General features: G+C 41.3%; 2 protein-coding genes across 3 annotated transcripts; both read right to left on the bottom strand.

Moving 5' to 3' along the window:
• Positions 1–2,513: 2,513 nt before the first annotated feature.
• On the bottom strand, positions 2,514–34,667 carry stox2a (storkhead box 2a). 2 transcript variants are annotated; one of them, XM_088342104.1, is made up of 4 exons: positions 34,206–34,667; positions 19,402–19,554; positions 9,073–11,581; positions 2,514–3,290 (listed from the first exon to the last, which is right to left on the bottom strand). In XM_088342104.1, the coding sequence occupies exons 1-4, from the start codon at positions 34,525–34,527 to the stop codon at positions 3,083–3,085; spliced, it is 3,192 nt and encodes a 1,063-aa protein (XP_088198230.1). In that variant the 5' UTR covers positions 34,528–34,667; the 3' UTR covers positions 2,514–3,082. The 2 variants fall into 2 exon arrangements, with proteins under 2 accessions (XP_088198230.1, XP_088198232.1); XM_088342106.1 differs by lacking the exon at positions 34,206–34,667 and adding an exon at positions 26,349–27,243.
• A 783-nt stretch (positions 34,668–35,450) lies between these two features.
• Positions 35,451–46,928, bottom strand: casp3a (caspase 3, apoptosis-related cysteine peptidase a). Its single transcript, XM_088342103.1, has 6 exons — positions 46,707–46,928; positions 46,449–46,573; positions 44,082–44,210; positions 42,717–42,892; positions 37,623–37,734; positions 35,451–36,366 (listed from the first exon to the last, which is right to left on the bottom strand). The coding sequence occupies exons 1-6, from the start codon at positions 46,766–46,768 to the stop codon at positions 36,137–36,139; spliced, it is 834 nt and encodes a 277-aa protein (XP_088198229.1). The 5' UTR covers positions 46,769–46,928; the 3' UTR covers positions 35,451–36,136.
• Between the last annotated feature and the right edge of the window lie 6,145 nt (positions 46,929–53,073).

The raw sequence follows: 53,073 nt of genomic DNA, 5'->3' as shown, positions 1-53,073 counted from the left end.
GTGTCGCTGGGGGACTTCTGACTGTTTAGTCCGACCTGTATGGTTTGATCATCAAAAGCTGCTTAGGGTAAGTTTACCTGCCGTCTTGTACAGTGTGCGTTCTTTTTTTGCCTTCACCTCCTTATTAGGTATGTGATTGTGACTTTTCCATTAATGTTTTTCACCGAATGACTTACAATTAATATAATATTGTACAAGTAGCTTCCTGTGTGCGTGCTGGCTCTTGCAGGCTTCCAGTTTAATTTGGTCTAGGTTAGCCCTGTTACCAGTCAGTTTATACAGCTTAAAATAAGGAAATTTATATTTATTACCGGTATAAACAAGATTATGTTTCTGTTAGTCAGGTGGTTAGAACATTTGTCTTACTCGCGAAAGGTCCACGGTTTGAGACCGAGTGGAAACATACATGTCCAAGACACACCACAGGAAATGGTGCCCCTACTACCCTGGTAGTTAAGTGATTCAAACAACTAACCAGATCCTAGATTAGTTGTCTTTTTCAAAGAAAATAATTACTAATTCCTAGCAACTGCTTACCTATGAACATTACCAAAATTGTCTATCATCTGCCTGTTTTAAGGGACAGTGTGTATTATTTAGTGCCTCCTAGTAGTACAAAAACTTTTTTTATAACATGAAGTTTTGAATGTAATTAAAACATCCAAGGCAATGTATTGATAAAATATTGTCCTCACTGTACGTAATTATGTCAATTGGAAGGGCATTCACAAGTGCAGAACATTACGCGAATTTCTTTCTTTGGCTTTCTAACAAGCTTAGCAACTTCTAGACTGTTACCCGATACTGGGACTATCGGATATCCTGACATGATCTGGTCAAGCAAGTATCAGATATCTTAGACCGCGCCCATAGAGGCATTGTCTGGTCAAGTGTCCCTTGTCCCTAATTTAAGGGCAACTGAAGGATAGTTTGTTCTCTCTTTTCCGATTGATTCTTGTCTTCAGCCCCGCATGGCCATCAGCCCCACGTAACGGGTGCTTGACGTGGCCATGCTGGCCGGCTTGGCGGCCTTGAATCCAGCACGTGGGCCATATGTTGAGACCAACCGGAGCACGAGACCAAATATCTCCGCAACAACAAGACAGAGGACGGTTTCAAATTTAACACCATGTTTGCTGGTTCTTGGGAAAAAACGTTTTTTCTGTGCAAGTGGATCTCCCCAAATCAACGAGTATTAGAGCAGAAAACTTTCTTTTTGCGCTAGTAACTTTCAGTGGCCGAAAAACTCCCATAATCTCAGGCCCCCCTCCCCTTCTTTTTTTTTCATATCTTTAACTCTCTGTGTTAATAAATTGTGTAATTATTTCCATCTGCCTTGTTCATTGATTACATTTTCTTGGGATTTGAATTCATTCAGATCAGAATTTAAAAGAACTCAAGTAATAACAATTTATTTTTTATCAGTGTAGGAAATTCTAGCATCCTTCAGAGAAAAAACGATTTATGGTGGAGCACAAGCAACACCAAGAGGCAAATTTGTTTACTGATTGCAGTAAAGAATTACTGATGTGAATCACCTGTGCCCGCTCCTGTGGCACCAACTGCCTCGGACTCTGATTGGCTGCCTGTCCCTATTTAAACCCACTCCTTTCTGTCAGCTGTTGTCAGTCCGTCTGCGAACCTCAGTTGACACTAGGCAAGCCTCTTTTTGACCCTGACATCTACCTGTTTTTGCTCCCGTCTGTTCCCCGGCTTCGACCCGTTTTTGATCCTGACCGCGTCTACTCTACTTTCCTGGCTTACGTCTTGTTTCCAAACCCGACCATGTTTTTGCTCTCCTGTCCCGGCTATTGACCTGTTTTTCCGTTCCCGACACGTCCTCGCTCACCACGGAAGATCCACTTCCGCGTTCAGAGCGACCCGCTTCCTGCTTCTAGCTATCACCGGATCGTGGGCGCAACCCTTTCTCTTGCTTCCAATAAAACTTGTGAGAAACGCAACGCAAGTGGGTCCTGTCTCTGTTTTGGTCCTGACAATAGTTTGTTACAATCCTAATGATTTTTCGAATTAAAGCAAAAAAAATCCCTACACAGGGCGGCAGTAGCTCAGGAGGTAGAGCGCCCGTCTTGGGATCAAGGGATCTCAGTTTGAATCCTGGCTCGTCCGTGTTACATGTCAAAGTGTCCTTGGGTAAGACACTGAACCCCTAATGCCCCCAATAAGCTGGTTAGCGCCTTACATGGCTGCAAGGCCGCTATTGGGAAATGTGGAGCACATTGTAAAGCGCTTTGGGAAGTCATTGACTTGAAAAACGCTATATAAATGCAGATCATTTCATTTTCATTACAAGACGATGGTACTTATTTTAGAGATATATTTTTGTAGTTTACCAGAAAACAACAAGAAAAATATATCCTTAAAATGAGCAAAATCTTCAGCCAATAGGGTGAGACTTGATTTGGTATAGTAAAGATCTGTTTTTACTTGGAAAATAATCCTCCCGCCAACAAACGTGAAATATCGGGCGTAAAGACCATTCTATTCAAACCTGCTTTTTGGTCACATAGCATCTTTAATACCACCATTATAATAATTAGGATATCAAAAGTATGGAGTATACATTACATAGTTTGCATTGCGCCACACAAACCGGAGCTGATTTATAATCTTTCCCTTTCCCGCATTTTCTTCTTGGTGTGGTGGTGTCCACGTTGTGCTGATCCATTGAGCCTTTTGTTCGGGAAGAAGAACACTGATTTGGACATGAGGCGATAGAAAAAGCTTCCAAATGTTACTTGAATCCTATACTCTACTACTTTCCAATACCGGTAAATCTCCATATAAGTCACCAAAAAGTCTTCTGTTAGGTCTTCTGGCCTTTCCTTATTATTATTATTAATATTATTATTATCATTTTATTTTTTTGCAGTCAGGTTCTTGTTGAAGCTGTTGGAACAGTCTCTAGAAGTCATGCCTGTTTTTGTATTGTTTTTGTAACAGTCCCAGTAAGAATCTCTGTAGTCCCAAGTGAATGAGAGACACCAGAAGGAAAAAAAGAAAGAAAACCCCCAAAAAAGGATAAAATCGGCAAAGCTCTCCCCTGGCTTGGTTGAGGCGGCCTCTACACGCTGGTGATGGAGGCCAGGCAGTTGGCAGGCTTCTGGAGTTTGTCGGGCTGCGGCGGAGTTGGGGGCTCGGGGATGGCGCGGAAGCTGAAGGGGAGACCCGCGCCACCCGGGCCAACGTGGTGCCCGGGACTCAGCGCCGGGTTCTGCCGCCTATTGCTCTCCACGATACTGGAGGTGTTGGATGCAAGGCTCTCGCGCGTCCTGAATAAGAAGAAGAAGACACTAGTCACTAAGCCAACAGTAGATCATTACAGTTCAATGTTTATTATGCTATTTTTTAAGCCTTTTATTTTATTTTTAGACGTTCTCAACTCTACTTCCTTTAGTTTTTAATACAGGGGAATGGGTAGCTCATACACTTTATTGAAATAATAAATGTATTGCGGATTTGTAAATTCAGGAAAAATAAACTTGTTTCTTTATTGTCATGACACATAATAAATAGATAAAAGCTATGCATTTGCCAAATAAAATTGGATCCATGAGCAGCACTTGGACTTTTAGTAATTGATCAACTTTACAAATGACAGAAAAACTGACAAAATAAATGGTTTTCTAGGGGCAGCACGCCGGCTGGGTTGTTATCACGTAGCCCCACAGTGCGGAGGTTCAGGGTTCAAGTCTCCACGTGTGGAGTTTGCACATTCTCCCCGTGTCTGTGTGGATTTCCTCCGGGCACTGCGGTTTCCTCCCACATTCCAAAAACATGTATGTCAGGTTACTTGGCCGGTTCAAATTGTCCCTAAGTTAGAATGAGTGAGTGAGTTGTCTGTCTCTGGGTGCCCCGCGACCGGCTGGCAACTGGTGTCCCCCTGCCCACTGCCCGAAGATAGCTGGGATGGGCTCCAGCACCCCCGCGATCCTACTGATGATAAGCGATGGATGGATAAATGCTTTTCTAAAGGTGTCGTATGAATGTCATTATTTTGCTAAGTCTTAATGTATAAATCAGGGTGTCACGGTTGCCATGGCGCCCAATTGGCCGCGCCTGTGTGGCGCCAACTGCGGCACGTTGACAGATCAGCTTCCCTGCTATTCAAACCCAGTCCTGTCACTCTTCTTTAGTCAGTCCATCTGCAAACCTCAGTGAACACTAGACAAGTCTTTTTCGACCCTGACTCCCGCCTGTCTCGTTTTTTTCTCCAGTCCGTCTCCTACTTCGACCTGTTCCGATCCTGACCACGTATGCTCTCCTGTACCAGCTTACGACCTCTTTTTGTCTCCGACTACGTCTACTCTCCCGTTCTGGCTTACGACTCGCTTCCGACCCCGACCACGCCTTACTCTCCCAGTCCCGGCTACTGACCCGTTTTTTTCCGTCCCTGACACCGCAATCGCTCGCTACGGAAGACCCACTTTTGCGTTCAGAGCACCATCCGAGTACAAGAGCGACTTGCTTCCTGCGTGCAGCGAACACCGGATCGTGGGCGCAGCCCTTCCTCTCTCTTTCAATAAAACTTGTGGTAAACGTCACGCAAGTGGGTCCTGTATCCGTTCTGGTCCTGACAAAACTGGCAAATAACTACTAATTCAATATAACGTCCGCTACATCCATGAAACATTTTTTAGCATGATGCATGAGAATAGTTCAAACAATAATACATTTTATTAATGTCTTCACATTTTGAAGAATTTAAAAAATTGGAATTAAGGCATTTGAATGCCAATTAAAGCCTTATTTTAGAAATAATGAATTTAATGCCTTTTAAGACTTTTCAAAGATCCGCGGGAACCCTGATCAATAAATAACAACAAACATTGTCTGTAGAAGGTTATTGGAACCTACTGGATTTACTAGCACTTGTAATTACAAATAATTCCCATTTAATAATGCATTTTCCTGAATAGTCTGGCTTTGAGAATTAAATTGGAATTAATATGATTTAAGAAGCTTTATGCAACTTTCGTGAAAAGCAAGTGACAAAGTGACTGTCTGCCTAAAATTGTTCAAAATGGGTGAACTTCGCCTCTTTAACCAATTTTTAATATATTCAATGTAAATCATTCAGCTTTTTCAAATATGCTGATGACACTGGAACTTTTCAGATCTAAGCCTATTTCAAAACAAAATTATTGAGCAACAATAAATATTTGCTATAATACAGGGGTGGGAAAACTCTGGGGCGCAGGCCACTCGCGACCTGTCAATTCTTTTATCCGGTCCGCCAGATACATTTTGTAACAATATAACGATAATATATACCATGATAAATAAAGTACTACTGGGTAAAAATATTGTGGTAACACCAGTCCCCAGTGTTCTTTTGTGCCGGATTTTTTTTTTTATTATAAAGTATTAATATGTACTTTGTTATTGATATGATTACCGATGTGAATCACCTGTGCCCGATCATTTGGCGCCAACCGCTGCGGGCTCTGATTGGCTCCCTGTCCCTTTTTAAACCCAGTCCTGTCATGGTCGCCGTGGCGACCGGTCTGCCCCGCCCCCTGGGCACCAGCTGAAGCAGATCAGCTAATTGCGTGGCTGTTATTTAAGGTTGGGTTGTGGGTATTGCGGGGGTTGGCTCATTACACCTTTTCTGTTCTGTTATGCCCTGTCCTGTTTAGTTTGAGTCGGAAGAAACCTGTACTTGACCATTCTGAGTGTAAGAATGTTTGTGTTCTGTTTTGTCCCGGAGTTTTTGGACGACTTTTATTTTGTTAAATAAAAGTTATGATTGTCTACGCAATTGAGTTCTCCCTTCCTGCCTCCTGCCTCCGTTTTGGTCCGGTCCACCTCGTGACAAGTCCTGTCACTCCCCTGTTGTCAGTCCGTCTGCGAATCTCTGTTGATACAAGGCAAGCCTTTTTTGGCCCTGTCTCGTTCTTGCTCCCGTTTGTCTCCAGCTACGACCTGTTGTGATCCCGACCACATCTGCTCCACCGTCCCGGCTTACGAACCATTTTTGATCCCAGCTACGTTTACTCTCCCGTCCTAGCTTACGACTCGTTTCCAACCCAGACCACGTTTTTGCTCTCCCTGTCCCAGCAATCGACGTTTTTTCCGTCCCTGAGACCGCCATCGCTCGCTACGGAAGATGTACATCACAATCCGAGAGCGACTTGCTTCCCACGTCCAGCGAACACCGGATCATGGGCGCAGCCCTTCCTCTTTCTTTCAATAAAACTTGTGATAAACGTTACGCAATAGGGTCCTGATTCCGTTCTGGTCGTGACAGTTATGTGTACCGTGCTCAAAGCTACATTTTCTGGACTTGCTATTTTCTTTAAAAATCATTTTATACATCATTTATAAAATTTCAAGCAAATAAAAAACAATTGGGCTACTTCTATTTGAATTGGAGGTTCTCAATTAATATTATGAAATTTAGTGCTTGAAATCAGGGACCAAATCAAATATTTTTGAATACATTGTGTTTCAAAACAAATTTGATAGAAATAATCTATCAATGACAAAAATAAATTTAAATATAAGAAGTACATGTAGGTGTCTGCATATATATTTATTCATGAATGCAAATGACAAAAATTGGATAGGACAAGGAATGCAACTAACGATTATTAAAATAATCGGTGAATCAGACGATTATTATTTTTTTAGATTCTAAAAAACACATTTTTAATTCCTTTATTCAAATATTGAAATTTTGGACAGATATAAAAATAATGCACAAGGCAACAGAATATTCTATAATATAAAACAACAAAACATTGAAGTGTTGCTCAAATAGCCTAACAATAAACAAAAATACATAGAAAGGTCTGCTATACACCTGCAAATATGTATGATACTTCAAAGGTAGTTGCGAGTACTTTATCGGATCAGAGGACCTTGTGCAGTTTTTTCCCTTTTGCACGTTTACCATTTTAATTAGTTCTACTTGCATTCAGAGGAGAAACCTTCCAATTTTGTTATACTCATGTAATGACAAAAAAACAAAAAAGCCAATCATTCATAAATCAAAATACAGTCTCCATGCGCCCTCTGCCGGACTAAAATGCTACTACAAGCTCGTCATCGGACCAAAAGGATGTTACATAAGACAATGTGGTCTCAAGTTGCCCTCTGCTGGATTAAAGTGATACTACAAGGGTCTCCTCTCAACATCACAATATTATCCAATGCACTCTTATTTGCATGGATTTGAGTAGAGCATAAATTGCGCGACAAAACAAATTGATGATGAAATTCCTTGCCAATGCTTTTAGTAATTGATTTGAACCGATTTTATCAATTCGTTGTCCAACCCTAAATAGGTCTTCATTACCTTTTTCTTCATGTACAGCCGAGGTATCAGATTTGAGACTATTGGTCGATACAAAAATAAATCGAATCAATCAGTGAATCTTTTTTTTCCCCTAACTGGCCAAATTTTGTAACCCTACTAACTCCTGCTATGAAACACGTTATTAAAGATGTCTATTGTAATTTCAGTTCTCATTTAAACAGTAATATTTTCTCTCTTACTGAATATCAATATCAGCTTCAACCAGCCCTTCACATATTAGTCCTTCACACACTCGTCATTAAATACAACCAGGCTTTAGAAATTAACACTAGTTTCATGTGACGTAATTCTCCAAGGAGTGTAGGCGGAAATGAGCCACTTGGCTTTTTCTTGTAGCCAAAGAAAAAATGCCGCCCTCACGCCGTGCAGTGCCGTGCGTTGTGAGGAGGCTCATCTTTGTATTTCTTCTTAGAATCTACTTTGTAAGTTAAGCTTTGGAAGGCGTGCATGGACGGACATTTTATAGGGAACAGGCTTTAACCAAGGGGATGGGTTCTTTGCCACACCATTGGCTACCGTTCAAATAACCCAATTTTGGTTCAAGAATGGACCAGCACAATACTTGATTGATGTGACCCATTTTTCTGTGTCGTTTTAAACCAAATACAGCAAAAAAAAACTAACTTTTAGGTTGTTATAAACCAGGCATGTCAAACTAGTTTGGCTTGGGGGCCGGATCGAAAGCCTTTATGTTTTTAGGTGGACCAGATCAGTAAAAGAAGATGTCAAATCCAAATATTAACTTTTGTTTTTAGTACCATGCTTATCATTCAGACTACATTTGTAAACAACGTTACAAATCTTAACCACGGATAATCTTCTCACTTTTTTTTAAATTCTCAGTTATTTACTGCAGGCCGAATGAAATCATCCAACTGGACGGATCTGGCACACAGACCGTACCAATGACTTAACTGTTCTAAATAATATGACCAAAACCTTTCAGTATAAAATAAATTAAAATAAATTTTGTTGACATACGTGTTTTGGCAGAAATTTCTAGTACAAAAAAAAATCATGATTCCATTTTTGTGGGGGTTGTTACTACTAATCAACACAGAACGTTGGGTCAAATAAACACAAGTATTGCGTTGGTTCATTTCGACCCATACTTGGGTTATTTAAACCATCTGCATTTTAGAGTTCATGATATTTTTTTCCCGCTAACTATAAATCAACTAAACCAGGAACCAGGCAGCCTGCCACCCAAGCAACAAACACTTACAGAGGACCATTCTTGCTAAATGTAGAATTGTATAAATAAATGAATACATAAAAATATATGCCATGTAAATAAATGAAGACCTAAATAAATCGCGTAATATGTACCTTAATATATGAGATAATAACATAATTGGTTAAACATAAATGCATGTAGTCATCTATTATGTCGTTTATTTTTTTGTGTAACTTTAGATGTTGACACTGATACTTTTTAATCAAGCTGTTCGTTAAGAAATAGTCATTTACCACGTTGACAATGTATGGGCTGTATTTCTGGTTAGTTTCATGTTTTCTCCATTGACAAAAACGTTTTTCCTCATAAATAAGGAAATTTCTCAGCAACCACAAACTTTAAAACTGTAGTGTAGTGTACTTGTAGTTATTCATTTATTTATACATGTTTTTCTATATATGGAAGAACTAGTCCTCCATACAGACTAACCAAGCAAGCAAGCACCAACCAACCACCTTACCAGTCAAGCAACTAAACTTTCAATGTTAGATCATACCTTGGAGAGTTGAATCCGCTGTCCACCGTGACGCTGCTACTATCCATGCTGTCTAAGCGTGCTGAATGAGCTGACTTCTGGCTGCTGCTGTTCTCCGTCTCCTTGGGGCTGAGTAAGGTGAGGTTGGTCTCCAGTTTGCGCTGCAGGTCATGCTCCTTCTCTCGCTGCAGTAGCCACTTTATAGTTCCCTCCCCGCCGCCGCCACCACCACCCACAACGCCACCTCCACCGGGGCCGCCACTTCCACCGTTACCACCCAGTTCTCGACCGTCCTTGCCATCCTCTGCCTTAGCCAACTCTTTGTGCGAGTCCTCCTCTGCCTCCTCGTCATCCTCGTCGTCTGAGACGTTGTAGTAGTCAAAGGAGGCGGATGGGATGGTTGGCTCGAGGCAGCCCTGTAACAGCGCAGGCGAGGCCGAGGAAGCGGCTGAATTGGAAGGCTGCTGGGGCTCAGGATTGTCAAGGGCCTCTGTTGATTTGGCATGCGAGGCTTTCCGCAATGTGCCAGACTTGGTGTAGCTGCTGTCCGAGTAGCCCGCGGACAAGGCGTTGTGTGGGGGTTTAAACAATGTGTCCTTGCTGAAGATCTCCTTCCTCTTAATGGACATGCTCCCACCACCGCCCCCTCCGGGGTCCACATTGTGTTGGTGCGGAGTCAGGCGGGCACTCTGCGCCGGCTCCGGCGTCTGGCTCGGTGTCAGCCGTGCCGAGCCGCAGCCGCCGTTTTGTCCCTTTACCACCGACTTGTCCTCTTTGTACTCCACCTTGTGCGGAGAGGTGAGGTGAGGAGTTTGGCGGTCTGCCGGAGAGCCCTTTTGGCGTCCTCCCGATGAGGTTAACGTGTCATATTCTGATTTTGCCTGAGGCGAGGGGGCAGTTAGGATTGTTTCATTTGACGTATTGCACTGGAAGTACTCGTCCGCCGAGGGCTTCGGTGAAAGTCCCATGAGCTCGTTGTACGTCGGCAGGCTGTCTCTGCTCTTGTTCCTCTCCATCGTACTGCGGACTCTTAACTCGTCCACACTCCCTTTCCCTAAATCAGGCACATTGAAATCCGAGTGGAACTTAGCAGCAGAGAACATAATCCTTGAGTAGTGGCCCGACTTTTGGGTGGCGCGCAGGGTGCCGTCGTCCGTGTAGTAGTGGCTGCGCTCGTCCGGCCCGGCCTCGAAATCTTCAGGCGGGCCAAGCAACGGCCCTTTAAGGGAGTTGTCCATGGACCGAGAGCGCTCCTTTGCTTGGTCTGACCGATCGTGACGCGTCTTTCGGTCCTGATTGTGACTGTGACTCCTCTGCACCCTGGACTGACACGTGCCTCGAGAGGGCTCAGGAAAGGGCATCTCCGTCCTTCTCTTGGCGAGCTCCCCGGACACATCCCACTCAGGCGTGACGGGGCAGTATGATTCTGTGATGTTAGGGTTGCTGTGGACGAGGTACGTGGCGCCACCACTCCGCCGCCTCTCCATGGTGTACATGGCCTCTCGAGGGGAGCGAACCAACGAGTGGCTGAAGAAACGGTAATCCCTTTCCATGAAGAGAAGATCCCAGTTCGAACCCTCCGAAGGCTCCCCCCGGGAGGTCCGCGGCTTGCTGTGCGAACGAGACTTACCATGCGGGGCACGCCGGTGACCCCGGCCCCGCCGACTGCGAGCGCTGTGCTGCGCAGACGACCCCGCTTTGTGTTTCTGCGTGCGCTCTTCCTCCAGCCGCTTCATCACAGCTGTGTGCCGGGCCACATTCTCCACGGTCAGGTCGGGGTTGATACGGCGAATGATCTCCATCTCGATATCGCGGGGAATGGCCGTTGTGGGCACGTCTTCGTCACGCAAAGGCCACTCCTCCGGCGGAAACTGCGCTGAGAAAGTGGCCAGCTGCCTCATCTTGTCCTTCTTGAAGCTCAGGCGGAAGAGCCGGAGACCAAACCGCTTGGATTGTTTCTCGCCCTCTTTCTTTTTGGTCAGGGTGTCCGTTTTGTAAGGAAACGGCGTGACGCTTTTGCTTTTCTCTGGCGGATCTTGGGGTGTTTGTTGGGCAGGGGGGGGTGTTAAAGGAGGAGGGTAAGGGTACGACGGCGGTTCTCCACGGTGCTCCTTAGTCGCAATTTCTCCTCCGTTTTCCTTGGGGGGCTTACTCAATTGGGGGTCGGCTTTCTGCTGCTCCTTTGGTGTCTTATTCTGAAGCCTAGGGGGTTCCTCGCGTCGGCTATTGTAAGTGTCAGTGTGATTTTTGCGAGAGGTCCTCTCCGAAAGGCAACCTGGCGTGGATGGCGTGACGTTACCCAACTTGGGCGAAGTACACTGCTGAGGTTGCGGTTGGGGGTGCGCTTGTCGCTCCTGCAGCCGGTCGTCCAGGTGGTACCACTTGTTGTTACTCCGGATGAGAGACGGTGTTATAAAGTAGGTCTGGGGTGTGACAATGAAGTAGCCCTCAGGAGTCGGGTAGATCTTTCTTTCTCGCACTAACATGTTCAGGGTGTGTCGCAGGACCTCCGAGCTCGGTGTTGGCACACCTTCAAATAAAAACACACAATAAGTAAAAAAAAGCTCTAAAAGCAGTCGTTATTGCATGATCATCCATACATTTCATATCCAAAATGGATTATACTCACGGGAATAATAGCTTTTATTATAATTTAATATGATAACGTTTATGAAATAATGCCACAGTCTGTGTACCATATGAATAAATATACCACTTTAAACTCCCTGCGGCAGTTACTTAAGATCGCTGAGGCTCTTTTTGACTGTTGTTTGTTAAATAATGTTTTCAAAACAAGTGCAAGCATAGTTCTATTGTAAAAATATCAAAAACTGCAAACGAAAAGGTTACGAATGTATTACCCAGTGGGCGCATGTGAATGAGAGGGGAGCGTGCTATGTGAGAACCGCCCACTCTTACTGCTCACCCAATCAAATTGCTATGGGTGCTTTGCTGGTGTTTTTGGGTCTTAAGTTTTTCTGTGGGTTTTAACTTTGCAACAGCTAAATATAGTCTCCTAGCCACATAGACTCATGAAAAGAGCCATATCAGGGTCGCGAGTAAGGTTACCTATCCCTGCAATAGGGTTATGAAAAATAATGAAATAACATTTATTGGCAAAAAGAAAATCTAAGATATAAATAACTATTGTTCTGTATAAACAGCAGCGTCAAGAAGAAGGATGCCTCTCGTCTCAATAAACTGGCTAGGAAAGCGAGCTCTGTTGTGGGCAAAGAGCTGGACAGCCTAACAACAGTAGCTGAGAGACAGGCACTGAAAAAGCTGAGGTCAATCATGGACAATCCATCGCATCCGCTTCACAGCATTATCTCCGGACAGAAGAGCAGTTTCAGTGACAGACTGCTGTCACTGTCTTGTACTACGGACAGACTGAAGAGATCTTTTCTTCCTCATGCCATGAGGCTCTTTAACTCCACCCGGCAGAGTAAAGGCCCACATTAAACCACACCACCTACATTGGATATTACCGAATCTTACTGCATTATGTATTCTGTGTAGCACTATTTAGTTACTCTATATAACATGCTAAAGTGGGCATTTGCACGTCACACTGGGTATTTGTATATTGTATTCTTTTGGCTTTATTATTGTATTGTTCTCAGCGAAGGGATGCTGCTGGAAATGTGAATTTCCCTTAGGGGATGAATAAAGTATCTATCTATCTATCTATCTATCTATCTAAAGGCAAGATACATATTTTTCACGCAACACAAGCTCCTTTACTGGACAAAAGACAAAACTATAGACTTAGCGTCATTGCAACAAGGTTCATTTTTCAAATGACACACATGTTCTACAATGTGTACTGTACTGTGTGAATTCGAAGAAAACACTCCTACTCTAAGTTTCTGAACCAGAGTTTTCCTATAGTATTTAGGGTCTAGTATCAGTATTGTCATCCACACTCAAGCTGCTGCCCGTCAATGCCAAAACCCAGCTCATCTCTGAACAGTGTGATGACTCTTTTATTTACACTGAAAAACAACAACCTCAACCCATTTTAAAAGCCTGGAGAGGCTCTACTTCTCAAGACACACATAAGGAAATGGTGCCTCTCCAACTCACGTGGTCAATGGATCCGTGAGCTAATTTCTTCTTTATATTTTGCATTTAGGAAAATATTTGAGGAGAAAATATACATTAGTATGGTGGCACAACAGTGTGTGGAATTCTACTGTGTATGTGGGCGCTGAGTGGGGGTGTGATATAACTTCACCATGATCAGTAACAAAAGAAAAATGAGGGCTTTAAGCGGGAAGCATAGTTTGGACCACAGATCACCTACCTTTTCGAAGTTAAGAGCAATTTATTTTTAACTGATTAGTTAAAGGCTACAACTGTTATGTTGTGATTATGTTGTTACTGTATTATAGTTGTTATTAGTACGTTATCATTAGGAGTGTGGCTAAAATTGAATCCGTAAACCAGAGTAGAATTTTCCTTGAAAAAGAGCCCTACTTGATAAATTAAAAAAACGTATTAAGACATACTACTTGGAGTGTAACATGGATGTAAAGACAGTGATTATGTTACCGTAAATTCCGGACTATATATAACTATATATAGTTCAACCCTGCGGCTTATTCCGTGCGGCCAATTTATGTAATTTTTCTAACAGCCGCCAGCGGCGCTCGAGTACAAAAGGTAAGATTTAGACCGGTGGAATATATGCGCCAAGGAAGACTGCAACTTCTTAGCTTGTGCACAAATTAAATTAGCGTAGACATATCCTCATCATGCAAATTGCAAAAAGAAAGGCACATGACCCAGCTTTCAAGCTAAACGCAATCGAGCAGTCCGATAAAGAAGGAAACAGAGCTACTGCACGTAAACTTTACTTTGCGAGCGTGTTGCTAGCGTGTTTTTGAATAAGGGAGCGTGGAATGACGTCTATATGACAAAGTCTCTTTCCCATACTGAAGGAAGACGACTTTGATGACGTCAGTTATAAGGAAGAAGATGAGGACGGTTTACTGTGATTTCTACATGTACGGTATGTTTTTTTTAACAGACCAGTTTACTGTGTTGCGAGCGTGTTGCTAGTAGCATTTTGCTACCCTTCACAGGCACGGTTTGGGATGAAAGTTATAATATTATTATTAAAGCTTTGAAAACTCTCTCGGTGTACCGTCTTTCTTTGTAAATATGTGTAACCATGTATAATATGTATTTGCAACTGTATATTTTTGTAATGTATTTATTTTAGAGACTTATTCTGATATGTTTTCCACGGGCGAATCAAAAAGAAGGGGCGAAAACAACAGGGGCTGATGGGAAGTGGAGTAAAGGTGAGACGTGTTTGTGGACGCAGCGGACAATAGTGGATATATATTTTTCCCACCCTTACCTTTGAAAATATAATTTTTTTTTTACTTGGATTATTTTCAATGGGTCAAACTTTAAGTACAGGTATCATTTTCCGTTCATTTTGCCGGCTGTGTTTTTTGGACTGTGTACTTTATATTCAGTTACAATCGCCGGACTCAAAGTCGGGTTTGGGTTGATTTCGTGATTGTGTTACATGTTTTAATGTGGGCGCATGCGGCTTATATGCAGGTGCGGCTTGTGTAAGTACAAAAGCGGTTATCCTCTTAAGATGTGGTGGGTGCGGCTTATAATCAGGTGCGCTCTATAGTCCAGAATTTACGGTAATTATTTTAATATAGTTAAAAAACACATGGTAACTTTATAAAACACTATACTGTATATACACATCTTTTGAATTGTTTGCAATTTAAAATTTCCTATAAAATACCAATGATTCATAGCGACTGAGCTAATGTATTTTCAAGTAGTAGAATAAAATAGATATGAGACTATTGGCCAATATGCTGGCATTTTCACCCACTAACATTTCAACCCATTAACATATTTGTCTCATCTATTTAAACCTGTCAGCCATATTCTCCTATAGACCTTTTGATAGCCTAAAAAAAAAAACTTGTGCTGCCTAGAAGACACAGGTAAAGCAAGCTGCCGTAGCTTCTTGTTGTCGTCGTGTTGTGTGTTTGTGTGCCAGGATTGGAGAAAGAAACGTAAATTGTTTTACGAGATCTCAGCGGACACTCCGGGACAAAAATAAGAAGAGAGTTGTGCATTAAAGTAAAGACATTGGACAGATGCACTCATCAAAAATGCTCGGGTTTGCGATCACACTTCATAACAAGTTAGAGAAATGAAACATTTATGATTGTTTGAGTCCATATTACTTATTATACAGGCAAAGTATCTTGTTATTTTCTTAGATTTAGCTAACTGCTAGTGTGTAGCCTACGTGCTAATGTTAGCTTTGTAAACACTGTGTGTGGCTTCCAGAACAAGCAGACATTGCAAACAAAAATTGGGAATACATTTAAAAATAGATTTAAAAAAAACAATAAATACATGAATAAATAAATTTATCTGATGAATTACTTAGATTGGGGCAGCACGGCGGCGCAGTGGTTAGCGCTTGTGCGGCACAGTTCATGTCATGGGAACCTGTCGTGGGTTCAAATCCAGCTCCAGACTTCCTGTGCGGAGTTTGTATGTTCTCCCCGTGCTTGCGTGGGTTTCCTCCGGGCACTCCGGTTTCCTCCCACGTTCCAAAAACATGCATTTCAGGTGAATTGGCCGGTCCAAATTGTCCCTAGGTGTGAATGAGCGAATGAGTTGTCTGTCCCCGTGTGCCCTGCGATTGGCTGGCAACCAGTTCAGGGTGTCCCCTGCCCACTGCCCGGAGATGGCTGAGATGGGCTCCAGCCCCCCCGCGACCCTAATGAGGATAAGCGGTACGGCTGATGAGATGAGATGAGATTACTTAGATTCTATGCCCAACGATTGTTTTCAGAGCATGTCTGTTTTAGTTTTTCGACCCAGGGACTATATACAGGGCTACTGTTGCCATTTAGGCTACAAGCTAACACTTAGCAAAACCTAAGAAAATAATAAGATATTTGGCGTTTTAATGAGTAATATGGACTTGATAGCAAAAATCATAAACGTCTCATTTTTCTAACTTGTTATGAAGTGTGTGGTACCTTTGAGTGCCTTTGTCTGTTGAACGCACACTCTCTTCTTTTGCTTTGATCAGGAGTTTCCGCTAGGATCCTGTAAAACTTTAATTTACGATCACTAATGTTTTTTCTCCGATTCTGGCACACAAATACAGAAACACACCGTGACGACAACTAGCAGCTACGACAGCGTTCTTTTCCCCTGTCTTCTACCCAGCGTGAGTGAGACTTATGCCTCCAGGCTAAGCCTCGTCCACCGGGTAGGTCACAATGTTTACAAACAGGTCGAAGGGTCTATTCGCGCATTTTTTCAGTCACCCAGATTACTTGCATACTTTCACCAACGTATTTATTCTTGTTCGGCTTTCTGACAACTAAGTTTATTCCGTTTTTAATATTAGACACATGCAAAGTCTATTTCGTCGATGCCAGTTAGTTATTTTGACTAATACCTCACTGTTGTGCGTAGTTTTGACTGTTATACACTGTTTACATCATTGTCACTATCGGCCAATAATGTCATGATTACCGATGGGAATCACCTGTGCCTGCTCACTTGGCGCCAACTGCTGCGGGTTCTGTTTGGCTCCCTGTCCCTATTCAACCCCGTCCTATCAATCCCCTGTTGTCAGTCCACCTGCGAACCTCTGGGTATACAAGGCAAGCCTTATTCGACCCTGACTCCCGCCTGTCCCGTTTTTGCTCCCGTTTGTCTCCGGCTGTGACCAGTCTTGTCCCCGACCACGTCTGCTCTCCCGTCCCAGCTTACGACCTATTCTTGATCCCGACTACGTCTACCCCCCCCATTCTGGCTTACAACTCTTTTCCAACCCTGACCACGATTTTCTCTCCCAGCCCCTGCTACCGACCAGTTTTTTCTGTCCCTGACACCGCCATTGCTCGCTACGGAAGATCCACTTCCGTGTTCAGATCACAGTCCGAGTCCGAGAGCGACATGCTTCCCGCGTCGAGCGAACACCGGATCGTGGGCGCACCCCTTCCTCTTTCTTTCAATAAAAACTTGTGGTAAACGTTACGCAATTAGGTCCTGTTTCCGTCCTGGTCCTGACAAAATAATGTAGCTGTTCTTTGAACTCCCACACCATTAGGGCAGATCTGTTTTGAAACCTAGTGTATAAGGTTTTCCTGAAACTCTTCAATACACCTAAAAATAAATTTGATAATTATTTATAGCACATTTAAATTAAAAATACAAATATCTTCCATGGTATCTGTTCGATTATTTTTCGTGCTCAGATTGAGACTGAAGTGGTACCATTAAAATGGAGATGAAAGAGTATCAGTACCAGGTATCAGTATCTGAGTCAATCATGATCCAATGATAACATTTTCTTAGAGGGAATTTAATGCACGAATTTGGTATGAGTTTTTGTTTAGTTTTGTCTTTGTTGTTGTTGTGTCCACAGCTTCTTCTGTCATTTTTGTCAAGTCCAAGTGTCATTTATCTGATTAATTTGTCTAACTTTAGTCTTCTTCTTTCAATTAAGTTCTTGTTGAAACATTCCTCAGCCGCGTCCACGCATTGATCCCTTGTTTTGCAAGATTTGAATTAAATCGGTTTATTCTACTTGTTTCTTTTTTAAATTTTGGACACTTGTAAAGCAGATTGCAAACGATGAAAGTTCATACGTTATTTGGACTGTTATTCCTCAATGTCGTTTGTTATTTTGACTATTATGCAAGGTTTACATCATTGTCATTATCTGCCAATAATGTTGTGAGTTCTTTGAATTCCACACCCTTTCTACTAAACTATTGGTTCTGAAAATGGCCTGACTTATGTACCCACCATCTCATCCCAAATACAAGCTGTGACCCCAATCAAGAAAATAAAATCCACTTCTCAAAGTTATTGAATATAAGTTTTGCGCAGTTTAAATCAGAGATAGAAAAATATATTATTCTCTGATTTTTGTAACGTAGGACATGTAATAAAAAGAAAGAGATCAGGAGAGGGATTTTTAAACAAATTTGGAATGTGGCATTTCGAGGGAGTTTGGTACAGTCTTCTTCTGTTCTCTTTGCAAGTTAAAACATTATTTATGACTTCTTTCCTTATTTTAAGAAACTACTAAACTGTAAACTTATCAAGAACATTATGTGTTTGTAAAGTTCATAATTTCGATCAAGTTGAATATTCGGATTTTCAGAGTAAAATAAACCTAGATGAGAGCTAATGCAAAATAAATAACCACCTTTATACCGTATTTTCCGCACTATAAGGCGCACTGGGTTATAGGGCGCACCCCCAAAAAATAGTTTTTGGTCCTATATTTTCCATACATAAGGCGCACCGGATTATAAGGCGCTACAATGGGAACGTTGACAAAACATTTAGATAGTTAAGTCAAACTTATTACCCCCTTAACATTCCGAAAGCTTGCAAAGAAGCAAATACGTGTCTCAGACATGTACGGAAACAGTGTCTGTACGATGTCACCAATCACTCAAATGCATCGTTCCAAATATCATTTGGAAGGTTAAAGTCTTGGGATTCAAGAAACGCCAAACATTTCTTAGTTTCCATTTTATTTTTTGCTGGCAACTGTGTGGACAGCAAAGTAAGAATTTTATTGTGCAGGGAAACGGGGTTCTTTACTGTGCATATGACAATAAACACTTTGAATTGAATTGAATTTAAAAATAGACTCATCACAGAAACATCAAGATCGTTCTAAAACAAGATACCGAGAAAATATAAATCCGCATAGCTCACCTAAGTTCTCTTGCAGCCATCACGTTCCAAAATGATACGTAACCATGGTCTTCTTACAACCGTGAGTGTAGTAAATCCAGGAGAGTAAAATATTTACAAATACAGAATAGTAAAAAATGTTTTCTCTATGCCGTAGTGCAACCCAACGTGTGATTCACATTCATCTTTTTCGGCCAATTGCAGGCTTTGTTTCGCCCCTTTAGCCTATGCGAGCCTGTAAATGATAAAAAGGATCCGCCCCCTTTACCTCCGAATAACTTTAGCCAATAGTGACTGATTCAAATGATGATTGACACATTGGTTAGGAAATGAAACACCGGTATATAAATCCCAGCATACACCGCGGACGACTTCGCCTTCGGGGGGGAAATCTAGTCGGCGGCTGCTTGCCTTAGTTGCAAGACTTTGCGACCTAATATTGATACATATATAAGGCGCACTGTATTATAAGGCGCATGGTCAGCTTTTGAAAAAAATAAAGGCTTTTAAGTGCGCCTTATGGTGCGGAAAATACGATAACTACTTTATAACAAACTGGTAAAAAAAAAAAGCATCAGGTTGCGGCTGATTAATGAGGCATTGCTTTTTCCAGCTCACCTGGGAAGCTGGCAGTGAGATGCTCCACCAGGGCCTCCTGGCTGACGGGCTTGTGTGCGGCATTCATGGCCGAGATGGCCAAACACAGAATCTCGCCCAGCGGGATGAACTGTGACTGGCTGATGGGTGACATGCTGATGGGCGACACGTCACCTGGGAGAGAGAAAGAGGGACAGTCAGAACAAAAGTGTGGCTGGTGAGCAGTGTTGAGAGTCACTTGTTACAAAAGAATGCCTTCCTGAAACGCAATTACTTGGACTCGAAAGCGTCATTAATAAAATGTTGTAATTCAACTGTTGTTACAACATGGTGCTATGAATCCGCTACTTTTAAAAAGCAGATCACAATTTTTCTGCTCTAATCCATTCCTTTTTCGAAGTAGCACACAACCCTCCCAACGTCAGCAACACAACGCTGATTTGCAACATTTCAAAAGGGTAAGCGTGCTTATATGTACGTACAAAATACAACTAAATATAGTAATGGTAGCGCCGTCTAAAGCACAGAGTAAGAGAACGCATAATTTCTCCCCTATTGATATTCTATCTACCATATTTCAGGGGTTAAATCAAGCCTAAAAAATCCAGCCTGACCCAGGCCCGCAGGTATTAAAGCACGACACAGCCTGAGCCCAAACAATTAAATCGATTTGCAGGACGGAACCCGAAGCAAGCTTTAAATCTGATATTTAATTGTGAGGACTCAGGAGAAGGAAAGGGTCATTTTGATCGACCCTGGACCCTGCCCCCAGCCTGGTTGTCTGGGTCCAACGGTGTCGGCTGCTCTGCATGAAAGTGGGATGTTATCTGTGCGACACGCAAAGCCTGTCTTTTTGTCTCATCTCATCTCATCTCATCAGCCGTACCGCTTATCCTAATTAGGGTCGCAGGGGGGGCTGGAGCCCATCCCAGCCATCTCCGGGCAGTGGGCAGGGGACACCCTGAACTGGTTGCCAGCCAATCGCAGGGCACACAGGGACAGACAACTCATTCGCTCATTCACACCTAGGGACAATTTGGACCGGCCAATTCACCTGAAATGCATGTTTTTGGAACGTGGGAGGAAACCGGAGTGCCCGGAGGAAACCCACGCAAGCACGGGGAGAACATACAAACTCCGCACAGGAAGTCTGGAGCTGGATTTGAACCCACGACAGGTTCCCATGACATGAACTGTGCCGCACAAGCGCTAACCACTGCGCCGCCATTTAAACAAGACAGTATAAACTCTGTGTCTGCAGAGGTTATATTAACCGACAATTTTCCATCACTTTTTTATGAGTTGACGGGAAATTTTGACAGCTTAAAAAATGGACCAAAAACCACAACAGCAGCACGTTTGAAAGACATGCGTCACTCTCAGAGAGGCAGAGAGACAAAGAAGAGCAATCACAGGTGGGTAAAAAAAAAACAGCCAGAAAGAAACCCGGCCCGGGTTGTACTTAAGGTTTTACCTCTACAATATATATATTCACATAAAGCTCTATTTCCAACTATAAAATAAAATACTTAAATTACGGGGTCAGTTTATATGTGCATACTTGGTTATGTCATGAGCAAATGATGAGGAGTGTGTGAGGAGGAGGAATAGCTTATACAGAAATAATGAAATGAATGGGACAAACGTGAACAAATTATTTACGGTGAAAGAGGGTTGAATTTTGGTCTTACTATTTGTAAAATTATTTATGTAATACACCATGCCCCAGAAAAAAAGAAACGGTCTTGGGCATTAACCAGGAATGCAAAAGGAAATTTTCAAATAGTTAGAAAACCAAAGACAAACTGGATATGGAAGGTCTCGGCTATGTTAGTTTGCAAGATCTCAAGATTGCACAAGCCGAGAAATGTGTAGGGTTCACCGCTTTCATAGGCTCTGTCAAGACCAGAACGGAAACAGGACCCAATTGCGTAGCGTTTACCACAAGTTTTATTGAAGGAAAGAGGAAGCGCTGCGCCCACGATCCGGTGTTCGCTGGACACAGGAAGCAAGACGCTCTCGTACTCGGATTGTGATCCGAACACGGAAGTGGATCTTCCGTAACGAGCGATGTCAGGGAAAACTGGTCGGTAGCCGGGACTGGGAGAGCAAGGCGTGGTCGGTGTAGGAGACGAGTCGTAAGCCAGAACGGGTGAGTAAGCGTAGTCGGGAACAAAAAGGGGTCGCAGCCGGACACAAACGGGAGCAAAAACGGGACAGGTGGGAGTCAGGGTCAAAAAAGGCTTGCCTAGTATACACTGAGGTTCGCAAACGGACTGACAACAGGGGTCAGACAGGACTGGGTTCAAATAGTGACAGGGAGCCAATCAGAACCCGTGGCGGTTGGCGCCAAATGAGCGGGCACACCTGAGTCACATCAGTATTTATGACAGGTTGGTGTACACGTTTTCTTCTATTTCTTTTATTATGTGGCTTTTTTTAAAGCCGTTTTCACCAGTCGGGTTCAAAGCGAGTACATACGATAATTTGTAACTAGATAGTTGCTTTCAAAGTAACGCGCTACTTTTTAGGAACTGTAACCAATTACTGTTTTCCAGCAACGTGCACAAGACCGCTGTTGAGTGAGAAGCTATGACGTAATGGTCAAACAGCTCTAGCTCCACCTCGTCGTCTCTCAATTTCTCACTCGCTCCCTCTCCCGTCTTCCTTTTTTTGTGCGAGCTTCTGCGGCAATGCTCGACAATACGGGCGCCACGTGCTGTTGCCTTTGTCAAATTGAGTTCGGCGAGGAGTGAAGTCATCCTCCACGCCGTAATTTCATCCGGCCCCGCCACCCCAAAGCCCCTACACCAACTCCCACTACATTGCACTGAAGGGTCAGTAGAGGAAAGGCATGACGTAATCTGCTCTTCTCAAGCGACATAACTCACATGCTCACTAAGGAGTCAAAATATTTTCTGAAAATACTATTCTTACACTTGTGTTGAATTTATTTTGCATTGTGGCTAATGATAAAAAAGGTTTAGTCCACCTGCATTACTATGTGGCAGCTTATGTGAAGTGACTACATTTTTTAGTTCGGTAAGTATTCTTTTTTATTATCTCAGCTTTTACAGTTTCTCAGCTGCGTAAATTGTCATTTTCCTCAAAAACAAGTAAAAAAAACGTCTGTCTTCTTCATAAGGAAAAAACAGGTACATTTTGCAGCTTTAACATATCAATTAAAGTTTTATCATTCAGATTGTCTTATTTAGAGGAGGGGACATGTGCAACATAGTATTGACAACATTTTGTGTTGGATATTCCTTGAAGGACCAGAAGTTGGCTACCCAAAAGGTTGAAAGAGCCATTTTGGAACAGAAATATTTTTTTAAAGCTTTATATAAGCCTTATAAGGAAAGCGACACATACTGTATATACATCCATCCATCCATGATCTGCACTGCTTATCCACAGTAGGGACACGGAGGTGCTGGAGCGCATCCCAGCTATCCTCAGGCAGTGGGCAGGGGACACCCTGAACTGGTTGCTAGGATGTCGCAGGGCACACAGAGACAGACAACTCACTCGCTCGTTCAAACCTAGGGACAATTTGGACCGGCCAATTAACCTGACATGTTTTTGAAATGTGGGAGGAAACCGTAGTGCCCGGAAGAAACCCACTCGAGCACGGGGAGAACATGCAAACTCCACACAGGAGGGTTTGATCTCTTAACCTCAGAAATGTGCCGCACACGGGCGAACCACTGTGCCGCTTTGCTGCCCTCCTGTATATTCATAGTGCATATATTTATATTAATTGGAAAACGAATGTGTGTCATGTTTGTCCTCCTACAGAAACCAAATCATTTTCCATTATCAAATATTTTGGAAAAAGCACAATCGAGCCACTTGGGAGCGCCAAAAAGGTGCCTGTGACTTCAGAGCGGCTTCTTGCTGACCCCCGGACAAGTGAACAACGTGTGCATTTCATTATGGGGATGATAGATTGAGTAGCATTGTTCTTTCTTATTTTTCTTAAATTATAAGTTTTTTATTTATTTTTGTTTTGAAAACTGGTGGTGTTAAATGAGTTCAGTGGTCGATTATTTTATGTTAAACAAACGTACAGTTCTATAGACAGAATGGATTTTTCAGATGACAGTTTAATGTCTATAATATTGATGGAATACATGCGTTAAACATCCATCCATTTATTCCAAACATTTTAACCAATGCACAATTTCAATATGATTTAAGGGTTGGGACTACAACTTCAGAAATTTTGAATCAATGTTATTATTAAGGTCTTTATAAATGCCCTAGTTTGTCTTTTCTTTCATTAAAAATGCAAAAAACAGGCAAAAGTGCACGTAAACATATCTTGCGACTTATTTGGAATTTGTTGTTGCTGCTGAATGTTATGTCTCTCCCTTTCATTGCACAACTATTACAATGCACACTTTTTTTCATTGTACTACTATTAAGACTAAGGCAAGTCTCTATATTTTTGCCCATCTTTTGGACGGACCTTTATTTTTTTTTCTATTTAAAATCTTTATTACGTGTTTACCTTGGAGTTCTATGTCCACATTTCATTGCATACAATGTTTCTATAATCAATGACAATAAAAACAAATTTCAAAACTCAAATCTGACGCTATTGAACGTTAGCAGAGTTGTACGGAATTTGGAACTTTGACCCTCTCTGCAGCCATCTCTTGGCTTATGACATCATTGCAGCCTCATTCAGCTCATTATTGATGCGCGAGCAGGTACGTGCATTTCTTAGACGCAGTCTTTTTTCATCTTTCTTGGGGTTTGGGTTGGCATTTGGACTCTACTTAAAACTGGCCTTTTCTTACCTTCACTATTTTTCTGACAAATAGAAATTTAAAAAAAAACCTCAGGGGACGTCACTCTCCAGCACTCCCCCCAGCCACCATTCCTCAAAGCGAATTTGTCCCGCTACAAACAGCTCTGCTAAAGGTAAGATAAAAACAGATAGGCGCAGTGGGAAAGTAAGGTGAAATTCCACATGTTCAAACAAGATCTCTAGTATCAAAATACTGAAGTTGTTGATTAATTTTAATATTGTAGGAATAATTATCAGGTAGTTATCACACATTCACTCAATATACTCTTACCATATATAATTTACGATCATAGTATTCTTATTACTCGTGGGATGTTTGCATTTTAGTTTAATAGCAATAGTATCTGTTTGAATATCATTAATCTAGTGCAGTATTTAACTGGTGGGTTGGGATCAATTACACTCCTTAACAGTAGATGGCGGTAATGCCCTGCTCGATCTCTTCTACCAGTCTAATCAATTGGCGCATTTGTTAGGGACCTCATCTTGTTGTGATTTTGTTCATTTTATTTCCATTTCGTGCCCATAGTAATGGTTCCCTAAGAGGTTAGTGAGGAAAAAAGAGAGGAAAAGTGGAAAACAGTTACAACAACGATCGAGGAGAAAAGATACAAAAATGGTCTACAGGTGTCTGCCAATGTAGCGCTGTTGGAATGTACAGTAATTAGTTTAAAAATGTTATATTCGTACCAGTATGTTAATCTTTATGAACTAGAAGATGAAATAATTATTAATGTTTTCATGCAGCTACATTTAAACAAACCTGGAAGCATGACACTGCTAGTTTTTAGCAGCTTGTTACATCCAAAAGAAATTCATAAATTAAATCAGACAATATATATTTTGAATTTCTTTTAGTATGTGGCTATTTTAAAGCGGTCTTAGGGGGTCGCTTATATGCGATGTAGGCTTATATGTGAGTAGTTGAAATTGTTTGGGCTTTGCTGGTCATTTTAGCATCTCTTCTTAAGACTGCACAATCCTTTCATTAGTAATGCGAGATATGGATTTTGTTTCTTGATTTCGGGTCACAGCTTGAAATTAGGGTTGAATGATTAGTCCTGAAGTCAGACCAGTTGAGAACCTGTGATCTAGTGGGATATGGTGTTTTTAGTTTTCCAGGTATTTGTTTCATAAGTAAACAAGTGTGACACATCTTCTAGCTTTGTAGTTTTTACCCTTTCCATTTCTGAAAGATGCACATTGTAACTACGGACCCCTCAATGTGAATAAAATGTTTGGGGAAACTGAGAGACAGAAGTTGGTGAGCAACCTTTCAGGTGTGTTGTTACCAGTCCAGCTGGCAAAGGAACTAAGCGTCTGCATCTCGTGTTTCTTGTTATGAATTGCATGAAACATCTCATTGAACCTGACAATGGCTGATTATTTTATGTTCTTCTTTTGCAGTGTTTGTACAGGTGCTTGAAATCCTTTAAAATGCTTTATGTGGTTTGAAAAATTATTGCATTTTTGGTCAAGTGCCCTTTAAATTGTGAATCGTTTCTATGTTTCTCAATAAGTCTGCTTAAAAATAACACTGTCACCGCTCTCTGGTGGCTTCATTTTGCTATTGCATATCTTTTTTCCTCGTGAGTAACTGCAGCTGGTATTGGTTTGTACGGAATTATCCGATGAAGCGTCTTTGCCCCCTATGAGTCAGGCCCAAGAGGACAGGTGCTTGCAACACCTGAACAGGGAACTATGAAATGTGTATTAGTGCAAGGATTACGTATCAATTATGGAAATGTATTATAGTCAATGCAAAAAATTAAGGTAGCATTTCCCAGTGGTAAATTGGAACTTCTTACAACTGTTAAGCTACGTATCTCTGTCATTTTTAACCAACACATATGGGGAGAAATGTGTCTCAAAAACAAATATATTCGCGATTACCTCAAGATCTAAAAATCATACGTCTTGATAAATTCGCATGCAAGATTAAAAATGGCATATATATAAATCGCAGATATATTGTGGAATACAAGAGTCACAACGGATTTCTTGTTTTAATGGCAATGGAGAAATTGGCTTTGAAAGTCCTTAAAAAGTGCTTGCAAGGACCATGAAAAAGATGTATGAACTGTGTGTTTTGGGAGCGTGGCGAGTAGAACAAGGCAAGCTTTTTGTTATTTGCAGATGACGCACTACTCACCTGACGCCCGAAAACTCGGTGGGGACGGCGAGAAATGGGGAGGAGGGGGTGGAGGAAGGTGCTGCTTCTGCACACGGATGTCCTTCTCAGGGCCGGCCCAGGCCCGCCGCATGTTGCGGTTCTTCTTCATCGTGACCCCCTTGATATTTTGGGAAGGATGTTGAAGGTGGGGAGCAGGGGGATGGGGGAGGTGGACCAAACTCAGGGGCTCAGCGCCTCCCCCGCATGGGGTACTGAGCGTCCCGCTAGAGTGATGGCACACCGGACATGGCAGGAAGAAGCGGCGTGCGTCTCATTGACGAACGGCTCGTGGTGGGCTCCCTCCCGGGAGGCATCACCCGGCCACCATTTGCATGCATGGGGAGGCACATTACGCTCCGATAAGGGGGGGCGGGTGAAGAAGTGGATGCTGATGAAAGGTGGGAGGTGAAACGGGGTAAATATGATTAAAAGAGAAAGGGTGGAGGGACTGAGGGTGTCGTTTTCAGGATTGTTCTTTTCCCATGGAGGCCAGACAATAGCTCAACGTCATCCGGAAAAGCAGCCCCATCCAAAAACAACAACAACCTGCATCCAAATCAAAGCGCCTGCATTCAGCCCAATGGTAGTACGCCAAGCGGCGGGGACGTTACGTTCACCTCCATCTTTATCCCTGTCGAGCGCCGCCACACACACGGAGAGACACCCCCGTCGTCCTTTTTTTTCTCTCCACCCCTGACAAACACGAATAAAGGGCGGGGAGGGAGCTTAAACAACGAGCAAAAACGGGAGAGCATAGGAAGAAGAAAGGGATCAAGTCAAGAATAGACATCCAGCCTCGATGGCGGCGATCCGTTAGCCGTAGCATCCATTCATTAAGGCAGGGGTGGGTGGAGGGGGGGCTGTGTGTGTGAGAGAGTCGGGGGAGGGCAGTTGTGGTGGGGGGAGGCAAACTCCAGTCAACGGCTCCTCTTCCCGCCGCTAATGCTGCAGCTGCTCCCACTAGTGATGTGTCATTCACGAACGAAACAACTCTATCAGCCGGCTCTTGGAGGTTAATGACGGGAGCCGGCTCCCTACCAATCAAGATCCGGTATTCTGCACAAAAGTTGGTCGAAACATTCTACCCTGTCGAGGTCACGAAACCGAAACCGTTCGCTTCGATTATCGCTGGTTCACTGTTTCGTGTATTTTGAAGTTAACTGTCTAGCGTCATTGATATCAAAGTATGGTGCATTGCTTTCTGAGCACACAGGACATATTGTGTGTGTTTATTGGGTGGTCATGACTGTCTGCGTGCATGACTGTCATACGCTAGTGTATGCTGTCAGTCAAACAGCCAGGTTTGGCGAGCACACAAGTCAACACATCCCAACCAAAACAGACAGGGAAGCATGGCGACTGCTAGCTTTTAGCAGCTCGTTGCATTGAAAATAAATTCATCAATTAAATCAAACTCCAAGAAAAGTCAAGAATCAGGACAAAGAAATTGTGATCACCAGCGGGAGCTCCATGGATTATTATCAGGTAAATAAGTCAGCGTCGGGGAGAAAACAATACCGAGGCTGCAGGTCCGGCCTACTGTTACGGCTAATAACTCTCTTAAACCACCCCTGCGGACCCTGTATCTCACCAACAACAGGTCCATTACCCATAAAATGGATGACCTGAGACTAGAACTCATGGGAAACTGCTACAGATGTATTTGGATTATTGCAGAGACTTTGGTCAATTCAAAGTCACCAGATGCTAGCGCAGAGCTAGCCACACGCTCACTAAATCTCTTTCTAACACTGAAAGAAGAAGCCCTCCAATTCCATTCGACTTTTGTATGATGACAATAGAACCCTTCATTCAACTGCAATTTTGTGTTGTGTGTTTTAATTTGTAGATCTATAGTTGCTATTTTGTTACAATCTTATACTCTCGATCGGTAATAACGTCACCTTGAGGTAAGTTTGAACCTTGGGGGCTTTTATGAAGGTGCAATGCTACTCTGAGTATTTTATTGTTCACTCCATTTCTATGCACAAAACAAAATCAGTCTTCAGAAAACTAAAAAACTAAAACATGTTCTTGTTAAAAAGCAGAAGTGGCCATCTTTTAGCAAAACTGAAATCTAATGCGACGGTTTGCTGTGTTACCCCAGAGGGCACCAACCGGGTTTGGAACTGGGAACAGGTGTGTCCAATCACCACACACCTGTCCCTAATCATCTTATAATAACTGTTTGAACTGCACACAGGGTTGGGTCATTCGAATTTACACCGCCATGGCAAGCTTATTTTTTGGGTTTGTTACCCCCATTGTTCAAGACTTTGTTCCTTGCATTTCCATTTCAGGCTTAGTCTTTGTTTTTGGTTTGGATATTGTCAGTTTTTTATCTTTGTTTCTACATGTTATGTGTTTTTGTGAACCCCCCATGTTTGTTACTTTGTTCCTGTTACCATCATCATTTTGAGCACCCTTGCCTCATTTTCCAGGTTCCCCCACAAGGGTCAACCCGCAAAACCAAACCGAATGAGGCGACCACCATAGGACCTGGAGGGAAGCTTCCAAATCTCGGCGGCAAGGAGAAAGACTCAACCGCTACTAGTTCCGGTCTCTGTGGAGAGAAGAAAGCCCCTTGGATGCTCCAGGTTCGTGCTCTGCGGTCAAGGGCAAGGACATCCAATCGTTCATTATATTTTTCTCCTTTTTTTTCTTGTTTTTAGTCATTTTTGTGCATAAATAATAATTAGTATTACAGAGATTAAAGCAACAAAAACAATCTGAAGAGCCATTTGTGAGCCAAAAGAGCGGGCTCTTTTTAGTGAGCCGAGCCAAAAGAGCCATGTCCCAAAAAAGAGCCGGAGTCCCATCACTAGCTCTCACCACCTCCAGGAAGGGTGTGTGTGTGTTTGTGTGTGTGTGTATGTGTGTGTGTGAGACCATGCGTCTTGGGGTAGTGCCGGGGTTGGTAAGGTGTATTTGCGGGGATTGTCCACAAAAATACACCTCTCTTAAATGTAGTAAGCTGTCTGCATCCTCACCTTGGTGACTTATTGTGAAAAATGGGGTGCCCACAAAATGATAGGTGTGTGCGTTTTTACGTAGGGGGGATTGTGTGGGGGCATCTTGTGGTGCCACAACCAATCTGCTCCGGTTCAGTAATACTAAAGAAGAGAAAACATTAGGAGGAAAGGGAAGAGGGGTGGCAGGGAAAAGTGGGGGGGACCTAGCAAGCCAGCCATTTTATCCCTCAGTAGTGCTGCAACAGCCTTTGTTGCTATGACGACGCAAGCCGATGAGCTCATAGCTGTTACTTCGCCGAGTACCCACCGAAGCATCCCCCTCCTCCCCTACAAGCTTCCTTAAAGTGGCAGTTGCTCACAATAGGAGAAGATGGGGAAGATGTCATACGTCATGTGACTGTTTTATTGATTTGGCTTCATTGGTATTCACTTCATAGGTAAGCAAAGGCAGCACGGTGAACAAGTGGTCAGTGGCGTTGCCTCGGTGGTCCTAGGCTCACACCCGCGTGTTTTGGTTGTGGTGGCGATGGATTACAAATGATCCCATTAACGTTTGATTTATTTGTTTTCTTTGGCTATTGTTTATAAAACGTGTGTTTTATTATTAGTCTGCTCTAGGGCAAAAAGGTTATAATATAAATATACAACAGTGTTTAACATAGAATTTTGAGAGACACTGGTGGATGGACAGTCGAGGCGGGTCTGGGTGAATGCTCCACCAGAAGAAAATTTTGTACCATTCAAATTCATACACATAAATCTGGTGGAATTTTAGAGCAAAATTAAGGAGCTAAACCTATGATGAATGTGCGCCCTTTCAAATTACTAAATCATGAATTCACCAGTTATAATAGGCAATGACAGAGCAAGCACGTCGAACCCACAAAGCATGGTAAAAAACATGAAACTTCTTTCAACTTTTGTTTGGCTATTTCCAGTTCCAATTATTTACACTATAAATGTGGAAGGAGATCATAACACTGCATTTAGTTTATTTCACTGTTATCATGGAAAATCAGTTAAACAAGAGCTCATATCAAGGTACATGTATGAAGTTTGAGTTTTTCTGCTCTCAAGAAGAACCTTCTAAACTGCAATAATCGTTCTTCTGTGCAAACTAGTCAAAAACAAATGCCTAACTTGGCCAACATTTCCCGTCATTCTTTGTCGGGACGCTCCCTTTCCTTTCAGGAGGCTAACACTGGGAATCCGTCAACTCTTTTCAAGAACAAAAGGGAAAAAAAAGCGTTTTCCTTCCCGCTTCCCCAATTGTGTATCCAAAGGATGCAGATACCCCCAACTAACGGGATTTAGTGTTCATTGCTAAAAACTCTTTGACAAAAACACACCACTGGTGTAAGAAAAAGGTGGGCCTAGCAGAGACATACAATTGTATCATAAAACTGTGACAATACTTTTGTATGAACCCAACTAGTTTTCCATACTTAAATTAGTGAGGGTGATTCATCAAAAATACTTGTGACATGATTTGATACTCAGAGGCAGAACGAACGAAAAATCTAGTTCGCTTTACTAGAAAATTCATTCTAAATATTATGTAGATAACAAATGAAATCTTGTGAGAAAATTGTTGGAGTAGAAGCTACAGTAAATATTGATATTAGATTCCAAAAATGTATAAATACAACACACTAAACAGTGCCACTTTTCCGGATAATATTACATGTTTAAGTCTGATGTGGTGATCCGGATTTTTGCATATACAAAAATACCCAAACATCTGTTTTGAATGCTCATGAAGTATGTATCATACATAAAAATCAAAAAGTTAAAAAAATGAGCAGTCGCTTATCATTTACTATAGATTAGGATAACTATGAGATTGGTGGAAAGACTGGTTTATTTTAAAAGGGATCAACTCTGGACGGATCACTCAAATTTAGGGAAACAATAAAAAAAACAGACAGTTCTTCAATTGTGCCAAAAACATCATGTGATTTTTTTTGTTTTTTAATCGAACAAAAGAATACTGATAAAATGCCTAATTGTATAGTTTTACTAGTTAGCTATTAGGTCTAAGACAAACATTTTTGTGCTTATCAGTGTGTTGCTTCAATGCTCCACAGACAAGTATTTAAGCACACACTTTTCAACTTTGGACCCTACATAGTATGTATTACTACTACTGTTGTTTCCCCTCTTCAATTACTCAGGTATAACTGCTTAACTCATAACTAATATAAATAATAAATACTATATTAATATAGAAATGTACAGTATATAAGGTCTAAAATACAGGAACATTGCAGATGTTTTTATTTTTCCTTTCCCAAATAATGCACTTATGTATTATTGATGGCCTAATCATGTCTCACGTTTAAATGATAACAAAAGATAGAACTGACAATTTTTTGCAACTGTGACATGTACTTTTAGGAACAGCCACTATTACTTCATTGTGTATCACTTTAAAATGAATTCATTTGAAAAAGAAAACTGTTTCGAATTTGATCATTTTAATTCAAAAGAAAACAAATTAAACCTTCCAAATGTTATACAGTGGAACCTCGGTTTTCGAACGCCTCTCAGTTCGAACAAATCGGTTCTTGATCAAAAATTTTGAGAAATTCTTGCTTCGCTTTTCGTCCAAAAAATCGAAGTTCGAACGCCGGTACGCTTGGGGCGATGCTGAGCGGCGTACGGGTGTAGATTGCTCCAAACCCCTCGTGAAGAACTGTTGTCACGTGAGCGCGCACTTCTTTTTGCTTTTGTTTTGAATATCGGTGAACGGAGTGTTTTGACCCCTAATTATGCCTCGGAAGAAGTTTGGTGCAAGCAGCAAAGTTGCTACAGGTGAAAAAAGAAGAGTAGTGCGTACAACTATTGCATTTAAGAAAGAAAAAATAGCAAAATATGAAGAAGGTGTGCGAGTTTCCGATCTTGCTATACATACAGCATGGCTTCTGCTGAGCACCACAAAGGTAAGAAATCCTATTCATAATTCTTTTATTTATCCTTTAACCGCTCACCACTTGTTGTGGAGACCCGGGTGCTAAATGACGTGTAAACGACCTGATTTTTTTATTTTTACACGTTCATGTTAGCGTAATCTTTCGTACGGAAGATTACGCTAACGCGAACGTACAATTAGCCTGGGTTGGCTTCATGTTTACGGTCATGGTAAACATTTAGGGTCTTGGAACGGATTAAAACAATTTTACATTACTTTTAATGGGAAAAACGATTTTCTGTGATCGACCAAATCGGTTTTCGAACAGGGTTCTGGAACGGATTATGGTTGAGAACCGAGGTTCCACTGTATTTGTAAAAAAAAAAAATGAAATGGTAAAATCTAAACATAGGTTATATTTATTTCAAGTTATACATAATCTGTATGTAAGACATACATAATCTCAACTACGGATGCACCAAATTTTTGGGGTTTCAAAATAATTTTTGTCAGAGTTACCTTAACTTATAAATGAATTTTATGTTCCGCTCCTTTTGAATAAAATAATCACTGGATAGGTAATCCTCTATTATAAAATAAAATAGTCCACCACTGACAAAAAAAGATTGGATGGCTTGACTTGCTGTTAACTTGCCAATGATATCATTAATTCTTATATGTGGACCTGAGTTGTGCCCCAAATCAGAAACCTTGGTCTCACTATCGCCCTCTGTCATGAGGCGAGGGAATTGTGTGCCTCACTCTGCATCTGCTCAGCAGAAGAACAGTTACATACTAATTGTATCAATAAGATTCAGAATACGGGAAAATTCAGCTATTTTTGAAAAGAAAATCCTCAAATAGTGAAGTGAAATAAGCCACTGAATTATTACTGAATAAAACTAACAACTTAGTATATTTTTTATGTTATATTTGCATGATGACCTCCCCTCACTGTAACTGTGATAGTGGACCAATACCATAGTACAGTGGAACCTCGGTTTTCGAACGCCTCTCAGTTTAAACAAATCGGAGTCCGACCAAAAATTTCGAGAAATTCTTGCTTCGCTGTTCGGTCAAAAAATCGGAGTTCGAACGCCGGTAATGCGTGAGTGCGTACGCTAGGGTGCGATGCTGAGCAGCGTAGGGGTGTTTTAGCCCCTTATTATGCCTCCGAAGAAAGTCAGTGCAAGCAGCAAAGTTGCTACAGGTGAAAAAAGAAAAGTAGTGCGTACAACTATTGCATTTAAGAAAGAAATAATAGCACCACCGTCCACCTGCGCCTTCTGCTGACCACCACAAAGGTAAGAAATCCTATTAATAATTATTTTCTTTATCCTTTTTTTATTTTTACACGTTCATGTTAGCGTAATCTTTCGTACAGAAGATTACGATAACGTGAACGTACGATTAGCCTGGGTTAGCATTATGTTTACGTTGAACATTCAGGTAAACATTAAGGGTGTTGGAACGGAGCCCAACTTTCAGGGTGTTGGAACAGAGCCCCCTTTTCAATAAACTGCTCACCACTTGTTGTGGAGACCCGGGTGTAAATGACTTGTAAACGACCTTATTTTTTTTATTTTTACATGTTCATGTTAGCGTAATCTTTCGTACGGAAGATTCCGATAACGCGGACGTACGATTAGCCAGGGTTAGCTTTATATTTACGTTAAACATTCAAGGTAAACATTCAGGGTGTTGGAACGGATTAAAACGATTTACATTATTTTTAATGGGAAAAAATGATTTCGGTGATCGAACAAATCGGTTTTCGAACAGGGTTCTGGAACGGATTATGGTCGAGAACCGAGGTTCCACTGTAATAGTACTCGCCCATTCCAGAAAACTACTATGATCCTGGATAAATTGCAACCAATAACTGAAATTCAGTGTGGATCCACTTGAATCCATGGAAACTAAAAAAATGACATAATTTAGGATTAGACAAACCTATGGATGTGATTTGAAAGCCCGGCGGTGCGTTCAGGGTCCTTCTTGTCCATCCATTCCTGAGTACTTGGAGGTGATCTTCGCGGCCGCGGATGAGCAGCACATGCTCGTCGAGCCAGCCCAAAAAGAAAACCTCTGCCAGGGCCCGGGTGAGCGCCTTATTCCAGAAATGTTGCATGTTGGCGGCCTTGAAGTTCGCAAACACTTGGTAGCCCGCCGGAATCGCTAACCGGACCGAGGTCTCGTTTTTACGGGGGCCGCTCAACTTTGACAGCACCACGGCCAGCGAGTGAGGGGCGATCCCGAGCACCTTCTCTTCCATCACCCAACTTCACAGTCGCTCCAAACCAACTGCATTCGGTTGAAAGTTTTTAAAGGTTATTTAAAAACACACTAAACGTCTTTGTGGGTGGCATTTAAGTGATTTAGAAGGGAAAATTACGAACCAAACACAAGCGTATCCCACCGTTAAATTCATCAGGGCCAATTCTATAGCGGGAAACTGTGGGGCAAGTTCATGATGTTGCTTTCACGTGATGCTCGGAAATGTCCTTACACTTTACAAACAGGCCTGCAAACCAGCGATAAAACTGAATTATTATGTGTTTAACAAATTCCATTAGGTTTTGCCACAAAGATTCAACAAAAGAATAAAGGGGAATCGCACTGGTGGTTAAATATAATATATCCGAGAAGAGAAGTTTCAAAAGTCCGTCTAGGCAAACGTCTCATTGACCCCGTCTATTTTAAAGTAAAAACATGAAACCGAATTTTTGAGGGGTTTTCAAAATAAAATAACTTTTAACCAATTTTTAATCGATTTAACCCAAAATACTGACCACCAATGTGCGCAGAAATTGCAGATACGGTAATAGTTTTCCCTTAAAGTGACATTGTGTATTATTTGCGCCTCTTACTGGTGAAAATAAAAACAAAAAAAAACCCTTTATTCATTTTAAAACAATTTTTATTGAACTGATACGCATAAACTGTCCGTATAAACATGCATCTTTAAAATGGTTATAGATCAAGGAATTTATTATTTTTAAATCCCACGGGCTTTACCTTAAGAGAGGTGACTTATTGCCTGCCATCTTGCTACCGGGCAAGAAAATGAAAAGTAAAATAGTGCGGTTTGATCACTTTGTATATCCGTAGTTTGTATTCTCCCTTGTGCTTTAAAGCACTCATTTTAAATTGCACCACACCATCCAGCGACAGCTAGCGGTCAAATAAAACACACTGTCCTTTTAAATTCACTTTTATTTTTAAAAGTAAATATCAGACTTTCCTAACATTTAGAAAAATTATCCGAATTGCATCACGTTTGTCGATCCAGTAAAGAAACATTTCCAAATACAAAAAAAAAGAAAATCAGTAATATTTTTTCCCCAAAATATCCAGAACCTTGTATGAAAAAAAAATCAAGTCTTGGATAAAGACACACCAAAGCTGATTGTGCGTTAAATTCAATTCGGTTGATAAACTTGATTGCTTAGGTCTGAGTTGGTCCTTCATGGGCCACAAATACACACATGCAAGCAAAGAGAAAACTTATTGTAAAAGCACTATATAAGTTCTGCTATTCACACAAGGCTAAATATAGGCTTTAAATGTAAGCGTTTATAAGGAGGGAAGAAAGAAAGGAAGAGAGGAATGGCAATGGGTTTCCTTTCATAATTGGAAAAGCAAATTTTGTGGTGTATTATAAGCATCTAAACTACTTGTGTCCCAGCATTTATAAAACGGTGCACGTGTAGTGGCTTTATAGATCCCTGAAATTTGTAAACAGCAAACCCACGACAAAATTCACAATTCGAGTCGGCGTTTTACCCGAAACGCTTCACACACAAAAATACTTGAAAATAATGCCTACAAACTCCATTAATTCACACGTAAACAGAAGAGAATTGAAGGAGAGACGACATAAATCATTGCACAAAGTACATCTCTTTGGTCAGCATGGACACAACGCACGGGATCTGCTTCTTGGCGTCGAAACCCGGAGCGGTGGAGATCGACTCGAACTCTAGCGCCACCTTGTGGTTGACGCGAGTCAGGATGTGCAGCAGCTCCAGCTTGTGACCGTGCTCACACAGCATCTCGCACAGAGATTGCATGAACCACGAACCCGTCATGGTGTTCCTCCACGAGTAGTAGCCTGCAAGGATCAGGAGACAGTATAAAAATGAAATGCTCCAAAGCAAAGGCAACATAGGAGAGTTTATGGGAAATGGTCCTTGCGAAACAGGTAGTCTTCATAGACTAGGTTCACACTGCAGAGCTTTATGCTCAATTCCGATTTTCTTGGTGGAATCTGATGTTTTTGTGAGCTAGTTCACATTTCCTACTAAATACGACTTGATCTACTGTGTGACCGCCACAAGTCCCCCATGCGGAAGTACTCATGGATGTTAAAGGCGGAGTGTTGTCCCCCCCCAAAATATGAATTAAATCCATAACCTTGCTTTCACTCATTTAATTCTCTCTGTGTGGTGGGATTTGAATGTAAATATTGTAAACTACCACTAGAAGGGTCTCAGACTTGTGGCCCGGAGTTATGGTTTGAGGTCCCAGCCTTAATATGAAAGTCTAATGAGACAGTGTGTATTATTAAGCGCCCCCCTGGTAGGAAAAGTATAATTCTTTAACTGAAAAAACAAATACTGATTTAAAAAATAACCAAACATATATGAAGTTAGAAATAAACGTCCATGTTTTAAAATAGGTCGAGAAATTTGCATTTATTTCACATAACACTAGCTTCACTAAGATGGAGCTGACATTGTCAGCTATCTTGCTGCTACAGGTACCCCCAAAACAAACAAAAAAGGCGTCTTTTTTTCTTTCCTTTTTTACCCCTTTTTGCTTAGCTTTTTCTTCTTTTTTCCTGTCTCTTTTTATCTTTTTTCCTCTCTGTCTTTATTCTCTTTTCCTTTTTTCTTTCTTTTTTCATGCTCCCCTTTTTGTCTCTTTGTACTTTGCTTTTTCCTTTTTATTGTGGTTTGGTCACCTTAAGTCTCTGTAGTTGGTTTTCTTTCTTTTTAGCACTCTTTTTTTGGGGGTTGCACAGCACAATAAAGCTCCATCTAGTGGTCAAATAAAATCCCTTTGCAGCCTATGTAAATTGTGCATTTATTTATTACTGATTAATCTATTTCCAGATTAATTCTTTATATTTTTTGTATTTATATCTTATTTTTTTGTAACATTTTTTTTAAATATTTGAGAACAGTGTATTTTATTTTGGATCAGAAGTTTTATTGGGGGAAACCCAATTCGGCCCTTAAGTCAATTGAGTTTGAGACCCCTGCACTAGAGGATACCATCGCTATATAAATGAGCGTCACTGCTTGTTTACATTTCCCTGCAGTGAGAACCTACAGTAGCTTTAAGGCAGCGTGCGTAAAAAAGAACCTGGTGCAGTTGAATAGGCATAGAGGAAATCCGCCTCAACAGGGATCCGAGTGGTGCCATCATCGGCGCTGTCCGTTTCGATGCCGGCATCCAGCTCAGTGCCCCTGCACGCCTTTGCCACAAAAAAGAGAAACGTTACATTATTGTAAAAAAATACATTTTTACACTTTTTTAGTATCCTGTATTGTGTAGTGCTGTATTGTTTAGTGCAACCGAAATCGGGTGCGACAAACTACAGGAATGCAGAGTGGCCAAACTGCAGCCAATCACAAGGTTTGGTTTTTTTGGGTACCTTTAGCAGTAAGATGGCGGACAATCATGTTAGTTCGCTATAGGTGAGCCTCACAGTATGTAAAACAAAATAACATTTTTTTGACCTCGTAGTATTCAAAATAAATGCACATTTTTAAGATACAGAGGCTTGCGAAACTATTTGGCCCCCTTGAACTTTGTGACCTTCTGCCACATTTCAGACTTCAAACATAAAGATATAAAACTGTAATTTCTGGTGAAGAATCGACAATAAGTGGGACAATCATGAAGTGGAACACATTTTATTAGATATTTTAAACTTTTTTAACAAATAAAAAACAAAAAAGTGGGTGTGCAAAATTATTCAGCCCCTTTACTTTAGGTGCAGCAAACTGTCCAGAATTTCAGCGAGGATCTGTGAATGATTCAATGTTGATCTAAATGACTAACGATGATAAATGGAATCCACCTGTGTGTAATCAAGACTCTATATAGATGCACCTGCACTGTGATAGTTTTAGAGGTCTGTTTAAAGCGCAGAGAGAATCATGAAGAAAGAGGAACACACCAGGCAGGTCCGAGATACTGTTGCGGAGAAGTTTAAAGCTGGATTTGGATACAAAAAGTTTTCCCAACCTTTAAACATCCCAAGGAGCACTGAGCAAGCAATAATATTTAAACGGAAGGAGTATCAGACCATTGCAAATCTACCAAGATCAGGCCGTCCCCCTAAACTTTCAGCTCATACAAGGAGAAAACTGATCAGAGATGCAGCCAAGAGGCCCATGATCACTCTGAATGAACTGCAGAGGTCTATAGCTGAGGTGGGAGAATCTGTCCATAGGACAACAATCAGTTGTATACTGCACAAATCTGGCCTTTCTGGAAGAGTGGCAAAAAGGAAGATATTTCTCAAAGATATCAATAAAAAGTGTCGTTTAAAGTTCGCCACAAGCGAGACATCAAACATGTGGAAAAAGGTTCTCTGGTCATATTAGACCAACATCGAACTTTTTGGCAACATTGGAAGACGTTATGTTTGGCGTAAAAGCAGAACAGCTCATTACCATCAACACACCATCCCCACAGTCAAACATGGTGGCAGCATCATGCTTTGGGCCTGCTTTTCTTCAGCAGGGACAGGGAAGGTGGTTCAAATTGATGGGAAGATGGATGGAGCCAAATACAGGACCATTCTGGAAGAAAACTTGATGGAGTCCGCAAAAGACCTGAGACTGGGACGGACATTTGTCTTCCAACAAGACAATGATCCAAAACATAAAGCAAAAGCTACAATGGAGTGGTTCACCCCAAAAAAATATCAAGGTGTTAGAATGGCCAAGCCAAAGTCCAGACCTCAATCCAATTCAGAATCTGTGGAAAGATCTGAAAACTGTTGTTCACAAAAGCTTTCCATCCAACCTCACTGAGCTCGAGCTGTTTTGCAAGGAGGACTGGGTAAAAATATCAGTTTCTCGATGTGCAAAATTGATAGAGACATACACCGAGCGACTTGCAGCTGTAATCGCAGCAAAAGGTGGCCCTACAAAGTATTAACTCGACGGGGCTGAATCATTTTGCACACCCAATTTTTCGTTTTTCATTTGTTAAAAAAGTTGAAAATATTCAATAAAGTGTGTTCCACTTCATGATTGTGTCCCACTTATTGTTGATGCTTCACAAGAAATGTCGGTTTTATATCTTGATGTTTGAAGTCTGAAATGTGGCAACAGGTCACAAAGTTCAAGGGGGCCAAATACTTTCGCAAGCCACGGTACGTACGTATTTTTGCTTATCAATCAAATCAATATATATTTTTTTAAATGAATAAAGTGATTTTTACCATTCGAGGCGCTAAATAATACACGCTATCCCTTCAACTAAAAAGGAAAAGTGAGTGGTTCGCACAAAACTTGCCACAAGGGGGGAGGATTGCTTCACAAAACACCACCCATTTTTCCTTTCCCAATTCTGTATGGTCCAGGGGTGGGGAGTTTTTTTTGACCCAAAGAGCCATGAAAGCAAAATAGTTTTAATTTGTTTTTTTTTGAGGAAGCCACACTGAATATTTTAAGACAAAATAAAAAAAAAAAAAAAACGCCCAAACCTGCAGTCTAGACAAAAGATCATTCTTCAGTGCATTTCATTTCACTGTGTGACGTTTGTTGATTTGATAACATTTATGGTATAATGCCAGAGCCTTTGTCCCATATCAAGGCATATACCACTTAAAATATGTCTCCCTTCCGCAGTCACTTAAGAGTGTTGAGGCCTTTTTTGATTTTTCTCACAATAATGGTTTCTAAACAAGGTGCGAGCAAATATCTTATAAAAAAATGTCAAAAAATACAGCAAACGAGAAGGATATTGTGGCATTTACCTTCGGCGAAGACTGCACTTAGCGAGAAAGCAGAGGGAGTGCTTGCGCAGAGATACGCCCACCCCCACCGTACACCCAGTCAATTGTGGTTTCCTGGCATTTACAGGGTTACAGTTTGTTCTGTTGGTTTTCATCATAAAATATCTCAAAGGTGAATAGATAAAATTTATTGAGCATCCCTATAAAAGGATTTCTTAGCGACCTACTGCCAAAACGGGGTATGCTGGTGTGACACCCTGAGCGTAAACAGTAGTTGAGACTATGCGCTATATTGAGACGCCTCGCTTCACGCTTCAGTTATCGCTGGTTCACTCCTTCGCGGGAAAAAAAATAATTAAAAAGGATCGGGAAAAAATTATGTAATGAGAAACAAGATCGGATTAAAAAAACAAAAACCATCGCACTCGGGATTGTTTTGGGCAGCCAACATTCAAGCCGACATACAAAAAAAACCCCCAAAAAAACCACGACGACGACGAATGCTTCCCAGAAATACACCTGTCTCGCGAAATTACACTGTGACTCTGTGCCTGCTCAACTGCGAAAAGGGGGTACAGTGGATGGGGGGCGGTCAGGGACAGCCAAGAATCACGCCGATCGGCTGGCACCTCTTGAATTGAGATCCCCGGTGCCAATTCATATCATTGCGTCTTTCATACTGTATTATGAGTGGACACCTGCGTTGTTTCTGCATCTCGCAGACTTTATCGGGACGCCGAAGCGATCTCTCTCTCTCTCTCTCTCTTTATATCTGACTCTCTCTATCTGACGCTCTCTGACTCTCTCATGCTTTCTCTTTGACTCACTCTTTCTCTCTCATTCTCTCTCCGACTCTCGCTCTCTCTGACTCTATCTATGACTCTCTCTCTGACTCTCTCTCTCGCTCTGACTTTCTCTCTCACTCTCTCTTTGACTACGTCTCTCTCTCTCTCTCTCTCTCTCTCTCTCTGACACTCCCTCTGACTCTCTTTTTCTCTCTCTGACTCCCTTTCTCTCTCTCTATCAATATTTCTCTAACTCTCTCTCTGACTAGGTCTCTCTCTCTGACTCTGCGTCTCTTTCTCTGACTCTCTCTAGATATCTGACCCTCTCGTTTTCTCTCTCTCACTCTTTCTGACTTTCTCTCCGACTCTCCATCTCTCTCTTTCTGTCTCTAATTCTCTCTCTCTCACACAGACTTTTGCTCTCTGACTGTCTATCTCTGACTTGCCCTCTTTCTCTCTCTGACTTTCTCTCTGGCTCTCTCTCATATTCTCTCTTTAATTATGTCTCTCTCTATGACTCTCTCTCTTTAGTTCTCTATCCAAGTCTCGCTCTCTGACTCTATCTCTGACTCTTTCTCTTTGACTAGGTCTCTCTGTCTGACTCTCCGTCTCTCTTTCTCTAACTCTCTCTCTATATAGCTGACCCTCTCTTTCTCTCTCTCACTCTCATTGACTCTCCCTCTCTGTCTTTCTCTCTCGTTCTTTCACCGACTTTCGCTCTCTGACTGTCTATCTCTGACTTTCTCTCTCCGGCCCTCTCTCCCTCTCTGACGCTCCCTTTAGTTCTCTCTCAAACTCTCGCTCTCTGACTCTATCTCTGACTCTTTCTCTCTGACTAGGTCTCTCTCTCTCTGACTCTCAGTCTCTCTTTCTCTGACTCTCTCTCTATATATCTGACCCTCTCTTTCTCCCTCTCTGACTCTCCCTCTATGACTTTCTCTCTCTCTCTCTCTCTCTCGTCCTCTCACCGACTTTCGCTCTCTGACTGTCTATTTCGACTTTCTCTTTCTGACCCCCCCCCTCTCTCTCTGACTTTTTCTCTGACTTTCGCTACTTCTCTCTCTGACTATGTCCCTCTCTATGACTCTCTCTCTCTAGTTCTCTCTCCAACTCTCACTCTCTGACTCTATCTTTGACTCTCTCTCTCTGACTCTATCTTTGACTCTCTCTCTCTGACTCTCTCTCTTTCTCTCACTCTCTTTTTCCGACACACGCTCTCTGACTCTCTCCCTTTCTCTCTCTGACATTGTCTCTCGCTCTCTCTCTCTCTCTCTTTGACTCTGTCTCTCTGTCCCCCAGAACATAACAAAACAACACATCTACTAATTCAGTAAGTTGACTCGACTGAAGGCTGCCCCAAAAATATAAATCTAAAAAAAAGGCTGCAACACTTTTTTGAGGATAGTCACTTTTCCCGTGTTGTCTCCATTAACTGCAAAAAACAAGGGATCTCTGTATATACTGGATTAAACCCTGGATTACTTCAGTGTAGCTTCACCTTCGCATGTACTGTACCAAAATCGACCCGACCGTAGAATGCCACAGAGACCATAAAATAATTAATTTGATCGCTGAGCCAGTTGTACTCATGAAAAGAGCCATATATGGCTCACAAGCCATAGGTTCCTGCCCCCTGGTATAGTCAGCTGTCTTCATAAGGTAATATATTGACATTTTGTGCTAAAAAAGCACCCTTACCTGTATGAAGAAGAGTTTAGGCTTGCCCACCAGGGTCTTGCAGCGATCCCCGCGGAAAAGCGAGGTGAGGCATTTGAGCTCGATGGAGCCATCCGTGCCGAAGAAGACGCCTTCGTCGCCGTGACTCAGTAAGACACACACCAAAGACGCACAGCCGCTGTGATCTTCCTGAGATGCTGAGGACAAGAAAGTAGTAAAAGTCTCTTATTAAAAACCCATGAAAACCTGGTGCCAAAAGCGTGCGGCGCCACTGGCGATCAGCATTTTGCTTTCGGCGTCACAGCGGGCACCAATGGCGTTTAATATCGAACATGTTTAATAATTTTGGCGCTTAGTCACCAAATTCCTCAAGTGTGCAATGACAGAGGAAAACAGCGAGCTAGCTTTTTCCACAACGCATGAGCTCTCATTACATAACACTCCAGTGACGTCTGAAAACATTTCAGACACCCTTCTAATGGAGATACTAGCCGAGGTTTTACCATATTATTCATATACAGTAATCCCTCGCTGTATTGCTGTTTACTTTTTGCAGTTTCAGTACTTTGCGCATTTTCACTACGCAATGTTTCTGCAGCAGACAACACACAGCAAATGCTTTCATGAGGGGAAGTGGTGGAGGGCTGTGTGTGTTCCGTGGGCACGAATGTCTGTGTGCGTGACTGTTCTAGGCTCGTCTATGCTGTCTGTCAAACAGCTGGGGCGGACAGGAGCACAAGTAAATGTGTCCACCCACTCAAAACAAACTGCGAAGAACAGATACATTATTTCAGCGGCTTGTTACATTGAAAATAAATTAACCAATTAAATTGGACTTTTAACAAAGTCAGAGAAGCCCAAAGAAATGCTGATTACCAAAGCGTACTTTGTGGATCGTTATTGGGTCCGGGAAGAGGCTGAGGCATTTGGAGGGAAACCAATAGCGGCGATGCAGATCCAGCCTACTGAGGCCAGACTACTTAATAACTATAAAAGGCCGCCCCTGCCGAGCCTGTATCTCACCAACGCCAGATCCATTACCCATTAAACGGATGACATAGAGCTACAATTTGTGGGCTACATTTGTGACTGTAATCATGGGGACCTTCTTCAACTTGAAGCAGAGCTGAAAACGGCTTCAGGTGTGCAAGGGCACGGCTCTGTTGCTGTTCTACAGCCAAAGGCGTCGACACCACATTCCCACGCAGTCGGCGCCATGTGTGCGCCGGGTTTAAGCATTGATTGTACGTGACATGACTCCGATTATGTTATGTGACAGCTTTTTAATAGCTGTCATTTAGATGTTCATGTGCATTTGATGCTGTGCAACACGATTGTGTTTGTATTTAGGGGATTAGGAGCAAAAGAATGTCTTTATGTTCTCACCTGCAGTTAAAACCTGTTTCATTTGCGTCACTGACTGGTCATTGTGAATTTTGCACTTGTAACCCAACTTGGAGAAGACTTTCATGGCGTTGGCCGCGTCCACGTCGGTACCGTTTCGTTGATTCATGCCTGCGGAGACCAAAATGAAATTTGAATGAAAGGGGAGAAAAGAATTAAACTATTTGTTGTGTTCAAAATTCAAAAAGTGGAAGAGAAACTATAAGAGAAACACGGCTCCATGGGAGTGGATACATCACACTAGCACTTGTGGTTACATTGACTTCCTCTCTAACATCTGACAAGAGGGCCTTCATATTGTATGTTACTACCAGGACTAAATGGCATTTAAAATGCTTTTTTGAATCGCTAATTCATCCAATTAAAATCGTGACACAGGTTTGGTAGTTCTGATGAACTCACATCATAGGCCAGACTCCAAGCATTACTCTTTAAACATTGCTGCTTTTTTATCCTAACATTCGTTTTAACTTTTCATTTTTTTGTTGTTTGTTTCTGCCGCCATTTTGGGTCGTTTTTGGCTTTTAACTGCGACAACCCTAGCGGTTAAGGGATCCGTAAACCACAAAATTATCTCGCACCACCAGGATGGCACTTTTTAATCTCGTTGTGCATTTGAGATGTTACAATGACAATGAATGATATTGTATTACATCATCACAGGTGTCAAACAGGCGGCCCGCGGGCCATATCAGGCCCGCTAAGGGATTGAATCCAGCCTGCGAGACAACACTCAGGGAAGTGCGAGAGAAAAACAAGCTGCAGGTTGAAATTTGTCAACTTGATGTTGCAAAAGCCAGTTGCCTCTCACAAAGACGCTGTACTTGTATCTATTTCTCTCTCTTTCTTTTCCACCCCTTTTCTCCCACTCTGTCTCTTTCACTCTCTGTGTCTCTCTTTTTGTGTTCCTTTGTTGCTCTTTGTCTCTTTCTCTCTGTGTCTTTTAATCTCTTTTGCTCTAACTTCCTTTTTTCCCTTCCCCTCTTCTCTTTCTCTTTTCATACCCTTCGCGCTTTCTTTTCACTTTTCTCTCCTTCTGTCTTTCTATTTCTCTTTGGATTTCTTTCTTCCTCTCCCTTTCTTTTCCCCCTCTCTTTTTATCTTTTCTTTCTCGCGCTCTCTCCTTCTCTTTTTCTTTCTTTGTCCCGCCCTCTCTCCTTTTCCCTCCCTCTTTCTCTTATTTCTTTGTCTCTCTTTTTCTTTCTCTTTAATCTACTAGTCTGGCCACCGACAGAATGTTTGTTCTATCGTGTGGCCCCCCGAGTTAAAATGAGTTTGACACCCCTGTATTACATAATCAAACGCATACCGGTCAACCTGTACATTTTTGCTGAACAAAGTACGTTTATTATGCATTTTAAGTCGTGTACCATGTACAAGAAAATCTGTACATGGTAAAACTCAAATTTGTCAATGATGGGTATTATCCGGTATACACCGACTATCACAAAATGGCAAATCAATCAAGTCAAACGAGTTCGACGCCATCTCGGTATCGTTTTTTTCCCCCCGTTGCAAACGAAGCGAGCGGTTTGATGCTACTGTGCGCATGCGTCTGCAGCCTCAGATTTCATGTGGTAGTTATGTAGTGAAAGGAAGTCCGTCTCTTTTTAGAGAACTGGCTTTTTCGGCTTAACTCATTAAAGAGAGCCGGCTCTCAAACGGCTCACTTGCTTTGATGCATTATATTACGAATTATGATGTTGTATAAAGAAGTTAAGAAAAAAAGGAAGTATAAAAGGAGAAAACAAAAAAAGACAGGTTTGTGGTTATCCCTTTAATGAGTATATTACCAACAATAATTTAATGCAGAAAATGAATTCATAATTTGAATAAGAAAATGTATAATTCTACTTAATTATATTTGCATGTATCTTTTCCTTCTACGGTGAACGTCCAAGCTACTTCATTTTTAAACCTTTTTTATAATAAACTTCATTCATGTCGAGCAACTCAGGATCTCACAACAAAATGTTAACCAACAATATATATGATATTCTGAAACACGTGTACAATATAAGATGTTAAACTACATAAATAAACACGTTTGAAAATAAATATGGTGTAAGATTATTTTGTATTTTGTAAGGGAAAATACAACATTTTGTAAAGACATGGAGCTGTGGAGGTTGACAGATATGCAAACGTCGTCCAAGACTACCTACACATGAAAATATTGACACTATTTCTGAGTGCGCCCTAATACCGTAATACAACTGGTTTTTTTTTTATGTCCTAATTATAAATAACTAAGATAATAAGAGTGCAAGGAAAACGACCAGTCATTGAGGTTAAATTGTATTAAACATAATAAGAACAACCAAAAACTCTTGTCAAACATCTATTTACCTGTCCTCCTGTCAAAGTTCTTGTTGTTGATGATGATACATCTTCCTATGGAAGGAAACTGGAGGCTGTATCTATAACTGTGTGACTGAGCCTGCCGGGCATCCACGTCCGTGGAATTCTCCGATCTGGAACAAAACACGCACATTTAAATCGATTCTTTAAAATGAAATAGAACAAAAATAAGGCATGTTGTCTTGTGCACGGGATGTTCTTTGTGAGAGGCAACCACGCGCGTTTCTCTTAAGCTCCTCAACTCACGATTGTCCGTCGCCTCTTCTCGCGTCCGTGTAGTCAGCTCCAGCAGCCCCGTTAGACGACATCTCGCTAAAAGATTAAAAGTCACACGTACTCGTAAGTAATTAGTCAATTGCGCAATTAATTAATTGAAAATCTACGATGAAATCAGGAGGGGAGCTAGTGAGCCTCTGCGGCAGATACAGTACTGTAATGAACTCGCAAACAACGCCTAGCGGGTAAACAAAAGATAATGACGTCACGGTGGAGAGCGCTCATTTTAGTCAACGGGGTTTACCAAGCGAGCGGTGACTCCTGACAAAAAGTCAAGTCAAATCAAGTCATGTTTATTTGTATAGCCCGTAATCACAGAGTCTCAAAGGGCTCCACAGACCACAGATTATTGCAAACCACAGACTATTATTACACCATCACATCCACTACACAGCATTATATCCAGACAGAAGAGCAGCTTCAGCGACAGACTGCTGTCACTGTCTTGTACCACGGACAGACTGAAGAGATCTTTTCTTCCTCATGCCATGAGGCTCTTTAATTCCACCCGGCAGAGTAAAGGCCCACATTAAACCACACCCCTACATTGCATATTACCGAATTTTATTGCAATATGTATTCTGTGTAGCACTATCTAGATACTCTATAGAACACGCTACAGTGGGTATAAGCACGTCACATTGGGTATTTGTATATTGCATTCTTTTTGCTTTATTATTGTATTGTTTCTCAGCACAGGGATGCTGCTGGAAATGTAAATTTCCCTGAGGGGATGAATAAAGTATCTATCTATCTATCTATCTATCTATCTATCTATCTATCTATCTATCTATCTATCTATCTATCTATCTATCTATCTATCTATCTATCTATCTATCTATCTATCTATCTATCTATCTATCTATCTATCTATCTATCTATCTACACCATCGCCTCATCTAAAACCTACATGAGGGCAAATAATACACATAATATCAACATAAAATATAGGTTATTCATATGCTATAGAATAGAAGTGTGTTTTAAGCTTAGATTTAAACATTTCCACTGAGGTTGCAGATCGAATCTCAGGGGGAAGAGCATTCCACAGCACCGGGGCCCGAATGGAGAACGCTCTCGAACCTGCGGATCTCTTCTTGGCTTTTGGGATCACTAGTATACCAGCATTTTCAGAGCGAAGGCTCCGGACCGGAACATAGGGGGAAATTAAATCTGAAAGATATGAGGGAGCAAGTCCATGCATGATTTTGTATAATACCAACAGAACCTTAACATCACATCTTAAGCTAACAGGGAGCCAATGCAGGTTAGCTAAAATCGGGGTAACGTGATCAAACTTTTTTGTCTTAGTTAAAAGCCTCGCTGCAGCATTTTGTACGAGCTAAAAGCTCTTGATTTTGGACTTCGGGAGAGCGGAGAGTAGTGCATTACAGTAATCGAGACGGGAGGTAACAAACGCATGAATTATAATCTCCGCATCCGACTGAGACACCATAGGGTGAATTTAAGCAATGTTGCGAAGATGGAAAAACGCTGTTCTAGTAATATTCTTAACGTGTGTTTGAAAGGTAATACAGTGGAACCTCGGTTTTTCGAACGCCTCTCAGTTCGAACAAATCGGAGTCCGACCAAACATGTCGAGAAATTCTTGCTTCGCTGTTCGGTCAAAAAATCGGAGTTCGAACGCCGGTACTGCGTGAGTGCGTACGCTAGGGTGCGATCCTGAGCGGCGTACGGGTGCAGATCGCTCTTTTCGTGACCAACTGTTATCGCGTGCGGACGTGCTTCGTTTTGCTTTCGCTTTTAATATAGGTGTACGAAGTGTTTTGGCCCTTTTTTATTTTTACACGTTCATGTTAGCGCAATCTTTCGTACGGAAGATTACAATAACGCGAACGTACGATTAGCCTGGCTTAGCTTTATGTTTACGTTAAACATTCAAGGTAAACATTCAGGGTGTTGGAACGGAGCCCCTTTTCCAATGAACTGCTCGCTACTTGTTGTGGAGACCCGGGTGCTAAATGACTTGTAAACGACCTGATTTTTTTATTTCTACACGTTCATGTTAGTGTAATCTTTCGTACGGAAGATTACGATAACGCGAACGTACGATTTTCCTGGGTTAGCTTTATGTTTACTTTAAACATTCAAGGTAAACATTCAGGGTGTTGGAACGGATTAAAACGATTTACATTATTTTTAATGGGAAAAATGATTTCGGTGATCGAATAAATCGGTTTTCGAACAGGGTTCTGGAACGGATTACGGTCGAGAAACCGAGGTTCCACTGTATTCTAGAGCAGTGTTTTTCAACTCCTTTTGAACCAAGGTACACATTTATTTAGAAAAATGTTCAGAGGCACACCATCCGTCGAAAATGTTTGAAAATGAAGTTATGTCAAATATTTCACTGTACTACCTCATAAGCAGATAATTAGTATATAAAAAGAAGAAAATAACACTCAAAATAAAAAAATGATGTGCTTTATATATGTTATTTTTTACAGTGCAATCTCAAACCGCTTTGTTAGACAAATTAATTTATTAAAAGGTACTGTGCTACCTCATGAGCAGATTTAGCATATAAAAAGCATATAAAAATCTACTGCCACCTACTGATGGATGACTATTACAGTTCCTCGTCCGAAGATGAATAATGGCCTGATTTTTTGGAAAGATAAAATTGGGAGAATTTCAGCGGCACACTAGACTAGGTCTCACGGCACACTAGTGTGCCCCGGCACACTAGTTGAAAAACACTTTTCTAGAGCAGGGGTGGACAAATATTTTGAGTCGTAAGCCGAATTAGTGGTGGGTAGAGGATTGTTACTTCAGAATAATATTACTCAGATGGAAGTAAAAGGACTCATCCAAATACTAACTCGAATAATGTGTTCACTACCATTAACAAGCTAAAATAAAAACATATACTTTAAACATTTATGTGATTTTGCTTTAAAACTTGAACATGAATCCATACTGGCCATTTTCCTCATTACTCACAGCAAATAAATAAATAAAAACAAGTCTTTTTATCATCATTGTGAAAATAAAAGAAATTACAGGTGTTTTTTTTTATAACTTTTTATTTCTCACACAAATTTTCATAGAGGTTTGATTCCACCATCATACATCAACACAAACACAAAACATATACACTTGACACACCCATAAATAACAAAAGGAGCAACAGGGAAAAAAAAATAAATTTAAAAAAAAAAAAGGTTAATACAATACAATCAATACAATAAAAATGGGGGGAGGTGTTTAGACATCAAGTAAAATTTGTATAATAGGCTTCCATCTTTTCTCGAATTGATCGAGTTTCATTTGAAGTCTTGCAGTGTTTTTTTCCATAATGTACAGTTGCTTTAATTTGTCTCTCCATTGTTTTATGTCAGGGGGTTGTGGTTTCAGCCAGGACACTGTGATCATTTTCTTTGCTACCAGAAGCATAACCCTTAGTATATATTTCTGTTGACCAGACAATAATTCTTCTGGGAAAATTCCTACTACGTAGGCCATTGGGTCCAACCGCAACTCCCAGCCAATAATTAATTTTATTTCTGTCTGGATACTTCTCCAAAAACTTAATATTACAGGGCAATTCCAGAAAATATGCGTAAAGTCTCCGACCCCCCCACAGTTACGCCAACATAGATTTTCACAATATTTAACTACAAACGTGTTTAGTACGGCTAAAAGCCTAAAATCCAGATAATTATCGAAAACATTTTACATGATTTTGCCTTAAAACTTGAGCATGAATCTATATTTGTTGTCTTCCTTGTTACACACTGAAAATGACACGTTTTTTTAAATTTCAGTAGCAAGAAATTGTCTGTTTTCTGATGTTAATTTTTCCTATATTAGTCTTAAGTATACTGTTGGGAATAATTAAAAAGACAACAAAGAAGAAATAAACACCAAATTATCAGTAGATGAAACACTAAAGAAAGTGTTAAATAATACAGTAAAAGAAGAAATATAGCACTTAAAATTTCGTATTTTAAGTATTTTTAAAATTTTACCCAGATTTTATTTTATTACCCGTAGGATTGCAAACACCAATGTTTAATTCAAATGAAAAAAAAATATCTAAAGAACTACGACTAACATATTTTCAAGAGCCAAGAAGGTTCAAGAGCGTTCTCCATTCAGGCCCCGATGTTGTGGAATGAACTGCCCCCTGAGATTCCATCTGCAACCCCAGTGGAACAGTTTAAATCTAGGCTTAAAACACACTTCTATTCTATTACTTATGATTGACCTATATTTCATGTTGACAATATCTGTATATTATTTGTTATTGAAACATCAATTTCAGCCTGGTCATTCTGGCAGGGGGATTACTTCATGTGTGGTTCTTACTCAAAGTTTCTTAATTTACCTCATGTTGAGGTTCTGAATTTTTCTTTGCCCTCATGTAGGTTTTAGATCAGGGCATGGTGTAATAATAGTCTGGTTTGCAATCATCCGTGGTCTGTGCAGCCCTTTGCGCCTCCTTGTGATTAAGTGCTACACAAATAAACACGACTTAACTTAAAGTTAAAAAAAAAAGAGTGCTTGGCGACAAAAATGACTAAAGTAATGAGTAACTGTAGCAACATCTTATTTATTGATTTTTTTTAAAAACAACCATTCAGTCAGATCATCAAGTCCATCCAATCAACAATAAATGACACTTAATTTAAGTCATGTTTATTTGTATAGCCCTTAATCACGAGAAGTCCCAATGGGCTGTACAGTCTACAGATTAATATTACACCATTACACCTTGATCTAAAACCTACCTGAGGGCAAAGAAAAACTCAAACATCAGCATGACGGGTATGGAAATCATAGTTTTCAATAATGTATTTAAAATGATATACACAACAAAAGGAAATGTATTTCAACTTTTTTCTTATGCACGTAAGATATTGATAAATTAAAGGGGTAATTAAAGTTTTGAAAAGTGTTTATTGTAAAGAAGTTTAACATTCCCTTTCAAGGGGATCTGACAGTTTCCAATAGGGTTTTGGGAAATGATGTCTATTGGAAAAAGGTTCAAATCACAGGGAATACCTTTTTACTTTTAAAAGTATTTTAACTGCATCCTTGCCGTGTATTTATGAGAAAGAAAGTACATAGTCTACGCATCTTTTACAGATAATTAATGCATTAAAATGTGGGGTGTGTCGTTTGAGGTGTCCTCCTCATGCTGAGGTCCTCGAGTTCCTCCCTGCCCCCATGTTTGGAGTTTTTGAAAATCCGTTGTGCGGCTGATATTTAGTTTTGGGGGCCTGGGTTTACATTTTCACACATTAAGCTTTTTTCTTCCCAAATCCAAGCAGGAACATGACTACCCAATTGACAAACAAACATCTCGGGCTCATCCAAAAATCCCACGTCTTTTCGCAAAACCTGTCATAAATTAAAATAACTAAGGTGAATTCATGTACTTTAATAAACAATACAATATTAATAGCATAAATCGAGGGGCTGCACGGCGGCGCAGTGGTTAGCGCATGTGCGGCACAGTTCATGTCTTGGGAACCTCCTGCGTGGGTTCAAATCCAGCTCCAGACTTCCTGTGCGGAGTTTGTATGTTCTCCCCGTGCTTGCGTGGGTTTCCTCCGGGCACTCCGGTTTCCTCCCACATTCCAAAAACATGCATTTTCAGGTGAATTGGCCGGTCCAAATTGTCCCTAGGTGTGAATGAGCGAGTGAGTTGTCTGTCCCCGTGTGCCCTGCGATTGGCTGGCAACCAGTACAGGGTGTCCCCTGCCCACTGCTCGATGATTGCTGGGATGGCCTCCAGCACCCCCGCGACCCTACTGAGGATAAGCGGTGTAGCTGATGAGATGAGTAAATTAATTAGACACAAATAGCACGTTTAAAGCCCCAGTATTTTTTTAAACAAGCTAGCCCTGGGGTTGGCAACCCAAAACAATGAAAGAGCCTAAAACTTCAAAATAAAAATAAAAGTGTCAGGAGCCACAGAAAATTAAAAGCTTTATATAATTCTTAAAATGGATGCAACACATGCTGTATGTATCTATATCAGCCTAGTATCCAAAGTTGGATGCAGCACATCCTGTGGAGAATGACGTGACTCCTCTGTTCTAAGATACCGCCTCAAGTTTAACTTTGGTACAAGATTAATGAATTACGTAATTGTTTTGATAATATTGAAGAAATGCAAGAAGGAATCTAATTTTTAATGTCATTTGTATTCTGAGGATTTAAAAAACGACAACAAACGTGGATAATATGCCTCTTATTGGGCTAACAAAAACAGCGAAATAAAACGCAACATGCATTTATGAAGATAAAATAGCAAAGTTAAAAAAAGTAGATAAAATTACATTAATACAGTTTAAGTTTGTTTTTA

Source organism: Urocampus carinirostris, chromosome 8 (assembly GCF_059441175.1).
Source record: "Urocampus carinirostris isolate Australia breed hairy pipefish chromosome 8, RoL_Ucar_1.0, whole genome shotgun sequence".
In the NCBI taxonomy this organism is placed as follows: domain Eukaryota; kingdom Metazoa; phylum Chordata; class Actinopteri; order Syngnathiformes; family Syngnathidae; genus Urocampus; species Urocampus carinirostris.
This window is presented reverse-complemented; position numbering and strand designations above follow the sequence as displayed.

What these genes read in the sequence shown, in the direction of transcription:
- stox2a (XM_088342104.1), bottom strand. Translation starts at nt 34,527, where the DNA reads ATGGAAGAGAAGGTGCTCGGGATCGCCCCTCACTCGCTGGCCGTGGTG. An exon ending in CTTTCAAATCACATCCATAG is followed by an intron (nt 19,555 to 34,205) that starts GTTTGTCTAATC and finishes TCTCTCTCCCAG; the next exon opens with GTGACGTGTCGCCCATCAGC. An exon ending in TCTCACTGCCAGCTTCCCAG is followed by an intron (nt 11,582 to 19,401) that starts GTGAGCTGGAAA and finishes TTTTATTTGAAG; the next exon opens with GTGTGCCAACACCGAGCTCG.
- casp3a (XM_088342103.1), bottom strand. Translation starts at nt 46,768, where the DNA reads ATGTCGTCTAACGGGGCTGCTGGAGCTGACTACACGGACGCGAGAAGA. An exon ending in GAACTTTGACAGGAGGACAG is followed by an intron (nt 44,211 to 46,448) that starts GTAAATAGATGT and finishes TGGTCTCCGCAG; the next exon opens with GCATGAATCAACGAAACGGT. An exon ending in GAAACAGGTTTTAACTGCAG is followed by an intron (nt 42,893 to 44,081) that starts GTGAGAACATAA and finishes TCTTGTCCTCAG; the next exon opens with CATCTCAGGAAGATCACAGC.